Source organism: Panicum virgatum, chromosome 4N, assembly GCF_016808335.1.
Source record: "Panicum virgatum strain AP13 chromosome 4N, P.virgatum_v5, whole genome shotgun sequence".
NCBI lineage: Eukaryota > Viridiplantae > Streptophyta > Magnoliopsida > Poales > Poaceae > Panicum > Panicum virgatum.
Window position 1 is genome coordinate 15,542,173 of NC_053148.1, and position 70,864 is coordinate 15,613,036.

General features: G+C 47.9%; 4 protein-coding genes and 2 long non-coding RNA genes across 7 annotated transcripts; 2 read left to right on the top strand and 4 right to left on the bottom strand.

The window, feature by feature from the left end:
• Positions 1-1,933: 1,933 nt before the first annotated feature.
• Positions 1,934-9,773, top strand: LOC120669170 (putative 4-coumarate--CoA ligase-like 8). The gene is made up of 3 exons (XM_039948965.1): positions 1,934-2,357; positions 8,585-9,032; positions 9,351-9,773. Exons 1-3 carry the CDS (start codon positions 1,934-1,936, stop codon positions 9,532-9,534), a joined length of 1,056 nt encoding a protein of 351 aa, XP_039804899.1. The 3' UTR covers positions 9,535-9,773.
• Positions 9,774-26,030: 16,257 nt separating this feature from the next.
• On the bottom strand, positions 26,031-30,735 carry LOC120669171 (transcription termination factor MTERF8, chloroplastic-like). The gene is made up of 3 exons (XM_039948966.1): positions 30,563-30,735; positions 28,472-29,177; positions 26,031-26,321 (listed from the first exon to the last, which is right to left on the bottom strand). Exons 1-3 carry the CDS (start codon positions 30,733-30,735, stop codon positions 26,031-26,033), a joined length of 1,170 nt encoding a protein of 389 aa, XP_039804900.1.
• A 3,610-nt stretch (positions 30,736-34,345) lies between these two features.
• LOC120669616 (protein decapping 5-like) lies at positions 34,346-40,463 on the bottom strand. 2 transcript variants are annotated; one of them, XM_039949416.1, is made up of 9 exons: positions 40,189-40,463; positions 38,617-38,717; positions 37,775-37,843; positions 37,004-37,654; positions 36,518-36,955; positions 36,213-36,290; positions 35,528-35,710; positions 35,334-35,444; positions 34,346-35,081 (listed from the first exon to the last, which is right to left on the bottom strand). In XM_039949416.1, exons 1-9 carry the CDS (start codon positions 40,319-40,321, stop codon positions 34,911-34,913), a joined length of 1,935 nt encoding a protein of 644 aa, XP_039805350.1. In that variant the 5' UTR covers positions 40,322-40,463; the 3' UTR covers positions 34,346-34,910. The 2 variants fall into 2 exon arrangements, with proteins under 2 accessions (XP_039805350.1, XP_039805349.1); XM_039949415.1 differs by having other exon boundaries at positions 36,518-37,654.
• A 6,557-nt stretch (positions 40,464-47,020) lies between these two features.
• On the bottom strand, positions 47,021-47,877 carry LOC120670292. The gene is made up of 2 exons (XR_005673185.1): positions 47,490-47,877; positions 47,021-47,415 (listed from the first exon to the last, which is right to left on the bottom strand). It is a non-coding gene; the product is annotated as an uncharacterized LOC120670292 (long non-coding RNA).
• Positions 47,878-62,942: 15,065 nt separating this feature from the next.
• On the top strand, positions 62,943-64,291 carry LOC120670890. Its single transcript, XR_005673417.1, has 2 exons — positions 62,943-63,963; positions 64,029-64,291. It is a non-coding gene; the product is annotated as an uncharacterized LOC120670890 (long non-coding RNA).
• Positions 64,292-69,495: 5,204 nt separating this feature from the next.
• LOC120668910 lies at positions 69,496-70,465 on the bottom strand. Its single transcript, XM_039948717.1, has one exon. It carries the CDS (start codon positions 70,237-70,239, stop codon positions 69,895-69,897), a length of 345 nt encoding a protein of 114 aa, XP_039804651.1. The 5' UTR covers positions 70,240-70,465; the 3' UTR covers positions 69,496-69,894.
• Between the last annotated feature and the right edge of the window lie 399 nt (positions 70,466-70,864).

Consider the following 70,864-nt stretch of genomic DNA (forward strand, 5'->3'; position numbering starts at 1 on the left):
AGCAGCGCTATTCTACTTAAGATTGGTAGATTGAAGTTAAGAATATCTTTGATATCTTAAAATAGCACATATGGACTTGGTATAATCCATGATCCGATTACGTGGATATCATGATTCTGGTTATCTATAAGATCCCCAAATTCCAGATCATTAAAATAAACTTTACAGGAATATGGAAAGACTATTCTGTAATAGTCTTTAAGTAGACATTAATGGTTAATTCCACTAATCATTATGATATTGCATTGTACAAGGCTACAAATGAATGTGTATAGCTTAACAGAATGATATGTCACATACTGAAGTTATGTGGTTCTGATTCTATTGAAGCAAAGATCATTATCTAGAAAGATAATGCAGCTTGTTTTGTTTAGATGGAGACCAGTTATACTTAATGCAATACTTTGCATTAAGATGGTTCGGTTCCATAGGTCATATGGACATATGAACATTTGCAAACTAAGTGTTGTGATAATCTCGTTGAGATTTTCACATAGTCTACCATATTTCACATTTTATATATGTTCAATACATTGGTAGGAAAGGTTTGCAAGTTTCAAGGGGAGAGTATCTCGTCTCTTTGATTAATAACTTGTTGAAAACATCATATTGCACTCTTTTCTTTGTATGAGTTTTTCCCTTTAGGTTTCTCATATAAAGTTTTTAATGAGGCAATATCGACACAAGACTATGACATATCATCCATTTTCCCCGAAGGGGTTTTTGGTAGATGATATTTGGACATATGATACATTGTACTCTTTTTTTTATATGAGTTTTTCCTTTTTGAGGTTTCTCATAAAAAGTTTTTGATGAGGCAATGTTAACATAAAGTTATATGCTATATCATCTAGTTTTTCCCACCGGGGTTTTTAGAAGATGATATTTGAAGCATATTGACCATATGGTCAAGGTGTTATTAGACTAAGACTTTGGGTTTATCTCAAGGGTCTACTAACATTGGTAATTGTATATTATGGTGTTTCTCCTTATTTTTCCCACTGGGTTTTAAAAAGTTTTGTCTAGTATACCGGTATTACTTTGGTTTTTCCCACAAGGTTTTCCAAAAATTCTCCTCACATTTTTCCTAAAAGGTTTTTGGGGGAGTTATATGTTATATCGCATCTCCTGATTTTTCCCATAGGATTTTCAAGGAGTTTAATGATTGATTACAAGTTCATGAGAAGATCAACTGATCACAAGACGACAAGAAGAAAAAAATTGATTGCTGATGAACAAACAACAATGACTACACAAGATCAAATTGATCAAGGGGGAGTGTTAGGATTAATTAGAATTAATTAATATTGATCAATTAAAGATAATCCCTTCATTAGCAACTGCTAATGATGATTGTACCATAGGCAACAAATAGACACCTCTTGAGAGTCACAAGACACCCTTTGGCCAAGGGACACCTACCCATTGGCTTTGTATATATATTGTACTGTTCATCAGAATACAACAGAGAATCAATCCATTCATTCCATTCCATTCCCTCTCCTACTTCTAACAGTTTTCCCCATTTGGAGCATTCCATTTGATCCCTCTGGCAAAACATTGCTATCCAAATAAATGGTTTTGATTCAGGGGTATTGACTATTGAGAGAGATTACAGAGCTGACAAATTACAGAGAAGGTTGGCAATCCAACTTTTTCTCCAACACATACATATAAAAAGAAGAATATACCAAACAAAGTACCTGTTGAAGCCGTCTGTACCGAACCTTTTATTGTCTTTCAAGAAAATCTGAGTTATCTCCTTTCAAAAAAAAAGAAGTATCTGTTGAAACCATTTTTTTCACCCGCTTTAACTTCATTATTGAAGCCGTTTTGGAAGAAGCAGCCCTTCCAAACTGTCTACTATTCCCTGGCCAATAGCCAGAGAAGAACGCAGAAGATGGCGCCTTCATGCAAACCATCCCACACGGCCATGGACACGGAGGCGCACCTCACCGCCGGCTACTGTGCCGCCACCGGCACCTACAGCAGCCGCCACCCTCCACTCGCCACGGCCGACGCCGCCTCGTTCCCCGACTACCGCTTCCCGCGCCTGCTGACGTTTCCTCCTGACCGCCCGGCCTTCGTCGACGCGTCCACCGGCTCCACCCTCTCCTTCCCGGACCTGCGCACGCTCTCCCTCAAGGCAGCCGCCGCACTCTCCGCGCTGGGCCTCCGCCGCGGCCACGTCGCCCTCCTCCTCGTGCCCAGCTCGCTCCACTTCCAGGATAAAGCCTCCATGGAGGGGCCGGACATCGCCAACAATCCCAACAACAACCAGCAGAGCTTCCAGGATAAAGCCTCCATGGAGGGGGTGGCACCACAGGCGCAGTCAGCATCCGACCAACATGATCAAAGTTTTCACCAGGAAGCCTCACCGGAAAGGAGGAAAGACGGGGAGAGAATGATGTCTTCAAGAAGGTAAATGGTGTCTGAGGGTGTCACTATCATCGGTCCGCAAGCAGGGCCAAGACTTTTGCCTTCACCCCGCACCCACCCTAGAGCCGAAGATATACCACTTGGCGCCCGAGCACCACCACGGAGCCGAAGAATGCTACCACAACGCAAACAGGACTGCCCGCCGGCTAGCTTTCCATCACTGTAGAGGGTGCATACAGTAGGCATGGGTAGGGCACTCTAGCCATGCCCTCGAGCGCACGACCGCCATAGCGCCCGCAAGTCCCGTCTCCTTCCCACCAGGCGACAAAGGGGGGTAAGAGACCACAGGGCTGGGGAAGGTGCGTTTTCGCACCTCCGGCCAGGCTACGGGTGGCGCACAACCAGCTACCAGTGCCCACGACTGGGAGCACCTGCCAAGGAGGTAGCAGCACATCCAGGTCGTGCCCACGACCCACCAGGGGTTGGGAGGCAAAGGGTGAGGCGGCCGACGCCCCTATGTGACAGGGATAGGCGTGGTGGCGGCGGCAGATGGGTTCCGCCCAAGGAGCCCCTAGAAAGGCAGCCACGACGCAAGGGGAAGCATCGCAAACCACCACAAATCCAGCAGGGAGGCGGCTGGATCCAACCCCATCAACCGGCGGTGCAGCATCAAGAATGACCTAGGTTTAGGGGTCCGTGGGAGGGAGGCGGGAGAGGAGAAAGGGGAGGGGAAGAGGGCAAGTTGAGCTAACTTTGGCTCCGCCGCGGGCCGCCAACACTGCCCAGACGATTGCCGACAGTGGCAGCGGCCTTGGGTGGGGGGACGGCGGCGCAAAGGGGTCACCCCGTGTCGCTAGGGAGAGTGACACGGGGGCAGTCTCAAGATACGTAAGCTCAATGTTTTGTAGGCGTCCATAGGCTGTACATTTCTAAGTATATTTATGGAGGATTTTGCATACGGTCAATTTCAGAGAACGTCTTCCATTAGCAGCCCCTTTCCCCAGTTCATAATATCAAAAAATAGACAGATATAATATTATATCCAAAACTTTTTTAACACAAAAAACAGTGTTGTAAGTTATTTAGACAAATTTATTCAAACAGAAAAAATTTGCATAGAATTTTTTTTAAAAAAAATAAACAAAAAAACAATTCCAGGATATTTTTTTTGATAAATATGGAGAACAACAAATTAGGAACAAATTTCAGAGAAAAACTTCAAATAAAAGGATGAAACAAAAAATCTAGACGTAGAAAATAGGATCAGACTAAAAAAACATAACAAAAAATTTCAAAGAAAATATGAACATCAAATTCATGAAACAACAAAAGTTTTATGTGTAACTTTATAAAAAAATACAACAAAAAACAAAAGGAAAAAATAGCTAGCCGCCGCTGCGCTCGCCGGCGTGCCGGACTAGCAGAGCGCCGTCCGCAGCTGCTTTGGTCCATGCTTCGCCCGCCGCAGAGTCTAGCCACCGCACCCATAGTCACCGTGGAATGGGAACGCCCCCGCGTTCCATGTTCCGAGAATGGCGTTCCCGTTTCGGAATGCGGGAACATCTTTGTTCCGATAGTGTAAAAATGTATCCAAAGTGTCTGTTCCTCCTTCCATGATCCGTCGGGAGATCTTCACCTCCTCGCTTGATGTGGGCTCGCACCTGCATCCTCCGTAAGCTTGGGGAGAAGAGAGAGCAAGAGGAAAAAGAAACGGAGAACGGGAGAATGGAGGAGAAGAAGGTTTTGCCTGCGTGCCCCTGGATGAGGATGGAAGACTGACTGGAGGAGATAAGACGTGCACGTGGGACCCACCATGTGAATTGGCTCTACGCTTCTGTTGACGCCTTTTACGGATCAACACACGAACGCACTAGATCGTGCGATGCGAGGAAGAGCTCGATGCAGCTCCTCCTGCGAAGAGCGGTCAGACCGGTCTAAGGGACCTGTCAGACCGGTCGTCGGGGTGAAATCGGCGACGGCCAACGAATGCTAGCCTGGGAGGGACCCCGTCAGGGCAGGCGCACGTAGGGTTGTTCTAGGATCGGCAGGCCACCTAGAACGCCTTCAGACGTCGCGGAGACGAAGGAAGAACAGCAGATGGAGGTTGGAAAAGCTAGGGTTTGGGGAAAAGATAAAGAGATAAAAAGTAGAGTTTGTATTGATTTTGTTCGATTGGATCTTCTCAATCGGCCATGACGCTTTATATTTATAGGGTGGGGTGGACTTATCCCGAAAGGAATCCCTATTACAGATCTAGATCTACAAAAATCCTTATTTGACTCGGACTCCTCCTAGACCGGTCGGACCTACCGGTCAGACCGGTCGGTCTCTGCCGGACAGGCCACAGTGCCTCGACCGGTCAGACCGCTCAGTCAGACCGCTCAGACCAGTTGGTGCCAATTTTGGCTGTCAACATATGCCCCCCTGTTTTTTGGTAAAGCTTGCTTGCCCAAAAAACATTCTTCTGAGCCAAAATTGTCTAAGGGCGATGATTATCGTTACATCGGCCAATTTTTGTGCTAAGGGCGATAAATAACCATCGGCCATAACTTGCTCTAATCAAGTCGATGTTGAAACAACTTGTTTGGGCCGCCACACCATCTTCATTGTTGTTGACGTCTTTGGCACGGCCTCCACCTGTTGCTCCATTGCCTCCTTCTTGCGCATACGTTGCAGCCTTCGATTCTGAGTATGAGACAAACCTGAGGGACACCACCACGGCTTTAAATATTTTGAGTCTTGCTCCTTGCTCTTCTCATTTTCCTTGCTACAGTCAACATCTTGTTGGACCAGATTATTGCTAGCAACAATCAGTCTTCTTGCATGGTTTGGATACATAGGAGGATATTGAATATAATATGACTGCATATGCATCCTAATATAATCCATCGGTGTATAAAAGTAAGGATACTAGCAATACTATGGAACAATCGGTCCACTAGACGAAGCATAATTACCTTGACTCGATTGTTCTTGATGTCCTGACGGTGATCACGTATCCATGACTTCGCTTGGTCGCCTTTTCTATCTCTGAGCAATCCCCTCCTTCTCATACTTGGCCAAAAGTTCCTTAAAACTCGGCCTTATCTTGCTTCTCGGGGAATTCCCAGATTTACTAGGCGCACCGGTCAGACCGGCCTCATGACCGGTTAGACCGGTCGAACCGGTCAGACCGCCGCTGTGGCCGGTCAGACCGGTCGACTTGTTGTCGGCCTTCTTCTTCTTGTCTTGCCCCCCAAGTGTTTTTGTGGCTTGAGGGGTCCTCTGTGTCAGCTTCTTTCAGGTGTTTCATCACCAATGATTACATTTTTTTTCCCTTCGTTGATTCGGCCGAATTAGCAATTTGGGATTATTCAATTCCAACATATGCACCGGGAAAGGATTCTGATCAATCTGCATATTAGGAATAACCGTTTGTCCTTCATTAATGGCCGATTGAATTTGCCTACGCAACATATTGCAATCATTAGTAGCATGTGAAAAAGTATTATGAAATTTGTAATATGCTCGCCGCTTCAACTCTTCAAGCGGCGGTAGAGTATGTGACATCTTGACGTATCCAATCCTATATAACTCATCAAATATTCTCTCGCACCTGGATACATCAAAAGTAAATTTTTCATCTTGCCGATTTTTATGAATCAGCTTAAGAGCAGAACAAGTAAATGGTTTGGCTTGAGATGGCCAAACAAACTCAGCAGCATATACATCTTTAGACTCATCGTCCAAACAATCTGAATTGCAATCTAAAGCATGCACACTAGAACGATGATGCCTATGGGATTCTTGAGACTCTTTGCTTCGGCTTTCTATAACCAAAGCTCTCTGATGCACCTGAGTAACAGTAAAGAAATCATAGCCGTCTAGTCTTTCTTTGATATGAGAGCGCAAGCCATTAAAAGCCAAATCAGCTAAATCCTTTTCTGCGATATTCACACTGAAGCATCGGTTTTTTGTATCACAGAATCGTCTTATATAATCATTGACAGATTCATCACGTGATTGTCTAACCGATGTCAAGTGAGACAATTTAAGCTCATCATGCTCACAGAAAAAGTGCTCATGGAACTTCTGCTCTAATTGTTCCCATGAACCAATAGAATTAGGCGCCAAAGAAGAAAACCAAGAGAAAGCGGTTCAAGTTAAAGATAAAGAAAACAAACGCACTTTCAACTTGTTTATTGAACCAGCTTCTCCTAATTGGGCGAGATACTGACTAATACGTTCAAAAGTACTCCTAGTATCTTCCCCATTGAACTTAACAAATTCAGGCAACCTAAAACCAGCAGGGTATGCAGATTTTACTTCTAACATCCCCTCCAAAACTTTCTTTAAGCAAATTAGTCAAATCATTCTTATAATCAGCAAGAACTTTATCAAAATTATTTGAAGAATTTGGCTGTGTGGATGTAGATACCTCACGCTGGTTTGTAACAAATTGACCGGATGGACCGGTCGGACCGGTGGGGAGGAGCCGGTCTGACCGGACTGGTATACCGGTCTGACCGGTCTCTACCGGTTTTGCCAACGCTGCACATATTGGTCGAACATCTCGTCGGAGATAGGACCGATGTGTGGCACTGAGTTCCTGGGGAGTTCTGGTGGTGTATATGAAATAATTTCGTTTGTTCGGCTAATGTTGGCCGAACCAGGAATACTCATAATGGGATCAATGTACGTGGGTGTCACAGTTTGACTACTGAAATAATTCATCGGCATCACATATTGAGGTTGACTTGTAGGAAATGCTGTCGATGGTTGAGAAACATAAAATTCAGAAGTAGAAATAGATGGATGTTCATCGGTTGTTTCTGGTTTCTTACCAGCCGATTCTCTTTCCTTAGAGCTAAGCCAATTAACCCAATAAACATCACGCTCAGCTAGCAATTTCTGAATTTGTTCCATAGTAACACAAGAAGGTGGAGCAGTTGCAGCAAGTGTTACCTCAGTAGATGCATCTGTGGAGGCAGAAGCGAAGTCGATTTCCTTGATCTTGGTGACTTTGCCTCGTCGATCGACCTTGATGCTCGCAAGTGCCGCTAGTAGATCTTCTTCATCGCGCTTCTTCATGCGCTCCACCAGCAGCAGACGAACTTCCTCTGGAAGATGCTCGTACGTCGAAGGGATGATGTTGTCCGGGTCGATTTCGGTAGTAGATCCCATCTTCTTCGGGGTAGATTAGATCGGTTTTGCTAACCAAGATCTTTCTTCCCCAGCGGAGTCGCCAAAAAGTATGTTGACGTCTTTTACGGATCAACACACGAACGCACTAGATCGTGCGGCGCGAGGAAGAGCTTGATGCAGCTCCTCCTGCGAGGAGCGGTCAGACCGATCTAAGGGACCGGTCGCCGGGGTGAAATCGGGGACGGCCGATGAACGCTAGCCCGGGAGGGACCCCGTCAGGGCAAGCGCACGTAGGGTTGTTTTAGGATCGGCATGCCACCTAGAACACCTTCAGACGTCGTGGAGACGAAGGAAGAACAACAGATGGAGGTTGGAAAAGCTAGGGTTTGGAGAATAGGTAAAGAGATAAAAAGTCGAGTTTGTATTGATTTTGTTCAATTGGATCTTCTCAATCGGCCGTGACCCTTTATATTTATAGGGTGGGGTGGACTTATCCCGTAAGGAATCCCTATTACAGATCTAGATCTACAAAAATCCTTATTCGACTCGGACTCCTCCTAGACCGGTCAAACCGGTCGGTCCCTGCTGGACAGGCCACAGTGCCTCGGCTTGTCAGACCGCTCAGTCAGACCGATCAGATCGGTTGGTGCAAATTTTGGTCGTCAACAGCTTCCACGGGACCGAGTGGGTTGGGTCGACCGGCAGTTGTCTTAGCTTCCGTCCGGGTGAGCGTAAAAACAGTATTGGGTATATTTATGGGGATGAGTGTGGGTATGTAATGTTGTGTTTGCCTTTCTACTGCGTTATCATTCGTACCTAGCTATTGTTAATTACCAGCAAACATAATCTGTTTATGGATAGTACTAAACAATTGTCAGTTTTTACAAGATTATCAGCGCGTAACAAGTGGTATACTATATATTAGGTAAACAAAAAAAACTACACAAGATGTAAGAGGGCACTAACTGCAAATGAAGAAATTGGTAATAATTGGGCATCGGACTCGTAAGCATCATGCAGGAAATTGATGCCAGGCTTAACAATGTTGTTTGCGTGCGTGCAGATCTACGGGCTAACTGAGACGACGGGGAGCATCACCATGTGCCGATGTGCGACCTCTCGCCGTCGCTGCACGGCAACGGCGACGGCGGCGTCGAGTCCTCCAACGAGCCGCCGACGTCGATCTCCATCGGGCGCCTTGTTCCGAGCACGGAGGCGAGGGTCGTGGACGTGGAGTCCGGCGAGTCCCTCCCGCCGAACCGCGTCGGCGAGCTGTGGATCCGGGGGCCAAGCGTGATGCAGGGCTACCTGCGCCGCGAGGAGGCCACGGCCGCGGCTCTGGTCACGGACGACGGCGGCCGCCGGTGGCTGCGCACCGGCGACCTCTGCTACGTCGACTCCCACGGCCTTGTCCACGTGGTGGACCGGATCAAGGAGCTTATCAAGTACAAGGCCTACCAGGTCGCGCCGGCCGAGCTTGAGGACGTCCTCGCCGCCCACCCAGATATCCGCGACGCCGCTGTTGCGCCGTAAGTCGGCGTACACTATCACTTGATTCTTCTTGCTCCCTCCGTACAGGAAAGAACACAACAATTCTAATTTTGCTTCAAATCAATCTATCTTAACTTGACCAAAAATATATATTATTAATTATTAATGTTATTCATAATAAAAAAATTATAATTAAATTCAATACAGAATATTTTCATATCACATCTCTTTGGAATATAAATGTTACTATATTTCTACGAAATTATATTCTTTTTGGGAGACATAGTACCTTGTACACCTGTGACTAAGTGACATGACTTCACATGCGTGGCTGATGGTTTGGCACGGCCCCACAGGTATCCCGACGAGGAGGCCGGCGAGATCCCGATGGCTTGCGTGGTGAGGAAACCAGGGAGCAACCAGCCGCAGGCGCAGGACGCCATCTCCTTCGTTCAGAGCAAAGTGGCGCCGTACAAGAAGGTGAGAAAGAGTGGTGTTCGTCGACTGCATCCCCCGGTCACCTTCCGGCAAGATCCTTAGGGCACAGCTCAAGTCGTTCCTGTGTACAACGACATGCCAAATGCATGGAGGAGCAGAGCTGCAAGCTGGGCCAACAGCAGCCCCAAACTGATGGAGGTTTACTAAGGGCCTTCATAATAACTTTCCAAGGATGATGATGAATAAAGGTGACTTGCATTCGTGGTGTACGAAGATCTGTCTACCACTTGAAATTTAACTTACGATATAACATGTATACGTACACAATTTGTCTTTCTCCATGGCTTGCATTCTGAGTTTTCCTCTTGTGTTGCTTCATGGGCTCCTACCAGCTCAACTTTGTTCAATCAGGCATCTGCAACGAGATTGATCAGGATGCCTTGCAGGAACTGAAGGCAATCCTAGGCCAGCAATCGAGCATGCTGTCATCCTGAAACGGAATTACTAAACTGTGTCATGGTCCAGGGTTAGTAATAGTATGCAGCCACAGGCACGTGTAGGGTCTCAGGAATTGACCTCAGTTCTGCATCCTTTTAGGCATCATACCCGCTTCCATTGGCAACTCGACATTCTTGACAAGCCTCAACCTTAGAGAAAAAATGCTGCAAGGTCAAATCCTGCAACTGTCAGCCACATATACCGGTTGTGATGTCTTCACCTCTCAAACAATCCACTCCAGGGTGAGATCTTAGCTGGCCTGAGGAACTGCAGCAAACTTGTGAGCATCAGGCTTGGCATGAACCAGCTCATGGGAGGAATCCCCAATAGGCTTGGAGAGCTTTCAAACCTCCAGGGTGTGTTGTGGCAGAAAAACCTCCTCACAGGGGCGATCCCACAGTCACTTGCCAATCTCTTTTAGGGAATCAACCTCAGCATCAACCGTCTGGGGGCAACATCCCTGAGGAGTTGTGTAGAATCGTTGAAGTCGAGTCGTTCATAGCGGCAGGAAACCACACCTCAGGCACCAGCCCTGAGGATCTGCTCACCACTTCACGTATGATCTTATGGAGCTTGCAGTAACTGAGAACAAGATACATGGGAAACTACCCTCTAACACAGGGCTGGCCTACCCATGCTCAGATATATCACCCCCTTGCCTTTAACAAATTTGTAAGAGGAATTCCATCTTAACTAGCCAACACAGTCATGCTCTACTCCCTAGGAAAACTTAGCCCAAATACCTTTAACTTCGAAGGCAACATGCTCGAAGCAAGAAGTGCTCAGGATAGGGAATTCATCACTTTCTTCACAAACTGCACCCACCTTTGTGTCCTCAGCCTCCAGGCCCCAGTACAACATACTTGGTGGTGAGCTGCAAATCCTATCTCCAATCTTGTATCCCAGCTTCAGTTGTGAAAACAATTGAAAAACACTTACACTTGCTTGGATGCTTACCATCATTCAATGATGACTTGGCCTCCCCCTAAATCCATCATCCCCCTTTGTTTCTCCCTATTTTTTTCTTCTTTTCTCCTCCTTTTGAATCAAAGTTGCTCCCCCTTTGGAAGATATTCATTTTTACCTTGCTTTGATCCAAAATTCTCCCCCTTTGGAATCAAATCACCTAAAAAGGCTTGGCACACCAAAATAGCTCAAAGGGAAAAGTTAGTAGCCTAGGGAGTTAGTTCCATGAATTATGATCCAAATGTATGATATCAATGAAAATACCAATTGAGTGATTACTAAGGTGGATCACAAAATTACGAAACTAGCATGACATGAGCTAAGCTTTCCACAAAGTGTGTGCACAAAATGATAATGTGAAAATCATGTGCACAACTAGACATTTAAATGAGAAAGCTTAGATCATATCATGCACGGAGATAGCTCTATAAAAAAACAAAGAATTGACAAAGATACTAATTGAAGGGGTTATAGACCATGCATACCTTCGGGGGGATTGTAGTTACCTTGCATGTACCAATTTGAAAGTGACTTGTCATGATATCAATTGAAATTGAATACCAATTGAAAGTCTTTGAGGTGGAGAATCACTTGGTACACCAAGGTGAGCACATGCATGAGCACATGGCCTATGAACTTGGATATAGAAGTTTTGTTCAATAGATCATGGCTCACTATGAGACTACAAAAGATGAGCTTGAAAACATGTTAGTCTCAAAATCACAAACCATAGGATGAACTCCCCCTAAATGTGTGCATTTAGTGTTTGAAACACCAATTTAATGTATGCACATTGTCTTTGACAACAATGGGAAGTTTACCCTATAGCTTGTGTTCATGGTACACAAATGAAACACATACCTCATGAAGTCCATGTACCATGAAGGGTAACTTTGTGTAGCTTTTTACACACTTATTAAACCATATAGGTTGCTTATGGGTTAGAATCATGACACAAGCAACCCACCAAATATAACACTAGGTGATGCAATGCAAACAACCTAGCAAGGGTAATGGAGCTACATGATGCTTGAATTGAAATCTAGCTACCATTACCTTATGGGGGACTTGGGCACCAAATGTCCAAGTTGTGAGCATAGCTTCTTTATCTTGAACCTTCGCATCATCTTGTTAGCTAAGCCTCCAAATCTCCCGAAGCCGTTCTTGGGCTTTAAGTCTCCTTTGGAACCCACACCATTTGAGGTCCCTTCATATTGGTGATGACATTCTTGGGCACCCAAATGGAGTAATTCCAACTCCTTTCTTGCTTCCCAACCTTGTGAGCAACCACCTTGCCATTTTCCTTCTTCTTGATCATGTAGGTGGTGCTTTTGCTCGTTCTTCCGGTTGGGCTTGGTGTAGATGAGAGAACTCTTGATTGTGAGCTTCTTCTTGTTCTTCTCATCCGAAAGCTTCTTCCTTAGTTGAGGACACTTGTTGGACTTATGGCCTTTATGATGACACTTTGAGCAAGTCACGGTGGACCCCTTCTCAAGCTTCTTCACCACGTCTTCACGGTTATCTTGAGAAGGTTGAACATTGCTATCTATGCCCTTGCCTTTTAGTCTAGCCAAGTCCTTCATGAGCTTTTGTACTTCTTGCTTGAGTTCATTATTTTTCTTAGCAATGAGATCATCACAAGATTCTACAACAACATCCTCAAAGCATTTCTCATTGCAAGGGTTACGTTTATCAAAGCAAGGAGTTGAAGCATGGTTAGTGTTATTAATGCTCTCAATTTTTAACTTGAGCTCTTCATGCTCTTCGATAAGCAATTTGAATTTGCATAACAAATTTTCATAATTTGTAGCAAAAATAGCATTAAGATCATTAAGAGCATTAAGATTTTCAATTTCATTTAATTGCTTCTTGATTATTTTTTGGTGCTCATGAACTAGTTCAAGAAGTTCTTCATATGAAGAAGAATCGGAGTCATCATCACTTACATCGCTCTCCATAACTTTGGCCATAAGGCAAGTGTTGGATGATAATCCTATGTTAGTGTGGGTGGTAAATTTCTTGTTTGATTCATCACTTGAGCTTACGCTTGATTCTTCACCACCACTAACACATTCACCAAAAATGGCAAATGACTCATGTTGAGGCTTTTTCTCCTTCTTTTCTTTCTTCTTCTTGAATCTCCTCTCAACCTTCATTTGTTGGTGATGAGGCCCATCTTTGAGGAAGACCATATACCCCATTGAGTTGATTTCTTGCAAGCATTTGTTCATCTTCTTGACTTGCATGTAGAGATTGGGGTCCATTGGTTCTTTTTCATCATTTGAGGAGCTTTGGCATACCTCCTCTTCTTCCTCTTCAATTGAGCTACCCTTGATGGCCATCTTCTTCAACTTCTTGACTTACTTGCATCCAAGTGCACTATGTGTTGGTGAAGAAGGTGGCGCTCTTGGCTTGATGTCATGGCGTAGCTCATGGGCGATCACCTTGTTGAGGACTTGATTTGGTGTTAATATGTTGATTTCTTTCTCATAAAGAATTGTGATCACCAAATCATACTCCGTCCCTCGTAGTGAGTGAAGGATCTTGCGAATGAGCTCCAAATCATCAAAATTTTTCACATCTAAAGAATTAATCTCATTCATAAGAATATTCAACCGTGAGTACATTGTTTCGGCATTTTCATGATCAAGTTGCTTGAAGCTATTAAGTTTATCAATGAGAACATGATATTTTTCATTTGCAACATCTTTAGTTCCTTCACACTAATAGTTTTCCATAAATCCTTAGCATTTTCACAAGCAAACACACGGTTGAAAACATTCTCACCAAGAGAGTTTAAAATAGCGCATTTTGCAGTGGCATCATATTGTTTCTCTTGTTGACTATTGCTTTTAGTTCCTTCACTCGTTACCCTCCAAACATTTAGGCCCTTTGCTTGGAGGTGGTATTGCATTAAAATCTTCCATCGTTGGAAGCCCGTGCCATTGAAACGTGGAGGAGGTCCTAGAGAATCCATCCCTTCCTAAAGAGCTAACTCACTAGGCGGTGAAGCCTAACCGATCAAGTGAGCCGGTAAACATAAATTGCCAATGGAATTGGCTTCCTTTGTGAGAGGTGTGAGTCCCGGCTCTGATACCAATTGAAACCAATTGAAAAACACTTAGACTTGCTTGGATGCTTACCATCATCCAATGATGACTTGGCCTCCCCCTAAATCCATCATCCCCTTTTGTTTCTCCCTATTTTCTTCTTCTTTTCTCCTCCTTTTGAATCAAAGTTGCTCCCCCTTTGGAAGATATTCATTTTTACATTGCTTTGATCCATAATTTGGTGTGGTATTAGATAGGATCCCGCTCCTTTGTGATAATGAGAGTGCCGTAAAAATTGCTAATAATCCGGTTCAACACTCTCGCACAAAGCACATAGATATTCACCATTAGTTTCTAAGAGATCACGTGGCAAGGAATGATATCACACTTTGTGGTGTTCGTTCCGAAGATCAATTGGCGGATATCTTCACAAAACCTCTAGATGAGAGCACCTTTTGTAGGTTGCGAAGTGAGCTTAACGTGCTAGATACTTCTAACATCATGTAATTGCCTTGTCATATAGATGCATATCATATGTACATACTAGGGGCTTGTCTAACCTTATCAAGATAGTGATGAACATGGGTCTTGCATGAGCCGGTGGTTCCTTGTTTCGCTCATGGCATGTAGAAAGGTTCATCATGAAGAAGCTTGCCGAGGGTTCAAACTTGACAAGGTAGATTTAAATTTATGCAATGCATTCTTCTTGTCATATAGCGTGCATTCATGTTTAAATTCCCGCTTTGCATTGGCATTGCATCACGCTAGTAGCATCACAAGGGAGCAAATCACACTTCGAGAATGATATTCATGCCATATATGATATATCAACTCCATAAGAGTGATAAGATCAATGTTGCGCTTTCATGCCTATTGAGCCATGTCCTAGCGAACTTAAAGTCTTAATCTCTAAGTTCATAGGCCGTATGGCAAATACATTTCTTGGATTTTGTGTTTATCCTCGCTTGGTTCTTAATTTGCATATGTTATATAAAAGCTTGCTAGCATCTATTAAGTATGAGTGTTTGAGGGGTGAAGATGTCTCTCGAAAATGGTCCAATTTAAGTGTTTATGGCTTTGGTTCTTAAGAATTTGGACCACAAGTAGAGCTTTTAATTCAGCAAACGTTTTTCTGTATCACCGGTTTAACCGTAGACACACCACCGGTGCATCCGAAGGCAACCGAATGAACCGGTGGTGGGCCAGCGGTCTAACCATTGACACTCTCTGGTCAATCCTTGAGAAAACATCGCCTTTGTACACAATTCCGGAGCATGCACCGAAGCCCACCGGATACACCGGTGCCTCCTTGACCGGTGCTTCCGATGCCCCTCCATGTTGACTCGATTCAAATCATTTCAAATCCAGTCAAACTTGCACCGTTGCCCCCTTTCTCGACCCACCGGTGCTTACGGTGCCTTAGGGTTTGCGGGCCTGCGCGTTCAGTTTCACTTAATCCCCCACGGGGCCCGCCTGTCAGTCATGTTCTACTCCATCTCTTCCACCCACGCGCCGCCTCCCGTTCGTCTAGACCGCCGCTCGCCGCCGTTCCCCAGCGCCGCCGTGCACCTCCACCGCGTCTCCGCTCCGCCGCCGCACCACTACACCTCCGCCGCCGCTCCACATTGCCGCCTTGGCTGCGCAGCATCGCCGCTCCGAGCTCGCGCCGCCCTAGCAGCCACCGCGCCGCCAAAACCCTAGGGCTGCTACCGCCGCTTCTCGTCGCTGCCAGGGCATCCTCTACCCGCGCACGCACTAGGAGGAGCCCAGAGCTCGAGCCCTCCACCACTCTCTCCTCCACCCCGTGCAGTGCACGACAGGTGTTCGAGATTTTGCCACAAAGGAAAATTTCAGAGTTTTCACTCCGATTTCTTTGTGACTCGCAATGGTATGGCACTTTCAACCTCTGGCATGTGTTGTACTTGTTGTAGATCATCCCTTGCACACATGTACACATACATGCTCACTCATCTAGCCTTAGATCCTTTTCATGCTCACACTTGTGCACTTTTTGTTACTAGAGCACATCTATTACCTAGAGTGCACACACAGTGACATTTGTTTGCACACACTTTTGGTCACACACATGTATCACTTACACTTTTAGAGCACATCTTTTTCCTAGGAGTTCATTCTCACTGTTTCACATCTTGTAACACTCCTATCACTATCTTTCTTGCATAGGCTCATTGAAAATCACATGAGACACAATGTCATCCCCTAGAAGCACATGCTTAGGCTCAATCAAATCATTGCTTTGCTTAGGACTTCTTTTCTCTAGATATTGCTCTAGTATTGTCATATTACTTCTCGCCTTAATTCTAGTATCTTCTATCAAATTCTCTATGGCAGATGGCAGGGGATAAGAAGGGCAAGGGCAAGGCAGTTGTTGAGCCGAAGAAGAAGAGGTCTCGCGATGAACGCAAGTGGGACCGAGCACATGCAGCCGCAGATGCAGCCGATCAGCCACAGAGGTCACTCAGGATCTGAGGGTCAGAGCCAGAGGCAGAGAGGTAGGGGGAACCACAGGGTACACCGAAGCTACGCCGCTCAGCGCGTACTCGCCCCACAGAGACAGCTCAACCCGCACTGCCTCCTCGTGGTGGTCCACAGACCTGAGGGGGTGCAGCTCAGAGGCGAGGGACTCGCACACAACCACTGCAGCAGCCTGAGCAGCAGCCAGAGGGTGACACAGAGACAGAGGGTGACACACAGACTGGGGATCAGCCCGGCCGTGACAGTTCCTCGGACAGTTACAGAGTTGATATCATTGATCTCATAGGGATGCCGTCGCATAAGATCCGGCTTTCATTTTGTCACTTCTCAGGTCTGGTTTCCAGCGCAGCGAGAGCAGCACGTTGACCGCCAGTTCTTCACTCGGATCCAGATGGCGTTCTACTACGCCTACTTTCAGTTGGGCGTCAAGTTCAGCGAGCACAGGAGACTACACTGGGGTTCTCTCAGAGTGTCAGCAGGGGGAGTCCCTATACTCCCGCTCTTTGAGGCGTACCCTGGACTGTGTGCGCTAGTCAGTGAGAGAGGTAGATATGTCCGTGAGTGGGTCCGCATCTTCTACGCCACCCTGTTTGTTGACGAGGACCGTCAGTTCATCGAGTTTATGTTCCAGGAGAGGCACTGCACACTGACACGCCAGATGTTGGCCACTTTACTTGGAGTGCCACACACCGACGAGCCCCACTCTCTACACCACCTGACTTACGGTGACATTGACCCTCCCCGTCGCCCTCACCAGCCGTACTCACCTCCAGATGAGGAGGCCAGCTGACTGTTTCATCCAGCCTTTTCTGCCAGGGACACCGAGGGTACCAGACAGACTCACGCCACTCGCCAAGACTGTTCACCTAGCTCTACGGCGGAGTCTGCTCTATAGGTTGGGGTACAACGAGGGGATTACAGCTCTGCAGCAGTGGCTACTGATTCACATCTTGACAGGCAAACAGTTTGATATTGTTGATTTTTTTATCTGTGAGCTAGAGGAGGTGATCTACGACGGGATGGCAGCTCACCGTCAGCAGCCGTTTGCGCACTGGATCAGCTGGATCCTTGCTCAGCTTGGGGAGAATGCTTATATGGACGAGCTGCAGCACTCGAGGTCCGTCTTCAAGGAGTACACACCACCTACTCCTCGAGACGGTAGGTTAGGCCCGAGGGGCCAGCGCCAGTCATAGAGGACTCTTGACGAGTGTGCTATCGCCGAGGGCAGAGTTCGAGATGAGGAGAGGGCTGCCGAGGAAGCCGCTTTGGACGAGGCAGAGGCACAACTATCTGAGTTCTTCACTGTTGACACAGATGACTCGGAGGACGACGAGGACTACACTCCGACTATCTCCGTCCCCCGAGCTGATCACGACGACGAGGCCGGCACCTCACGTGGTCCAGCACCTGCTCCACCAGTTACAGCTGCCCAGGTGTCTCAGCCAGATTCACTTGCAGCTCTCGTCCAGGTACTTATAGAGGAGCAGCGCGCTCAGAGGGAGGTTCAGAACCGGTTGCTAGCTGAGCAGGCACGCTAGGCAGAGGTTCAGATGCTTATCTTCTAGGAGTTGATGCAGCAGCAGGAGGCCATGAGGTAGCAGCTACTTCTTCAGTCCCAGCAGTAGCAGCAGTCGTCCACGTTCTTCTCTGGCTATTTTGGGACACTCTACCACCACTTGGGTCTGCCAGAGCCTCAGCTTCCTACTACACAGCAGCTCTAGTTCGACCCATCAGGCCCTCCTCCTCCGATCGGCGGGTTCGTGCAGACACCCTTGGCCTCGTACCCGATGTCACCACTACTTCAGACCGGGGTGTTTGCCACTCCAGCTCCAGCTCTAGGACAGCAGCAGTTTGGGATGACCGAGGAGCAGTGGGCCCTCTTTCAGTCACAGTAGCAGTTTCTTCACAGCTTTCAGCACCCGTTTGCTCAGTCTCTGCCAGTTACCACTCTCACGTTCGAGCCGATCCGGCCGACAGTTGTTCGTCCTTCCTCAGCGGACCCCCTTCCCGTCTCGTCGGCACCTCGGACGGATTCCACCAGTGTTGTCACGCTGGCAGCCACGTCTTCAGCTTGACCTCCCTCTTCGGCTCCTCCGACGACTTCGACTGTCTCGCCTACCGTCTCCTCCGGCGACTCGGACGACGACCCCGACCGCTTCATCGTCGCGCCCAGCCAGTCGACTCCGTCTTCTCCACCCCAGGAGTAGAGCTTCAGCTTCGCCTTCCTTTTTGGTGCTTTGTTGCCAAAGGGGGAGATAGATAGGGGGAGCAGGGGATTTGTGGCGTGTTTTGGATCTTCATGGCTTTTGATGTATCAGACATGTCGTTTGGATATTGTGTATGCTCTCGTGTTGACATGTCTCTACATGTGCCTTTATTTTAGCTATCGCATGCTTGTTTGTTTCCTTGCTTATCTCGTATCTTGCATGTGTTGTAGCGCTTTCAATTTCATATTTTGCTATCTCTACTTTGTGTTGTCATCAATCACCAAAAAGGGGGAGATTGAAGCGCATCTAGGCTTGTAGATGCAATCGGTAAGTTTCGTTAATTAATGACGACCGTGTGCGACTAACGTGTGTTTTGAAGGAAATAATCTTTGCGAGTTATGTCACATATGAAATGTGAAAGGAGACCCCTCAAAATTTATGATCAAACGATTCATGGACTCAAATTTTCAAGGATAAGGACCATTCTAGTTTCAAGTGTCACAAGGAGATGAAGGATACTTGATTTAGTTTGAGTTTTATAGATTTAAGTTAGTGATCGTACTATTAAGAGGGGTTCTTGAGTTAGTAGCTTGACTCGAATCGATTTGGCCTTAGAAACTATGCACACTTGCTCAATTCAGTCCAAGACAGCTCAAAAGAACTCAACAAAACACTTGGAATAATAAAAGCTCAAAGTTAGAATCAACTCCAAATCAAATCAGCTGAAAACAAGCAAAGACAGTTGCACCAGATAAACCGGTGGCTCAGCACCGGTCCATCTGGAGGCGACCGGATACACCGGTGTAGTGCCACTGGTGCATCCGGCCAGTGCAGCAGCGATCAAGTCATGGAAATCAAAGTGTCACCAGATACACCGGTGCTTCTTGTAACAGCACCGGTCTACGCACATAGTTATTCTTGTAATTGGGTCCAAACCGTTCCTACATCACCGGATACACTGGTGCTATATATTTGGACCACCGGTGCATTCACATAGGCATTACTCAGAGGCTTTGCAGTGGCTTGGATAGGAAATTCTTCAGCACTGGATACACCGGTGCCTCACCAAAGCATGCACCGGTGCAATATTGTCAGACTGTACACTGATTCAGATGTCAACGGCTACTATTTGGATTCAGTGTGACCGGATACACCGGTGCTATGTCTTCGATCTATCCGGTGCCTGCGACTTTTGTGCTGGTTGTTCCCAACGGCTAGGGGTGCCTCTCCACTCTATATAAGTCGACCCCCTAGCTCATTTATGTTGCCTTTGACGCATTGAATACCTGAGGCCACCCTAGAGAAGAAGAGAGAAGTGTTTGGAGCCATTGAATGAAGATCTAGTGATTGCAAGTGATCCAAAGTAAAGAAATCAACCATTCTTTGAGTAGCAAGTGTGCTAGTGCTTAGGGCCATCTTTGTGAGGGTCAAGTGAAGCCTTGAGAGCTTGTTACTCTTGGTGTTTGACGGCACCTAGACGATCTTGGTGATCGGGTGTCTCTTGGTGAGCTCTTGGAGATTGTGGGAGCCCCAAGAGAAGGTGATTGTACATGGTGTGAAGCTCGCCATTCCAGAGATGAAGAAAGAGCATTCTTAGTGAAGACTTGCTTCTTGGTGATACAAGGAGCGATACACTTAGTGGGTGCTCCAACGTGGATTAGGGGGGAGCGTCAACTCCTCGATACCACGGGGAAAAAATCCGGTTGTCTCGTGTCCCTCTCCTTTACTTTACTAGCGTTTCATATCTCTTGTTCTTGCTTAGACTCTTGCTTGATTGCTTTTGTCTAGGATTTTATCATGCTAGTTTGTTTCTCTTGACTAGTTGGCATATTTGTTAGTGTGATCAACTCTAAGGAAGATGAACATGTTAGTGTGTTATCCTACCTAGAATGGTGATGCTAGTGTGCTCTAGTTGATAGGATCAACCTTTGTAGATTGGGCAATACTACTTTAGGCTAAGGACTCGATAGAAATTTGAAAAAGTCACAATTTAAACCCCCCTTCTTGGGCCACGATCCTTTCAAGTTGTTGTGCCTCTCAATGAATGTAAGATACTATTTGATATTGGCAATCTAGCTGGCCTACAAGCACTGGAATTAGAAAACAATTTTTTTTAGTTTTCGAGCAATAACCTATCACTATCAGGGAACCTGCCTTTTTCAATTAGCAACCTAGAAGAGATACAAGTACTGCTCACATTAGCTAACTGGTGCTGGCTTGTGTAATATATTTTCAACCTGTCATCCTTAACAGATGAGCATTATTTGTCCTTTCCCACCAGAAGTTTGATGTCTTGCAAACGTTGTACATTTGTATATCTCTGGGAACATCTGGACTGCACCTGATGCTTGGCAATTGCTAAAGAGTTAAGCATGATCAAGCTTCGATTGAGTGGAAACTCCTTCGGTAGTGTTATCCCTGCAACCTTTAGCTCAATGTGTTGCTTGATACTGCTAAAGTAACAGAATTACATGCTCTCAAGAACAATTTCCGAAGAGTTGCCCCGCATGATTGGTCTAGAAGAACTGTATTTGGCTCACAACAACCTTTCGACGTCAATCCCTTAGCTTGCAGGGCTAGAGCCAGGAAGCGTTTCCAGACCAGCTAGTGGAAATTGTAGATCCTGTTATTATAGCAATAGACGAAAACTATGCATGTGATTGGCGTGAAGGAAGCAACAATGGTCATCAGGGACAAATCAACAGCGTCATAGTATCTGTTACAGGACTGAGACTGCTGTGTAGTAAGCAGGCATCAGCAGAAAAGATCATTATCCATGAGGGATGCTGCCATATCGAGCTGCGAATGCAAAGGATAAAGGTCCACATTATCCGCCAGTAAATGCCAAATCAAAAAAGCTTTCAGGCTAGATAATTAAATCATGGGGGTTGATACTGTTGTATATCACATCTTGGGAGTAAGAATGTCAACCTGTCCTGCATGTGCCTAATGCTTAAACTGCTCAACAACAATGACTGCAGTCTGCAAACATGTAAAATAAAGAATTACCTTCAGCTTGCAGGCTACTATCCAATTTGAAATTTATTTTTCAAGTGTCTAGATCTTGAAAAGCACAAGCATGCCTGATGCCAGTCAAGCTTATTGCTTTTTCAAGTACTTGAATACATGTCTTAAATGAGATCCTTTTCAGTTAATGACCAAGTTGTAACATGGAGCTTCCACAGCATCATTTTAATCTATAATTTATTCTACCTATTTTGAGATCTTCCAAACAGTTCTATTGTCAATTCAAACTTTGGTAATTTCGAGTCTTAATATCAAATGCCCTGTTCAAATTTTTGATTATGTGGCCTGAGGATTCTCCTGCTGCAAATATTGTCAATGTCATACACCCATCCGGATTACAGATGGCACTTTGCTGCTATACACTATGCATGAGTTGCTACAACTTACAAACAAATTAAATAATGTCAGTGGTTTCATGGAACAAGCACCAGGAAATTCTATTTGGCTTTCTGTTCACATTTTTATGTGTTCTCGCAGAACACAATGTATTGGCAACCCTTCAAGATCATCTTTAAACCATTCATATTTCTTCAGAAAAGCAAATACAAAAGATATTTCAGTGCAAAGGGTGCATCATCAGCCCTCAGTGGCATCTTGTTGGCCCAGCCTCTAGGTGAGTTCCCATTGGCTAGCGGTAGAAGGGATAGGTAAGAAACTGAGAACAGAGAGCACAAGATGCTTGGTGCTGCTGAACTTAACTAGAGCTGCAGCTGCTATCCTATCTTGCATATATCACAAGTCAAATGTAGAGTAAAAAGACATACACCCACTACTCCACTCCCTTCTACTGTTGCTGACTACAGGTACTGCCTCCTTCTGACTACAGTGCATGGCCAAAAGAACAGAGGATCTCTACTTGCTCCATATAAGAGAGAAGCAAGAGCAAGGCTATCCATCACTTATTGTGTAAAAATCATTCTTGGCAGATCAAGACCACTTCAGTTATCTTGTTCCAAAGCTAAAAGTCCAAGTACCAAGGAACTAAACAAGGAGCTACAAGTGCTCTAACCAAATAGTCTAAATTCAGAACAAGACGACCCAAGCTCCAATGCTCAATGCTTCTAAAATCTAAAAGAGAGATTATGTTACATGTTGCCTTTGTTTAATCACCATGGAAAGATACTATTTTTCTCATGACACACATTCAGATGAAAACATAAGATAACAGGCAACTTGCACAGTGAGTGAATTATACCCTGCACTCAGACAATTAGAAACAACTTGCATGTTATGGATGGTTGTCAACCAGCACCATGGATCTTGACCACTATACTGCTGCTCTAGATTCGGTCACCTTTAGACCTGTAGAAAGAGACAATCATCAAATTGATCCAATGAACTGAATAAAACATTGTTCACAGCTAACTTTACGAGCAAGAAGCATTCAGAAAGGAATGGGAATACTACAAATCTTCTGAAATATTCATCCTATGTATCTTTAGCAAATCATACGAGCCTATTGGGAGTGACTTAGATGTAGAAATAACATTTAACCATATCATCAAGTGACATGTTAGGCTCTAGCAATGATTGTTGGGAGGGGCAGTAACTCAGCAGAAAGTAAGTACAACACACATTTGTCTGTCTTTTATGAGTAGATGCATCTCTACGAAAGTAAAAAATATATGCATAAAGAACTATGCATGCATTTATTCTTCAAAGAGAAGAAAGAAAAAGACACCAGTAAACCATGTAACCAAGAAGAGATCTTTTTTTATGTCTAACACACAAGCTCCCCTGAGCTGAGCACTCCTTGCCATTAGAGCCTTTGCGGTACAGTATACCCCCTTTGACACGTTCAAAAAGAACGATTACAAAGCAAATAGGCAATGTCATATCAATCAAGAATTAAAGGGTGAATGAAGTAACATTTGCACCAGTTGCGAATTTGTCCTTTCCATACAAGCTTCAGTAATATTCATTCAGTCTTTTGGCTACGAACTCCATCCATTGTCTTCCCCCAACATTTGGAGGCATAGTCATCGGTGAGGCCTGGGACATGATTCTTGAAAGGATGCACAAACTTCTCCACAAAAATTTTCTCACCCATCGAGGCAGTGCCATAGTAGTCCGGCTGACCTTTCAGCAAACCTTTCTCCCTGAGAACTTGTGACACCCTGATGCTAATCGTGTGCTTAATCCTTTAATCTTGAGCCTAAGAAAGTTGTTAATATAGTTTTAAATCTTCCATGGTATGTTTCTCCCTAGCTAGTTGGCTCAAGTTTTTCTCTATCAATCAAGTTTCAAATCAAGTTTTGACCAACATCAAAGTTGTAGAACTAATCATCTTCTACAACTCTTATTTTGGCCAAATTTCAAGTTCTGTTGAAAGATTTCGAATTCTGGGCAGTGGAAGTTTGAATCAAAAATGTTGTTCTGGGGTGGGTAGAGACCGGTCCGACCGGTGGTGAACTCCGGTTAGACCGGAGTACCGGCGCCGCCGCCGCCGGTGACACGCGTCACCGTGCCCGTGCCTCTGCCGCCGCTTAAGCACTACGTCCCGTTGGAGCCAATCCATTCCGTCCCGTTTTCATCCCGTGCCCACGCGAAGCAGGCAGTGGAGCAGGGCGCCGCCGCTCGCCGTGCCGGCCGTCCTCCGCCGCCCCGCGGCCGTTCTTCGTGCCCCAAGGTGCCCGAGAGTCGATTCACCTCACCCCGCGCCTCCACAACTCCTTCCCGAGCCCGACTGACCCTTTCCTCGCCCGGAATCGCGCTCACAATCGCCGGCCGCCATTAACCCTAAATCGAGCTCTGCCCCTCTCTCGTCGACGTCCATCCTCCGCCCTTCCTCGGTTCGATTGAAGGTCGCAGTGAGCTTCCTCGTATCTGTTGACGCTCACTAACGACCAATTCCAGGCGTCAACTTGATCAGAAAATCATGAGAGTTTGCATTTATGACACGCACTTATATTCAATAAAGTCCCTAAACCACACTTTACCTTCTAGAATATGTAAGTTGTGTTTTTGAGCTAATATGCAGGTTGCAAGCACACTTTGGTCCAGAAGAAAATCACAGAAAATATCAGAGTAACGATTCAGGCTCAAATGGACCAAAAGAAGCCCAATAACTGAAGCAAACCCAGCTGGGGCAGGCCGTGCCTCAACTTTAGGACAAAGGGGGACCGAGACAAGCCCACTCCAGGAAGTTGGGGGCGGTTGGCTGCCAGGGCAGGCCGGCCGACCTATAGGTCGGCCGCCCAGGCCCATGGGCCCCACCGCCTCAACTTTGCCACATGGCGCCTCCCTGTTGCTCCTCTATGTTGGTTTGGGGTGCTGCGGCCGGTGGCTCCCTCCTATAAATACAAGGGGAGGGGAAGAGAATAGAACACACACACATCACACTTCACTCACCTCTCAAGTTCTCTCTTGCATAGTCTTTAGGCTTAGTGGAGTTTACGAGAAGTCTAGGAGTCATCGAGTCGCCGGAGTTGCTCGAGAATCTGGTATGGGTTTATCTCTAGCTCTCTCTTGTAATATTCGGTCATTTGTAATAGAATTAGACTATGGTTACCGATATCTTCTTGAAGTATATTCTAAGTTATCGAGTATATGCTTCTTGTCATGGTTGCATTATTATTCAATGCTTGCATTGCATAATTGCTCTGTGCTGGAGATAGTTAGTCTTTTGTTCTTAGAACTCTATCAACTGTTCCAGTATTCGTATGATTGCTCTAGTGTGATGTCTATCCATCCGGAGGGTGGGGGCTCAGCGCGGGACACTAGAGTATCCCTTACTAGTGTAGACATAGTGTCTAGATTAGCTAAGAGTTGCTGGATGTCAACCATACCCACGGTTTGTAGAGGTAGCCGGCAGGTGGTGACAGCCCTGTCCGAGCCTTTTAGTAATTCTCCACGTTCGGTATGGGGGTAGGAGGTACATAAAGTCGCCAGGGTGTACGGGCTCCTCCCGTTACTTCGATAGCGATCTCCCTGTTGTGTAGTTTAATCTCTGACAAGCTAACTAATGAGAAAGTGTAGATATAGCTAGCCTAGCATAGCTGACTCGAGCTCTGACTTTTACCTTGCTCCCGGCCTAAAGCAATCTTTATTCTTTTATTCAAGAGAGTAGTCGTGTGTGTGTGTCACACTATCTCCTACCATGTTATTATCTTACCCCTGTTTATGCATGAGAATATCCAATCTAGATAGAGCTCACCAACTAATCTATATACTCTCTCACTCATCGCCTTCCCTGCGGAAATATATATGACACCCCGGTATACTCCCGGGTAAAATGCTACAGCGGTATTCCGTGCACTTGCAGATTTATTCGTGGTTCATGAAATACTGTCACCCCACAATTGGCGTCTACGGGCGTCATCGCTAGGTGACATTGGTAGGCACCAACAGTATCTTACTGCATCTCCCCGACCCTTTCCCCTTTGGGTTTGTGCGCCACCGTCACCGGGAACGCGCCCCGCCGCTTGCTGTCGCCCGCTCGACGCCCCACACCCTGGGACGGGCTCCTGTGCCACGGCCGCGCGCACGGGGGTCGCCTGCCTCCGCTGGCCCCATCCCCGCCCTTCCTTGCCGCCGCCCTGAGCTCCGTCGGCGGGAACGCCACCACCAGGCCGCCGCGCCGAACAGAGCTCTGCTCTGCAGCGAGCGCTGCCTGGGGGCTGGGGGCCGGTCCAGGCAATCCGGTCTAACCGGAATAAAAACTGGTCCAATCGGTTTTGTTTCAATTTGCAGTGCTGAACCTCCAAAATTCATAGGAAATCGCCAAAAAATCCTGAAAAAGGCAAAACCAGTTGCATTAGCTTCTTAATTTCATGCTCTATCTATTTGAACCATGTTTTAGCTAGCTACTTCACTTTTGCTTGCTAGTTTTGCCTACTCTTGTATAAGAGTTGTTGAGGTCTAAAATGGAACCACTCTTATATACTTGGATTCGAGCATGATGTAATTATGGTGCCCTCTGGCCTTCTTTGATGGAGACACTTCAGGCTAAAAGACATTTGAACCAGGATTCCATCTCAGCACTGAACCATTCCTTGAACCATAGTTAGGACTGTTGTTTATCCATTTAAACCATGCATTCTTATATGTTTACTGCATTGCATTGCATCTTTTCAAAAATCTCATGCATAGCATCACTCTTTGCTATAGAAACTGCACCCGAGGTCGCTTACGAGCTGATTGCCGAGCCGGTTCAGGAACCTCCAGCATAAGGCCAGTAGCAGGAAGAAGCCGTTGAGCCAGTGCCAGAAGAAGTTGCTAACTTGCAAGGCAAGCCCCGGAGCATCACCTACTATTTTAAATTAAGAATCACTATATATTTATTAATTGTGCATTACGTTTCTAGGAATTGTTTGAAACCCTAGCTGCATAATTTCCTAGGTTCCCTTGGTTTAACACTAATATGAGTAAATCCATAGTACTGCTATGCTTAATAGGTTTGGTAGAAGTCGAGTGATTGTCGAGTGATTTCCTGTCACTCGCGAGATATAGGATGTATTCATATTTCAGTACAGTAGTAGTACGAACAAGATGGAAGAAATGAAAGTGGAGACCGGGTGGGGAATGTTTATGTTTAGCCCCGTCTACGTCAGTTAAGGACTGTTCGTTGTCTGGCCTTACTGATCGAGTTTGATATTGTACTAACCGCATATCGGGAGTAGGAGGTAGTAGAAACCGGTAAGCCTAGTACTGCCTCGTTTCGAAAGTACAGAACTTCATCACCACCCCTTAGGGCGAGTCGGGTAGTCGCGGAGAATTGAGATGCATGTATTTATTTTTGGTGGTCTCTCGTTGAGCCCGGCTGACTATATGTAGGTGGGGCGGTTCTGTAGTTCGAGATGGGGAGGGGAATGGTTGGCTCGTATAGTCCGACGGAGCAAATGCGTGCCGTGTTGGTTGGGTCCACCTTGCAAGGTTAAATCGGATCGATTCGCCGTCAGTCGCTCTCGGATATGAGCACCTTGATCGCAGCACCGCATCGTAGTGATGAGATGGAATATTAATGTTATATGTTGAAAAAAATATTGAATTTATTAATTGATCTTCTACCATGTTTGTTTAGGAAAGGTTACTGCAAATACTTAGAGGATATTAACTTAATATATAATGTGAGCTAAAATATTGAAAGTAAGGATCCACCCTTAGATGTTTTTCTGCAAATAACCCACCAGCCAAAAAGTCTTGCATGTCTAGATATTGGGCTATGTATACCCATAGCCGGGTAAGTCTTGCTGAGTATTAGTTGCTCTGGGCTTTTGTTGAAACATTTATTTCAGGACACACAGACGTTGACTTTTGCCCTTGCTGTATCAAATTCATCCGCCATGACGCGGAGGGATGGGAGGTGGTTGGACCCGATGCTTAGTTAGGAGATCGTAGATTGCACGCTGTGGGCAGGCGGTGCAATCTCTATCATTTTGGACTAACCGGTTGTGTAAAGGCGGTGTAGTCTTTTTCTTATTAGTGAACTTAAGTTACTTCTCTTGTAATTTTTTGTAAATTATGTAAATCTCTAAGACTTGGTTTCTAAAACTTAATGTTTCTTATTATGTATGGTATTGTATTTTTAAGTATTTGTCATGTTTGTATCATCTGCGCTCACCTTCGCGTGAGACTACCGCTATTGTTTTGATTTGCCGTGGGTTGAGAAAGAGCTGTCAGGTTACCTTAATTAAGCTAATGTGTCTTATGTGTTCAAATGATGACCATTACACTTAATTAAGTCGTTTTAATCAGGCGGTTCTGTCACAGAACTTTGAGCAAGTAATGCCGGGGCAACAACCGCCGCTCAACACTATACATGAGCAGCACTGGTCTTCGAGCAATATAGGATACCTCTAGACCGACATCCTTCATCAAGAAATCCATATTTCCCTGAATCTTTTGCTCAGACGTGCCCAGAACGAGAGGCTGCTTCCTCACAATCGCCAGCACATCATCCTTTGAGAACCCAACATTGTGTAACAGCAGTATTCTCCTGGCAATAACCTCCTTGTCAATAAAAGCAACCACAGCAACCACACCCAACTCCTGGACAGTCTCCTTGAGAAGTTCTGGTTTCATGGTGAAGATCCGACTGACGTAGAGATTGGTGCCAGCAATCTCAGAAATGTCCTGGCCGCATTGCCGGAGGAAAGCCACGTTGGGCCTGGCAACCTTGTCCAGATCCATGCTGAGAAGGCCGGAGCACGACCTGAGGACCTTCAGTAGCTTGTCCAAGGACCCGATCTCGGCAAGCCAGAACTCGAGATTGCTGCGGAGAAAGCTGTTGCGGAAGGAGTTGGGGACGAGGGGAAGGAGGCGCGCGACCTGGTCCCGCGACAGGCCGAGGTCGCGCAGGTCGGCAACGCGCTGGGCCAGGGTCTGCTCCACGTCGGCGCAGAGGAAGGTCGGGTCCATCACGACGACCCTGGTGACGTCGGCGGCGGGGACGCGGAGGGTGCTCTCGAGGTAGGCGAGCACGGCGTCGAGCCTGGCGCGGGACGAGAGGTGTGAGATCTTCGCGGCGGCCTTGAGCGCCTGCGTCTGGGTGTTGGCACTCCTTAAATATCTATTTTATTCTCTGTTTAACTTTGATAATTGCATAAATTTAATATCAGAATCACTAACCATCCTAATCTCAGCCCAAGTATTGGTCGTTTTCATGTTTGCACATATTTTGGAGGTACTTCGTTTTTGCAGGTTTTTGACCAATTTTGGAGCATGAAATGACGAGGCCCACGATCACGCGATGACACGAAGAAAGATGAAGGCCAAAGCCCGAACAAAGGATCGAAGGCCATGATGATTAGAGGCCCGTTCATGCACATCCACCCTCCAATTAAGCCCAAAGGACAAAGCCCACAAGATAAGATTAAGATACTTCAGGGCTAAGCAAATCAAAGAGATATTTAAGGAAGGATTTTCCATCCTATCCTTTTCCTCGAAGAAATCTCGAAGATAACAACATCTAATGGGGTGCAATCGTGAAAGACATAAACTCTAGAAGATTCCAGAAGACTTGGGGAGAAAGATGAACATGAGACGGCGAAGGAAAGAGCCAGGCCGGCCGGCCCAGCCCTTTTTTAGGTCGATTCGACCTCCCCTTTGACCTAGGGTTCCCTGAGGCTATTTAAAGACCCCTCCCCAAGGTTCACGCAGAGATCAATTCGGGAGACGACGCCAAGGAGCAGAGAAGATAGAGGGACACCTCTCGGAGAGCCGAGGGTCGTGCTAGTTGTCTAGGGTTCGCCCTAGCCGACATGGGAATCTTGCAAGGAAGACCACGTCGGAGTTCTGGAGCTAGGATCATCAAGATCAAGGTAGGGCCCCGGTTGTGATCTTGTGATGTACAATCATTCATGGTGAAGTTATTTGTGATTCCGAATGTTTAGCGACCATGTTCTCTCTTTCGATTTCATTCTTTTCTTTGGGTTTGCTTCATCCTAGATCTATTATCAAGATAGATCGCTTAGCATGATCTTGTAGTCATGGTGGCTAGAGGTTCATGGCGGAACTACCAAAGGGGGTTCGACTTGCTTCAGGGTATTTCGTTCAAAAGGGGGGCGTCGTGACATGCCGTCTCCACAGAGTAGGCGGAGTATCGAGGGATCGGATTGGAGATTTTGGTTTTAAAGAGGCTTTTCATTGAGATTCACATCTACCTTACTTCACTTCATCTAGCTGGAATTACAACATATGCATGATCTAGGTGATCTAGATTGGTTATCTCTAATTTTCTCTTGCTACCTTCGGTGTTTGTCATTTTTAGTAGATTAGATTCGTTTTACACCACATCAACACAAAGGAATCTCTATGTTAGTAGAATGTTTCTTGTCTCTTTGGTTCCGTGGATTGATAAACCTTGGGGGAATACTCTAAGCGAAAAGCTACACGAAACCGTGCGCTTGCGGTATATAAATCGGAGGCGCTAAGGAGCATCAACACTGGGTGAGGCCGCAGCGGGAGACGAGGTAGTCCGCCGCCGCGAAGGAGCCGGAAGAGGACGCGGCGGCAGCGGAAGAGTGGAGGATGAGGGGAGGGGCGTGCGAGGAGGCGCGGAGGTGGGATGGCGAGCGGAGGATGAGGGAGAGGGCCGCTCGCAGGTGTGAGACCACCATGGCGTTCATGTCACGACCCCGACGTCGAGCGCCGGCGCACGCATCGCGGCATGCCACGCGTCAGCCTCGCCGTAGACCATCCTCGTGTCGCGTGTCAGCCTCACCGCCGGCCATCCTCGTCCACTGGACGCCACACCGCGCCCATCCCGCGACCGCGCACAGGCCGTCAACGCCACGCGCCGGCCGCCCAGGGGCGTTCCACCGCTTTCCCGGCCTTCTACGGCGTTCGTGCCGCCCCGTCCTTATCCGCACCGGCCGCCCGCTCCCCCTCCCCTCTAGCTCCCGTGCCCGACCGGCCCTTAACCAAACCCTAGCCCCGTTGGCCCCCATCTCCATTGCCGCCGCCACCAAGAGCTCCGCCGGCCGCCGAGATTCGTCGTCTTCGGTGATCCCCTCGCCGATTCCTCGTAGGAGCAGCTTCACCTCCCTCCCCGTGACCGATTTCGCCCCTAACCCGGCCCCCTCTCCCTCCCTGCAGGGCCGCCGGCAAGCGCCTCCGCCCTCCGCCGCCCCTGCTCGTCGCGCCGCTCCTCCGCCGCCGTTCCACGCCGTCCACGTTGCCGGTGAGCTTTACTATCACCTGGAACGCGCGGTGGGCGCGCGCCCCCTGCCCCGCTTCGGCCCCGCCTCGCCGCACCGGCTCGCGCCCGCCGCGCCGCCGCCGCCGTCGCCGCGCGCATGCGTGCGCGCTGCGCCGCGCCACGCCCGTGTCGTGGCCGCGTTCCCGGGCGGGTCAAGGACTCTGGCCTTGCCTTGACCCGGCCTGGGAGGGCCACCGCCCGTGGGGCCCACCTGTCGGCCTCTGACCTGGCGGGTGTGGCTGGATCCGGGTGTACTTAGCAATTTTGCTAGGGTTTTCTTAGGTTTTATTTGTCTGCAATCTTGCGAAATCCATAGAAATTCATGTATAGCTCCGAAAAATATAAAACTTGTTTTGTTGGGTTCATATCGTCGGGATCTACTTAGGAAAAATATTGTTTTGTATGTTTCGATGTTATTTGTTAGGGTTTCGTTTTAGTGTGTTTTCGTTTGCTCTGTCCGAAAATGATTTAATATAGAACTTTGCGCTCGAAAGTGGTAAAATGGCAAAACTAGTTTTGTTAGCCTTGTGTTCCTGCCTAGTATCTATGATAATTTTCTTGGAGTTTCTTAGATAAGTTTGCATGTCTTTTCCGATTTATCTTGTTTTGAACTGTTGAAAACTAATATATTTATGATTAATTATAGGAAAATGCTTTTGCTGCAAAACCAATTTTCATGAGTTCCTTGCAATCTTCTCGGCATGCTCAAATTATTTCATGATTTATGCTTGTCATTATTTCATTTCTTAATTCTTGCATCGCATTCATACATTATAGTGACCGAACCGTCGGAGGTCGAACCCGTGGAGCCCACCGAGTCCGTTGAGCCTGAACCCGGAGTCCCGTTCGTGGTCGAGCCCGAAGTTAACCAAGGCAAGCAGCTAAGCATGATTCCTTACTCCTATTTAATCTGAGTTAGTTAGTTACATCACCGGGTAATATGGGGTTATTTAGTATGTACGTATTGCATTTTGGGTACCTACTCTCTTGCATTACCCTTCCTTGAATCGTTATCCATGTCCTTATTACTTGTTAGTCAGTTAATAACTTAAACGGACTAGATGCTTAGCCCTGCTTAGAATACTCATTTTGCTTGCTCGAAAGGAATGGTTTGGAGTATCACACTTACCTGATTATCCTTGATCGCACTTGAGCATCTGGGGCAAGTGGAATGCAGTATCGAGGTTCGAGCGGAAAGGTAGGGCCTAGAGAATGAAGTCACATGGGCATAGTCCGCTTGGATCGATTAAGGACCGCCCGTGGATGACGTCGGTTTTGAGCACCTTTCCGTGCTACCACATATCCAATATAATGGTACAGATGAGCCAATTACCTTCTTTGACTTGATCATTGATGTGCAGTCCTAGATACGTGGCTACGGGCTATGCAGAGAGGCTTAGTGTGTCCCCAGGTGGACCTATATGTAGGAAAGTTTAGAGATGTCCCTGGTGGAACTAAGTCTCTACTGGTAAGCTAGATGTGAGGTTCAATGATGGAGCCTTGTTGGGAACGGTTGACGTGAGTACCCCCTTGCCTGGCGTGATCGGCTGGGTGAGTCACATGGTCCTCGCGTCGTGTGGGTAAAGTAGTACACCCTTGCAAGGTTATAATCAATTCGAATTGCCGCGCTCTCGGTTATGAGCAAGCTCTTTATCCCATGAATTCCTCGTAGAATTTCGATTATGATGGGAACGGTTCATGTTACAGCTATGATCAGTTATAGATTATACTACTCTCTTAATCAACTAAATTTTTTTTGGGTTGGGCAAGATTAATTAATTTTGATAGGTGATTGTGTAGAGAGCTAATGCTTATGCAATAAATACTTAACCTTAAAGCTTTTACTTGAGCCATTGCATGATCCTTGTTTATTTAATCGCGTAAGTCTTGCGAGTACCTTTTGTACTCAGGCTGCTTTCTAAACCTAGTTGCAGGTGAGTCGGAAGTGGTGTTCGGCCACTTCTACCCCGCCGATCCTGGTGCGGGGGAGGAGTAGGTCGTTGTGGCTGTGATGATGTTCTTGAGCAAGGCATCATTACCTTAGTATATCTTTATCGTAGTCGAGCTCTGTGAGAACATGTAAATGCAATAAACTTTAAGTTTCTGTTTAATATGACTTTCGTGAGCCCAAGTCTTATAAGTGAAGCTTGAAACCCACCTATATCGGACTTGTAATGTTAAGTTTCGAACTCTGGTAATGTAAAGCTGCTCTTTGTGGATTATTGGCGATGTATTCGATTGTAAACAGTATGTGCATATGCTGATTCTGGGTGTATATTGGAGCACATACCGGGACTACCGGATTTGATATTATTTTGGATGAATGACGTGTCGGTTATTCGTGTCTCTAGATGTGGAATAACACGTGACACGCTCTCAAGCAAGCACGTGTTAACTCTTATCTGGATGATAATGACCGACAGTTCATTTAAAATAATATCAAATTGGACGGTTCTCACAGTTCATGCGGCAATGGCGGCGGCCGGCGACGGAAGGGTAAACGGCAGAGGAAGAGGGTTTGGGCCTTTGGGGCTTCGCTTCCGAACTCAGCTTCTTGCAGGCTCCTAGCGAAATGTAGGCGCCGCGCTTAATCGCAAACAACGAACGGAACTGAGTTGTCCAAAATCCGTAGGCCCAAAAGAATACGGCCCACACAAAGCCCAATCAGAATCCAAATTCATTTATGTTCTTATTTTCAAAATTTAAAGACCCCGATTCGAAAGTTTGCAAAAAGCATGCAGTTGTTCGTCATCGTTGTGGGTCGCTTCACGTGTTAATCTCAACCCTATCAAAGAGTGGACGAACTTCATCATGTACATCTAGGATGTGCACGCAGTTGCCAGCCAGCATTTCTAGAACCCCATTGGAATTCAGACTTCTCATTATCCAAATTCGGTGACTTGTAATGTGTTCACGTTATGACTTCGATCAAACTTCGAAAGGTGTTAAAAATACATTCCAAAGGACAGTTGCACATGCGTCACAGCGGAACTGAACCCAGACCCAGAGCAAACGGCCACAAACAAAACTAAATCAACCAGACCCTAACTTCCAATTTCCAAAGAACGACATACAGTAATGGTACGAGTGCAAAATACACTATTGTAAGATACACAAATCTCTGCGCATTCTAGTTGGTATTGCAGATCTCCACACAAGTACAGAAACTGACTAGCACATCAAACTGAAGCTCTCCCACCAGGAGCCACCATGAACATGCAACATATATGACATGTCTCCAGCTTTAAGAAAGCTCGACAACATCCAACACTGGATGAGCATACAGTAACCCACGGAATTGTAAACTATCATGCTCCTATTTATCTCCGAAGGGAATCGACACTGGCAACAGAAAAGATATGCATCCAATCTCTGGCTTTGATTCAATGGTGACACCGATTCTTAGCTTATCAAATCTGCCACCAAACTATTTACCGCATTGTCAGCTATAGCAGGAAGATAGGTATACGAAATAGGCACTCTTCCAACAGCCGAGCTGGGACTTGCGAAACATCTCAGGTTTCCAAGCAAATAGGCAATTCTTCACCATAGTCATTCATGTGCTTCTTTTGAAAAGCATATGGATCTTTTGTATCATGATTGGTGGTTAGGGTAAGAGTAGCCACGCCCCCTACCCATATACCCATATCCTCTACCATAATAGCCACGACCTCGAGGACCACCCCCATGAGCACCACCCCCACCACGGGGGGCCCTCCCTCCGCGCATGCCCATCGGTCGATGCCTTGCCGAGTCACCGAAGGTCTACAACCAAAGTAAACATCATATGCACCAATGTTCTTACGGCGTTAAGGCGAGTTGTGGCGAGTCACCGCCGCCTAGCCGCCTAGGCGGGCTATGGCGACGCCTAGGCAGGCTAAAACGCCTAGGCGGGCCAAAACAGGGGAGCGCCTTATCGCCTAGGCGTCGCCTAGGCGACGCCATAAGAACATTGATATGCACTGAATGCTAATGAGATGTGTAAGGTAAAGAACACCGTATATGTCTGTTCAATACCTCGGTATCTATTTTTCTCTGCTCAGAGAATTTAATCCTTCCACTCCTCCCTCCATTGTCAATTGTGTTGCACGAGAGTGAATCAAAGAAATCATCTTTAACATACACAGGCTTTGCAGAGCAAGAGAAAAGGCTAATCAGCATCTAAGATATTGAACAGTAAAGCATGAAAAGCAATCCAATAGAACTGCTACCTTAGCTTCTGGCTTTCTAGGAGATATTTCATCTTCTAGAACATCATCTTCATAATCATTTGGATCATCATTTAACTGTCCTGTACTTTTACCAAGATGACCCCATACTTCATCTTTGTTGAACTTCTCATTCATTGCCATGAAATCGAAGTCCTCTGTGAACTTGGTTATGGGACGTGAAAGCTGTAGAGAGAATGAAAGTGAAGACTACAATCTAATGCAAAAGTAGAGCAGAGTCCAAAGAAGGTTCTGAATATAGAACATAGGCACTTAACGACCTCGTACTTGAAAAATACTTTTGGGAGTTCAGTTGTCCACCATTTTATGTCTCTAGGTGACAACACGATTTGTTTAAACTGCTTTGATTTCATGTCCCATAACAAAAGAATGTAAGTGAAAAATACTTGCTTTGATTTGTTTAAAAGTAGAGACATTTTATGTCTCTACATTATACTCGATCAAACTATTTGAGCTACAAAAGAATGCTGAAAATACCAAATTTGCCTAACAAGTCATTTTATAGAGCTCATCAAGCAACCAAGAGCACCAAAATTACTGAGTGCTTTCTTGAGGATGTAAAAATTAGAAGTATATTCATCGGGTGCCAAGTTAACTTCATATCACAAGAACTCATATTTGAAAAGCTATTCAGAATTAGGACAGATAATGTTTCAGATAAACGTACCCCATTTCCTCTGCCACGACATCTTCCTCTTCCTCGGCCTCTGTTGTTGTACTGAACATATGAGGAAGCTCCAACAGGCTGATACCAAAAGAATTACAGGAATGAGAAAGGCAACAATCTCAAAGCATGCAAATAAGTTGTACCTTATGATGCAAACCCACAAACAATTGTTGTGTGTGCTCTTTTTGAGGGGTTATTTCTGGAAGGGGGTGGTTGTGGGTGGGGGGAATTTATGCAATTTTCCTTAAAAACATGCTTTCTATGTCCAGCCTGTCTAGTAACATGCTGTCTAAAGAAACCACTACCTTCTCAAGTACAGGCTTTGATGCTGGCAACAGAGGCTCCTTATTTCCGGATGGAGCAACCGCAGGTTGTTTTGCCTTCCACTCACGCTGCTTAACTGCTTTATTTTCACCTATCACTTGCACCTCTTCTGACAGAACAGAAGAGGAAGCAACCTTCAAGGGTGAAGCTGTAGATGAGGTAGCCTGAGAGGATGGAACCGCAGAGGAGGTTGTCTGAGAGGATGGAACCGTGGAGAAGGCAACCTTAGAGGATGGAACTGTAGCAGAAGCAGTTTGCAAGGCCTGAGATGGAGTAACTGTGGAGGAAGCAGTTGGCAGTAGTTGACCAGGAGTTACCAATGTAACTTGTTCTGCAACATTGACTGGTGATGCATCATTAGCAGAAGGTGGCTGAGAGGAAGGCAGATAGGTTGGCAATGGAGCAACAGGTACACTCACAGGCTTTTCACTGGAGAGAGATGGCACAGTGGAGTCGGGTAGAACTACTGGCTTACTGTTCACTAAAGAAGGCATGCCTAGCGACACGAGCATGGAGGGTTCAACTGTAGAAATTGAAGGACTCACAGATGGGGGAGTTAAACCCACAGAAAACACAGAAGCGGAAATGGAGGAAAGCTTATTTGGCAGTTGGCTTCCTGATGACTCAGTAACTGATGTACTCGATGAAGCAGGTGCTGACACTGATGTCGAGACACCTAAAGATGGACTTAAACTATTACTATTACCAGGTTGAAGAAAAGAAGGAAGCTCTGGCATACTTGGAAACCCAGCTGGTAAGGATCCATTAAGCACAGGATAGTGGACAGGAGGTTGTAGTGCCTGTGGAACTGTCAAACTGTGTGGTGGTGGCCGAAGAAAGGGTGGTGGCTGAAAATGAGGAAACCCAGTAGGTGGTGTGTAATATCCTGGCCAATACATTGGTGGCATTGTTAGGCCAGCGCCATTTGCTGATGATGGCATAGGTGATGAGTTCCATGACTGTAAGTTGGCGCCAGATTGGAAAGGTGGTAAATTCCCTTGAAATGGTGGTGGCATCTGAATTGCAGATGGAGCATTGTGTGAAGTAGCATCAGTTGATGCTGTGCTTGCAGCAGGAGGCAAGCTTGTAGACGACGAGACTGGACGAGGATAATGTGACTGCACAAAAAGAAAATAACAGTGAGCAAAGACGAGAAAAATTCTAAGAATTTTTTGAAAAGAAAGAATCATAAAAGGCATTTAACATTTGACAAATCACAAGAAATAACAGAAAGTTACCTGAATAATCGCAGGATCATTGTGTAAAGCTGCCGGCTGAGCTGATGGAGAGGATTTGACTTGCAAATCCTGCAGTAAAAGGTAAAGCTAAGATACCACCGAGAAGATTATAAAAGGAGTATCACAAACACATCAGATTAACGGAATCAGTGAATGAGCAGACTCGCTAATGAAAACAGTGAATCGTTAAAAAATATATATATTTGCATTGAAGCCTTGAAGGTGCATGACCCAGAAAATCAAAACCTAAGGTTTTGGGAACACGTATGAACAAAGCTGTTAGGACCTCAATATAGACATTAGGAGATTATTAGAAAAATCATGCTCATGTGGAATCACTGTAATCATCATGCAACTAGGATGCCAGTTAAGTAAAACCATAAATATTGGTGATAGAGTCCTTTCAACTTATAATATTCATAATCACAATTCATGAAGTGATACCTTACACGTGAAAAGTCCTAACTATATCCCAACCCAGACAAACATACTTACAAGGGCAACTACAGCCTCCTAAATTTTCCTTCAATACCCATCCAGTAAACTATATTGCATCAGCCAAGGCCTTGATTCACCACACCCTCAGTAGTTGCCTAATTCAGGAGCTTGAAATAGACAATTCGTTTTCTAGCATTTATGTGATTTCATGAATCCATCTGTGCATTATCTTGCTCCAATTAACTACAGGACTAAAATGGACAATTCTCAAGTTTACCAAACTGAACAGCACAGGATAATATTGACCAAATCAATGATGGCAAACTTTTTGTTCAATAGTAACAATAACAGAAATTTAAATCTTAAAGCATTAAGGGGTATCTTTTTTGTTTCACAACCATAACCTTTATATCACTCCCTCGAAAAAGTATGTACTCATATATCTTGTCGCTGGCAGGAATCTGTTGGCCATCCTTCTTACGACCTTCAGTTCCAAATGAGCGAACTGTAACAAAAAGTGACATATTAATACAATCAGAACAGACAAAACAAAAAAACAAAGAAAACATTACTAAGCTAAAAGAAGAATATAAGTTAACTCCAGATAACTTCTTTTAATGAAACCTCCAGGAAAAAATAATTAAAAGGTCTTGGAATTGGGGAAATACAAAAGCTAATAAACCTCTCATACAAGAGAAACTCTTGCTGTCTTCAAGGACAAACGGAACAAATTTAAGTTGCTGCAGTCTTTTGAAATGCCTAGGCTCTAGACATACACCATGCTTAAAACCAAACTGGGTTCAGGTAGCCATCTAGGCAGGCTAGACAGCTACACTGTATAAATTGAAAAGGTTCAATGAAGGACATTACTCAAATATGCCAACAATAGATAAGGATATTACTCAAGTAAAAAAAAGGATCAGATAGATAAATACTAGATAAATATAGGACCCAAATTCAGAATCTGTCCAAAATGCTATTGACACATTAAAGTCTACTATTTGCTCTCTAGAAAACAATGAAGGTAAACTCCGTGCGATTTTGAAATTATCATGGATTTGACTATATTAAGACTGATCAAAATACAAGGTCCAGACGAGAACCCATGCCAACCTTTGACAGGTTGTATAGAAGCAAGTCAGCTGACAGCTTGGCCACAGATTGTTAGCAGTTCGACAAAGCATTAAATCCCACAAATACTGATAAGCACACGAGGCACACGACATTAAGTGCAAGCAACGTCAACAAGGAATATAATTTGGATCTGAAGTATGTGAGCCCAAAAATAAACACCTGCCTTTTCTGTCGACACTTAAAATAGGTGCTTGGCAAACCACAGCTAGACAACCAAACATAACGGACCTGGAACACATATCGTTCTCGATTTTGGTGTAACTAGACAATCCAAAGGTGGCAGAGGTTCCTAGCTCTTTCTGCTTACGGTTTCTGGTGCATAGGAGTTCGAAAAAAGGGCACGTAAAGTGAAGCAGGATTACTCGGAATAAAGAATTTTCCATATAATTAACTGAAGTACAAACCTAACTCGTAAAGTCGTTAGAACATGCATAAGCTGCACAACTTACTGCAATGTTCCCGGTAACAGCATATGGCCTAGCTTATTGTGCTATTTTGCCAGTGAAGTAAATAGACAGTGTAAGATAACAAGATGTGAACAGCTCAAACCCGTACTAGATGCTTATGGCCAACCACGCACTTTGCATAACCTGAATTCCGCAACATTCGTTACCCATAAGCATTAAGTATTTCATACGTGTCCTAGCTTACGAGAGAATTAAAAATAGTAAGAGGATGAAAAGTCAGAAAACCTAACAGAAATAGTCCAATGGAGAATTCCAAAACCCAACACGAATGGAAAAAAACGGGTGTGAATCCTGACGCATCCGCCATGCCTCTCCGGCTGCCCCGACCAAGTACCCCCGACCCGTCTAGGAAGAGAGGAGAGGGGGCATCCTTACCGTTCCTGAGCCCGATGCTGGACTCCTCGGTGTTGATGGTGTAGAGGACACCCTCGTACCGGATCTCGCTCTTGGACGTGAGGCTGATCACGCTCCCGATGTACGACTCCGGCGCACCCGCCGCCGCCGCCATCGCCGCCGACCGCGCCTAGGGTTTCGATCCCCCGCTCCCTCTTCGCTGGTTTTTTTTCTCTATCTATCTCGCCCCAAATATTTGCCCCTTGTTTTTTAAAGCCCTTCGCTAATCGCTCCTCCGCGTCGTCTCCCACTCGCACCCCAAAGTTTCGTTCATGTGGACTCGTAACGTTGCGACTTAGGGCCCACTTACAGGTGGGTCCATACGGACGTCAACATCTGGACCCACTAGGCGGTGGGGCTCGCGGAGACTGGAGTGCGTGTTGGCGGTAGGGTTCGGCGTATGTAAACCTGATCAGATCGGTTCGGGTCGGATCAAGGAAAGATAGAGTAAAATACATGAAAGACCAATGTTGTACTCCCTCCTTCCCTGTTTATAAGGCATACACGTATATCAAGATTCAAACCTTGTCATCTTTGACCAATAATTTGACTATTAAATTTTTATTTTTATAATGCAAATTTCATATGATTGGATTCATAATCAAATATATTTTACAATGATTATAAGTTTATAATCAAAAGTGATATAATATATGATAAATAAATGGTCAAAGTGTTGTTTAGAAGACCGTGTCATGTTCCACCATGCCTTATAAACGGGGAAGGAGGGAGTACTTGTCAACATGTTTCAACCTAGCCATCAAGCTCAGAAAAGTGTAAATCATGGACATTAGACTTGTTGACAATTTGACATATGGCTATTATATTTAGTAAGCTGTAAATCTAGGTCACTAAACTTGCTTTGACTAATCTAATATAACATTGGATTCTCAATACTACACATTTGGATGAGATGTGGATTAGGTTTCTAAACTCATGATCCATCTATTTTCCATCCATTTCCATGTCAATAGGGAAGAGTTAAGAGAGCTCAAGCTGTGGTGAGTGATAGATAAATGGGCCGAGTATGCAGGTGAGCCAGAATCTTTTTTTTATGAGGAAGACACTAAAAAAGTGTCTCATATCAAATTCATATTAAGGAAAACAATTAGTAGTACAATGGAAGGGCAACTTGACACAAAACGACATAAAGAAAATAAAATTACACTGAAAAGATCTCTGATCGTCTTCTTCCGATTGTTCGTCGTCCACCGGAGCTTGAGAAATACATTGAAACGGCAGTAAGGGAAATGGACACCTGCAAACTCTATCGCCACACAAGGCTTTGAAGACCGCAAAAACCACTCGCTACTTGCAAGAAGATCTAGCAACCGCAGAAAGAACATCGGCTGGGGGAACACCCCAAGCAATACAGGCTTGCAATCCTTCACCATCAAAACAGAGGGTTGAAGAAACCGGATTTTGACGCAGAAAAAATCGAAAGAAGAGGTCGAAGTCTCCACAACAAAAGATAACCAACTGCATCTCCTGATTGACACACCAACTGCAAAGGTCTGAAGATTCTCTTCAGATCTGGCAGAACTAGCTCTCACTTGTCCATCATCGGCGCCGGAACGGACGTCGTCGAGGTAGGGAAAGGCAGGAGAGACTTTATTTCAAAGCAATCATCATCGCCACCACCTCGTCGATGTCGCTGGAGAATCAAATTCTAAAGAAAACTAAAATAGATCTATGAAAGAGCGGGTCCCCGCTCCTCCACGTACCGGTGGCGAGACCACCGAAGGGTAGAGGAGGGGGACCAAGAGGGCGGCCACGGCTCACTGTTAGGGCTTTTTGACTAGTTGGTGACGGTGAGCCAGAATCATGGTGAATAAGCATTGAACCTTACCCCACGTCACCTACTCCGCATGTGAAATATAAAAGAAAATTGAAAAGAAGCAGGAAAGAGGATGCCATAAAAGAAAATTAAATAGATTATGAATAGAAACAGGTGAGTTGTGATCTACCATATTGCATGATAAGACACGAAAATCTACACTACATCATCTAAACATGTGTGGTTAACCGTTAATGAGCCAATGACCATACTGACATAGTCAGGCAAATTATATGGCCATGATTTACACTCCTTACAGTATAATGGCTGAATTGAAACAGGCTAACAATTACAACAGTTTTTTATGTATTTTACTCCTAGCTATGCTAGGCTCTACAACTATTGTTGTAGCTCATCATATGTACTCTATGCCCCCTATCCATACCTAGCTACTGACTATGGTACACAACTTTCCTTGTTCACACACCACATGTGGATTGGCGGATTTCTAATAGTTGGTGCTACTGCTCATGCAACCATTTTTATGGTAAGAGACTATGATCCAACTACTCGATACAACGATCTATTAGATCGCGTCCTTAGACATCCGAGTTAATTGTTTCACCCCAAGCCTGATCTGGCGGTTGGATCATTTTTAGGTTGTGTGGAGTAAAATTTGATTTTTTTATATACTTTTTGGATCGGGTTGAAAGGACATTGGATGTCGCCTAGAGGGAGGTGAATAGGGGTTGTAATTTTTCAGAAAAATACAACACTTAAAATAGAAGTTAGAACACTAACTGGTCAGATCGGTCCAAGACTTAACCGCTGTGAACAACAGGCAACCGATCAGACCGATTGGAGTGACCAGGCAGACCGATCCTGTGCAGAACATGTTCAAATGTTCAAATATCAGAGTTCTACCCTCTTTTAACTCTAGCACAAATGTAACTTGGTGTAGTGCTTCTGCGGATGATGTTAAATATATTTCAAGTACCTGCACACATAGAAACAACACAACTAAGTAGATCCAACAGAAGCACAAAGTAAAGCTAGAGTGACAAATAGTGAGGCAAACCAAAATTGAGACACAAGGATTTGTTTCCCGAAGTTCAGATTCACCAAAGTGAATCCTACATCTCCGTTGAGGAACTCGTTGGACGTGAGTCTCTTTCAACTCGAGATCCCGTGAGTTGGGTCTCTTTCAACCACTCCTCGTTTCCGCTATCTTGATCCTTTCCACCAAGGGGGTAAGATCGCCTGCACAAACTTGCCGCTGCTCACCACACCGTTGGGAGCTAGCCGGCAACGCCTAGCCGTCTAGGAGGCAATCCTCCAAGAGTAACAAATGCAAATTAAAAGCTAACTGCAGCTCGAAATAGAGCTCTCACAATAGTCACTTTGCTCACACTCACTCAATCTCTCAATCCAATCGAAGCATATGCAATCTAGTTAGCACAACTCACAAAAAAGTGTTGAGGAGAGCTAGCTGGTCAAGAAAATGCTTCAATGAGCTCAAAAATAGCCAAGGAACCAGCAGCCCCTGCAAGAGAGGGCCAAGGGGTATAAATACCCAACTTCCAAAAACTAGTCGTTATAACTATCAAAGCAGATCGGCCAGACCGGTCTGGCTTGAATCTAGCCGTTGCACCCTGGACCGGTCAGACCGGTCAGGGCCGGAGAACCCCAAACCCAAGTTAAGATGTCTTACATGGCCCACCAAGCTAACACTTGATCATCCAAGCAGTACAAAAGTTATTTCTCAAAGGTTTTCTCTCAGGGTTCTCACTTGGGTGACCTATGAGCACTTTTGACCGTGTAAATCAATCGATGTTGCATCCCTCTTGACAGTACGACATACCTATACTTAAGATTAAAATATAAAACACAAGTGAATCACTTGAGCCTTGAACCACTTCGGTTTCGCCATACTTTGACTTTTGTCAACCTTGAAATTTCAACAATGTATCTTTCTTTCTTGAGTAAATACATACTTGAGATAGTGACTTAGAATTCCAACACATTTGCAAATCTGTCCTTGGAACCTTAAGTCACTTCATAAATTATTTAATGCATTGCACTGCTTCTCCTAATGAGGCTTAGATATGATACTTCGAAAACCCCACGGGTACTAGCAACTTCACCCTAGCTATTAGCACATGGTAAGCCATCGCTTTACCAAAGTTTGCTTAGTCCCTCGCACTAATCATCTCAGTTGGTTTTTTCACCACTTACCCATGCCACATTGGGTTAAGCTTTGCACATCACCAATGAATTCCATTATTCATTCTCATGCTTTCATGTCATTATCTTTATGTTGTAATCATGAACCTTTTGATCCTTTAGACAAGTAACTCTTCACTTTGTCAAGCCATAATAAGAAACCATCATTGGTCATTGCATGAACCCTTGTTTCTATCTTCCTTCACACTATGCTTGATTTTCAACAATATTTGCTTTTTGTTTGATTCTTTATCACATGAGCCAAAGACAATAATTGTTTTGTAAATAAATCCCTACTCGTGACAATTTCAATAAAATTGTTAGTCCTTTAAGCATGTTGTCATTCATCTCACCAAAACCCATTTGGAGCCTAGATGTACTTTACGGGTCGAATTGGGTTAGGATTTTTCAAATTTCGGGTCAAAAATTATGGCCCAAACCCGACCCATACATTTCTCGGGTCAGGTTCGGTTGGATCTTTTTGAACGGGTTGAATCAGGTTCATCAGATCAGATGCCCATTATCAAGTCTAAGGAGAAATGGAGGTGTGATGGCTCGATTCGTGACCATAGTGATAATGGATGAACTGGTGTGGCTATAGTTGCCCCCATCGACAATAGAGTGTTTGATCCATGTGGTAGTGTTCTAAAGTGCTAAAGTTAGCACTATCATATGAAGGAATGTTAAAAGAGTAGGCTAAATATTTAGCTAAGACTCAAAAACTCTACCAAAAACATATAAGTGCTAAAAGATCCTAAAGTTTAGCACTCAACTTTAGCTCATAATGTGCTAAATTTATAGTCTGGCTCTAGTGGAGGTCAAATTGGACTCCAGCCTGAGCAGCAGCATTGGCTTAACCTTCACCTCACATTGAGTTATTCTTAGTCCCTAATCAGACCTTCCTTCCCTCTTTCCCATTTTTCCTTCTCACATTTCAGGGCCTTCTTCTACTCTATATATAACCTCATTCTTCAGTGCACGCTCAGCCAAGATCTCCTTCTTCTTACTCTCCTTGCACTTTTAAAATTTCTGAAAAGAATTCTGAAGATCATATTAGCATTTAGCCACCAACACCAGAACTTTAAAACTTTAGCTTAATTATTGCCTCAACCAACACATAAGGAGTGATTGGTTGACTGCATCACCCTTGTCCGGTTCCTTGCGTGCATCCAGCGTGTGATTGGATGGCTGGGCAGATGGCTGGGACTAACTCCCCGTATGCAGCCGTATAGGCTGGGTCAGGCTCGCGGGAAATGCCGGAATCGGCCGTCCTAGTGGGTCGGGCTCGCGGGAGCCCGGCATTAGTCTATTAATGATATTATTAGTATATAATTGACATATATTAAGTGATATTAATATATTTCAAATTATATTAAGATTTAAAAGATAAAATAAAACTCTTAAAACACAACTTCATAAGCTAAACATTATAAAATCATTTTTTTTCTAATCTTATTTCATGCAATATGATGCATAACATAATCAAACATCTTCTCGTCTCAACCATGCTAGGCATGTACATACAACCAAAAACGTTGCATGCACTCAGCCTGCCTCACAAGAGTCTGGCTCACAGCTAGACTAGGATCACACAGGCAACCAATCAAATCCATAGCAGACTAGCATTTGCTCTCCCCCTCTCTTAATTTTGCCGGACCCCAATAATTGGAAAAGTGGATTAAAGACAAAATAGCATAGGGATCCAAACAACTTAAGGACTTTTTTTTGAAGAACTATTTTCTTGGGTTATTCTTTAGCTCTCAAAATATCTCTAGAATACTTCTCCAAATAGGGTCATTGATTATAAGATTTCAAATTAAATTACTAAGAAATTATATTGGTAAAAAACTAACATTCATGTAATTTTCGTGCAATATAATTCAATGCTATGGTCTATAGATGGGCGGCTACTTGGGTGCAATCAGGCCAATTGTGCAAGCATGCAAGCAGCTGTTGTGATGTGTCCGATAACTATCCAACGGTGACATACTTTTTTACACGTAAACCCTCCCAGCACACCATCAGAGATGCAAAACAAAAATACGAAAACCCCCTTGGCAAGATTAATCCCAATCGTAATCGGTGTGGTGTTCACTCGTTCGACCGCCGCCGGCCTGCCTCCATCCGAGCGCTGCCGCAGCTCGCCGGAACTCGGCCGCCGGCCTGCCTCCATCCGAGTGCTGCCGCAGCTCGCCAGAACTCAGCCACCGCGCACCACTTTCCTCCTCCTCGTTGCTCCACAAGGCTACAGGCTGCCGTGCCCGCCATCAGGCCTTGGAGCACCGCCGACGCAGCCCCTAGGATGGAGGACGCCGCCCGCCATCAGGCCTCGGAGCGCCGCCGCCGTGGCCCCTAAGAGGCTAAGATGCAGGACGCCTTGACCCCTAGGATGCAGGGCAACGCCTTGACAAGTTCGTTGTCTGGCATCCTCCAGATGCCCCAGGTCTTGGCCACAAACTTCTTTCGCTGCCGTTGTCAAGGGCACTCCGTGGGCAATAACTGCTTCATTTTCATTCTATGATTTTGGAGGACGCAACATGGAGGTGGTAGTTGCTGTAATCCTTGTTTGTGCAGACAAAATTGTTGTTCCTGCCATTGTAATGAACATCTATACAACTTTGACGCACTGTAAAATTGAGTATGTACATCAGTTTTGTGTCGCTAATAAAAATCGGCTTGTGAGAATGCTCCCTGCTTCGATAATGCAAGATTGTTTTCTCTCTTATGTTAGCTAAATTCAGAGAATTGAGCAGCATAGATGCATAGTGTGTGTATGTGTTTGCAGACATCAATCGAGTTATGAGAATGAAAGAGTGATCAAGAATGAAAATAGATGATCTTTTGCCTCAGCAATCGAGTTGTATGTATAGGTAACATGCTGCTGCTGCATATGAAATAAGAGCAGAGAAGGCAGGAAGTTGGGACAGGTGTTACAGTGGAGGAATTCTTGAATACAAATGTGTTCCAGGATCCAAAGAGAAAATAAAACTATAGAATTGACATAGCATCCAAATTGTTTTTGGCATCTAAAAAAATATAAGTGCACATTATTTTAGCAAATCATCCTGAAAGTGTAGCACTAAACACATTGCTTCATTGCCACAGGTAAATGCGAGCATGTTTGAGCCGCTGCTTCAGCTCCCTTGTTTGGGCAATTACGCCTATTATGCCCAACTTCATCCATTATTATACGACTAACTATTCTCCTCCTGCAGCAAATAGGATTTAGCATTAATCATTCTGCGTTGTTCACCTGATGCAAGAAGCATGATCGTTGTTTCACCTGAGCCGGGCGCACGTAGGCGATGAGCTGATCGTTGAAATTAAAACCAGTGGACGCAGGTTCCAATACCGCAGCAGGGACCCACACCGACCAGAAGCCTGAACTATCGAGTCTGAGGAAGTGGTGCGCGGCGGCCGAGTGGTGGCCGGCGGCCGAGTTCTGGCGACCTGCGGGAAGAGACAGAGTGTCCTCCGTCCGTGCCCGGCCAGAGCTCGTTCTTGCGGTTGGATGGAGGGCGGCGGCGGCACCTCGTCACGCCGAACCGTGGAGATTACGTGATCACCAGGCACATGAACTCACGAACCGGTGAGGATGAGGTATAGTATTTGGAGGGGGCTTGTGCAAAGTGTACATGGGGCGGATCTGCTGATGCGGGAGGGTTCTTCTGCAAAATTTACATGCACCGTTCGATGGGGATCGGAGGCCTAGCAAGCGTTGCTTGCAGCCTTGCACAGTTGTGCTACTTGCACTCCAGTCGGACCCCTATAGATGGTAGTTCGAGTAGTTACCTTGGAGACGGGACACATGAGCGACCGCATGTGGTTCCTGGCGATCGAGTCCCTGACGAAGGCCGGCGACCTGCCCCTGATGACGTCCAGGAACGCCGCCGCGTCGAACCGCGGTCCGCGGCAGCTCGCAGGCGGCCGGCCGCCACCGCCAGCGTAGGAACCCGAGGTCCGGGCCGGGCGGCCGTACTTGTTGCTGTTCAAGTGCTGCCGTTCTGGTGCTCCTGATCAGCGGGCAGCTCCGGTTGGTGTAGTAGTACGGCGTTCGCGCAGCGTCGTCGTTAGGACCTTGTACTAGTTTTTTTTTTAAGTGGAGGGTTGTTTTGAGAAACTAGCATAATTTTTTGAACTAAGATCTTGTTTAGATGCCCCGTGTAAAATTTATAAAATAAGATTTTTGCATATTTGAAATATTAAATATATACTAATTACAAAACTAATTACAGAACTCGTCTGTAAACTACAAGAAAAATTTATTAAGGCTAATTAATCTATCATTAGTACTTTTTTACGGTAGCAATTTATCATATAATCATAACCAAATTAGGCTCATTTACAAGCAAACTATGCAATTAGTCTTTTATTTTGTCTAGATTTAATACATATGCATGTGCCGCAAGATAGTTTTGAAATTTTGAATTTTACATCTAAACCAAACCTAAAGAAAGATAATGGATATCCTAAGGAACACCTATTTGCACCTATAGAGGATCCAGTCGCCCTGGAAGATGTCACATCCCTTGGGCACCCGCCCCGGCAGTGGAGTTCCCAGCGGAGGCGTAGCTGGATGGGCAGGTGTCGAGGAAGGAAGCGCGGCGATCAGCGAGGACAAAAAAGAAGACGACGACGACGAGCAGCAGCGCCGGCAGGGACACGGCGGGAGTAGCCCCCGCAATGTTCAGTAGGAGGAGCAGCAGCAACGCGGCGAAGAGCGACGTCGCTGATCATTTCATAGGATGTTATGACCGGCAAAGTATATGAGAGGAGGAGGCCTGCTAGTGGCTAGGCCCAAGCCATAGACCTTAGGCCCAATTATCCTTAATTGCTATCTTTAGCTTATAAATACTTGTAAACATTGGTGATTGGAAATTAAGCAAGTTGCAACCCTAATTGTTGCCGGCTTCCCTCAGGGAGCCGGGATTCTCTTTGCCGCTGTCCCTTCCTCTCCTCCCTTCGTGCGACCACGGCGCCACGGCGCCGTCCTCGTGCTCGTCCGCCTCCCTCTCATCCCTACTCACTGTGCCAAGTTCCCGGTAGGATCCACAATCCTATCAATCTGGTATCAGTGATGTCGAGCCCCCCCTGCAACCTCCGGCCCCCCTGCGACCTCCGCCCCCCCCCCCCACCGCCGCCGCCGCCGCCGTCCACCACCTCCCTGCCGCCGTCTACCACCTCCCTACCGTCGTCCACCATGGCGCTCGCTCTCTCTTCGTCCTTGACCGCGCCATCCTCGTCGTTTCCCCAGGGCGCGATGTCCCCCCAACTTCGTCATGACGCCGGCGCAGTTAACCGCCGCTGTCCTCAACTTGGGCCAACAGATGGCCGGGATCCGTGACCTCCTCCTCAGCGATCGGTGGCGCCGCCACCGCCCCTGCCCGAGCCATCGGCCGCGCTGACGGCCCTGCCCTACCCATCCACAGTCGAGATGCCCGCACCAGCACCGCCGCCAGGCGGAGTCCCCATCCACATGATGACGTTCCCACCGTCGCCATCACCGATCCCCGAGTGTCATCGTCCGCGCCGGCTTACACCATGGCACCGGCGCGCACCTCCTCCACCGCGCCGCCTCGCGCTCCGCCGCGCACGCCCGCCTCCCAGGCGGGCCGTTCCCAGTTAGGCGTCCTCTACGGGGGCGCTGATGGCGCCCTGTTCTCGGCCCCCGCGGGAACGCAGTCGGGGGAGCCGCCGCTCGACGACACAGATCGGGCGTTCCTGGCTGATCAAGGCGCAGCGCAGGGACGTGCGCCTCCTCGCTTCTACAAGCTCGAGTTCCCGACCTATGATGGCTCCGTCGACCCACTCAACTGGCTCACGCAGTGCGAGCAGTTCTTCTGGGGCCAGCGCACGCAGGCCTCGGATCGCACATGGCTGGCCTCGTACCACTTGACGAGCGTGGCACAGACGTGGTACTACGCCTTCGAGCAAGACGAGGGGATGCCGCCGTGGAATCGCTTCAAGGAGATGTGCCATGAACGGTTCGGTCCGGCTGTCGGGGGCTCCCGCCTGGCCGAACTGGGTCGCCTACCGTTCACGACGTCCGTCCAAGACTTCACTGACCGCTTCAACACGGTACTGTGCCACACGCGCAACCTCGACAGGGTCCAGAGGGCAGAGCTGTTCGTGGGAGGTCTGCCCGACCACATCTGTGTGGACGTGGAGCTCCACAAACCCCAGGATCTTGCCACGGCAGTTCGCTTTGTGCGAGCATTTGAGCTGCGCGAGCTGCGCGCCAATGCCCTGTGGAACGCGTGGCCACAAGCTAGGCAACGGCCGGCTCGACTGGCGCAGCGCACCCCCCAGCCCCCGGCGCGGCCTCTACCCCAGCTGCCGGCCGCGCCAGGGTCTACGCCGGCCCCGACGGCACCTGCTCCGCCGCCGATCCGCCAGTTCCGCCGTCTCACCCCGGCTAAACAGTTGGAACGCCGTCGCCAGGGCCTCTATTACAACTGCGACGAGCCCTTTGTTCGCGGTCATCAGTGCAAGCGGCTTTTCTACCTCGAGTCCGCTGACTACCTCGACGATGACATTCCTGCTGAAGTGGCGGCCGCCGCGGCGTTCGAGCCCCAGGCCGCGGGGGCGCTCGCCGCTCAGCCGGCTCACGTGGCGGCGCCCGACTCAGACGCCCCGCCGACGGTCTCCCTGTATGCCATTATGGGCATTCGCGCTGTGGACGCCATGCTCATCGAGGCGGACCTGCGCGGCCAGCGGGTGGTCGCACTCCTCGACTCGGGTTCATCGGCCAACTTCGTCAGCGCTGACCTCATGTGCCGCCTTCTCCCAGAGGCCACACCGCACCCCACCCTGCGGGTACTCGTGGCCAACGGTGACCGCGTTCCGTGCCAGGGCGTGGCACGGGACGTTCCCCTGAGGGTCGGCTCAGAAGACTTCAGCATCACTTGCTACGGCATCGGCTTGGGCACTTTCGACCTCATCCTCGGGTTCCAGTTCGTCCGCTCATTGGGGAAAGTGTTGTGGGACTTGGACTCCCTCTCCATGACATTCCTGCGAGGGTCGCGCCAGGTGGTGTGGACAGGCCTGGGCGCGCCCCCGGCGTCGGCGTCAGCGCCAGCCACCCATGCTGCGTCCATCGCCCACGACAACCCCCTCCTCGATCAGCTGCTCGAGCAGTTCGGCTGCGTCTTCGCCGAGCCCCAGGGACTGCCTCCGACGCGCCCCTGCGACCACCACATCCACCTCCTGCCGGGGACGGCTCCCGTCGCCGTCCGCCCCTACCGCTACCCGCAGCTCCAGAAGGACGAGCTCGAGCGGCAGTGCGCGGCCATGCTCACCCATGGGATTATCCGCCCCAGCACCTCCCCGTTCTCGGCGCTGGTGGTGCTGGTCCGCAAGTCGGACAACTCTTGGCGCTTCTGCATCGACTACCATGCCTTGAACGCCAAGACGTCCAAGGACAAGTTCCCGATCCCGGTGGTCGAAGAGTTGCTGGATGAGCTCTTTGGTCCGCGCTTCTTCACCAAGCTGGACCTGCGCTCGGGGTACCACCAGGTGCTCATGCACCCTGAGGATGTCGCCAAGACGGCGTTCCGCACGCACCATGGCCACTACGAGTTCTTGGTGATGCCGTTCGGCCTTTCCAACGCCCCAGCGACCTTCCAGGCTTTGATGAACGATGTCTTGCGCCCCTACCTCCGCCGGGTTGTGCTAGTATTCTTTGATGACATCCTCATCTACAGCACGTCTTGGGCAGAGCACTTGCAGCACTTCAGCACCGTCCTCAGCACCTTGCAAGCCAACGACCTCCACGTCAAGCGCTCCAAGTGCTCGTTTGGGTGACTTCGGTGGCATACTTGGGCCACGTGATCTCGGCGGATGGCGTGGCCATGGACAGCGACAAGGTCGCCGCTGTGTCGACATGGCCGACGCCGCGTTCAGCTTGCGGTCTGTGCGGCTTCCTGGGCCTCGCCGGCTACTACCGAAAGTTCATCAAGGACTTCGGCCTCACCGCGGCGCCACTGACGAGGTTGCTACACCACGACGCCTTCTCGTGGGATGCGGAGTCCGAGGCGGCCTTCTAGGCACTCAAGGGCGCCTTGACGACAGGGCCGGTTCTGCAGATGCCAGACTTCTCCTAGCAGTTTGTGGTAGACTGCGACGCTTCGGGTGCGGGGTTTGGCACCGTCCTCCACCAGGGTGCCGGGCCCCTCGCTTTCTTCAGCCACCCCTTTGCCGCACGCCACCTCAAGCTGGCGGCCTACGAGCGTGAGCTGATTGGCCTGGTGTAGGCAGTCAGGCACTGGTGACCATACCTATGGGGCCGCCACTTTTTGTTACGCACTGACCACTACAGCCTCAAGTTTTTGCTGGATCAGCGCCTGTCTACTGTTCCCCAGCACTAGTGGATCAGCAAGCTCTTCGGCTTCGACTTCGAGGTGGAATACCGGCCGGGCCATCTCAACATGGTCACCGACGCTCTGTCCCGCCGCGACGCCGAGCAGGGTGGCACAGAGGCGGCGTGCGCCATGTCCACGGCCTCCTTCGCCTTCGTCGACGACGTCCGGGCGGCCATGCTCGCCGCCCCTGACGCCCAGGCCCTCCTGCAGCGTCTCCGCGATGGCGACCTGCCGGCGCCCTGGCGCCACGCTGAGGGTCAACTCCTGCACGGCAATCGCATCTTCGTGCCGGACCACGGGGACCTCCGACACCAGGCGTTCCTTCTGGCCCATACCGCAGGCCATGAGGGAACGCAGAAGACGCTCCACCGCCTCCGCGCTGACTTCTACATCCCCGGTGACCGGACCCTAGTCCAGGACTGGGTGTGGTCTTGCGTCACCTGCCAGCAGAACAAGACGTCGACGCAGCGGCCGGCGGGTCTACTGCAGCCGCTGGAGGGGTCGTCCCAGGTGTGGGCGGACATCTCCATGGACTTCATCGAGGGGCTCCCCAAGGTACATGGGAAGTCGGTCATCCTCACCATGCTGGACCGCTTCTCCAAGTACGCGCACTTCATCGCCCTCGGCCACCCGTACACGGCGACGTCTGTCGCGCGCGCATTCTTCGACGGCATCGTCCGGTTGCATGGGTTCTCCTCCTCCATCGTCAGCGGCAGGGACCCGTGTTCACCGGCCATGTGTGGCGTGACCTCTTCAAGATGGCAGGGGTGACACTCCGCATGAGCACGGCCTTCCACCCTCAGACGGACGGCCAATCTGAGGTGGTCAACAAGGTGATTGCTATGTACTTACGCTGTGTGACAGTTGACCGCACACGAGCTTGGGTCGACTGGTTGGCGTGGGCGGAGTATTGTTACAATACTTCCTTCCACACGGCGCTTCGGGCGACTCCCTTCGAGGTGGTCTATGGCAGGCCGCCTCCCCCGCTCCTGCCCGACACGCCCAGCTCGGCGCGCACGGAGGCAGTCGATGCTCTGCTTCGCTCCCGCGACGAGGTCCTGGCGGAGGTACGCCAGCGCCTTCTCTAGGCCCAGCAGCTATCCAAGAAGTACTACGACGCGGGCCATCGGGACGTCGAGTTCGCAGTTGGGGACTGGGTGTGGCTGTGCCTCCTAAACCGCACCACCCAGTTCTTGGAGCCGCACGCCAAGGGCAAGCTCGGCCCTCGCTACGCCGGCCCTTTCCAGATCGTGGAGCGCGTGGGACGCGTGGCCTACCGTCTACATCTACCAGCGGGCGCTTGCCTCCACGACGTCTTCCACGTGGGGCTGTTCAAGCCTCACCAGGGTCCTGCGCCTCAGGCGCAAGGTCCTCTCCCGCCGGTCCAGGACGGCCGTCTTCTGCCGGCACCAGCTCGAGCCCTGCGTGCACAGCTTCGACGTGGTGTGTGGCATGTCCTCATCCAGTGGCAGGGCTTATCTCCAGAGGAGGCGACATGGGAGCTCAGGGAGGAGTTCCAGGGTCTTTACCCCGATTTCCAGCTCGAGGACGAGCTATTTGCGCAGGCGGGGAGAGATGTTATGACCGGCAAAGTATATGAGAGGAGGCCTGCTAGTGGCTAGGCCCAAGCCGTAGACCTTAGGCCCAATTATCCTTAATTGCTATCTTTAGCTTATAAATACTTGTAAACATTGATGATTGGAAATTAAGCAAGTTGCAACCCTAATTGTTGCCGGCTTCCCTCAGGGAGCCGGGATTCTCTTTGCTGCCGTCCCTTCCTCTCCTCCCTTCGTGTGACCACGGCGCCACGGCGCCGTCCTCGTGCTCATCCGCCTCCCTCTCATCCCTACTCACTGCGCCAAGTTCCCGGTAGGATCCGCAATCCTATCAGAGGAGGTGGAGGCTCGTAATCTCATCGTAAGCGGGCGAGCACGTAGAGCAATATTTTCCAATCTCCATGCTACTCTATAAATTTCAGGCTCCAGCTCAACAGAGCAGAGCGCTCCGAGGTGGCGGCGATCCATACCGCCTCAGATCCAATCAGAGTCAACGGACCTATGGAAGAAAGAATCGCGGCAAGCCGGAAAGAGGGGTAAAATATACACATTCATTCAATGAATTTGGATTTGTCGCCACAGCACAGCAACACTGGACAAAAATGTGGCCTTGTTCAGTACAATCTGGAACAAAACTGATAGTTAATGAAGAAACGGAACCATCTATCCTGTTGACCAACCTATGAGCTATAGTTGAGTTGCAACTTGGCAAGAGAACAGACTGGCTATATATGTACATGTATGTACGGGCACTAAACCAAATGTCAGATTGCCTATGTAAGCTCCCGTCAGTAATTCCCTCGATGGCATGATTAACTGCTCCTAGGCGTCGTGCCGGGGGACGGAGAGGATGGCGCAGCTGCAGCCGCAGCAGGGGCTGCCGCTGGCTCTCGAGGCGGCTCAGCTTCAGACCCGCGTGCGATCTCTTCCCTCTTCCTCCTTTCTTCCTCTGCAGATGAGTAACAATAAATCAATAACAAGCTGGGGTCAGTATTATATCTTCAAACTGATGAGATGGGCCCACCAAAAACTGAGAAATTGTTATTTCAGATATTTATTACTAAAGATATGGTCACACAATCACAAATAAGACATGTGTAGGTGTTATGCAGCCAATTGCTTATAAACAAACAATGCAAAACTAAAACATTGTTAAACATTATTAATGTAACAGATACAATACCTGTATAACACACTAGGTGATAGAACTAGATAGCTAATTTAAAGAATTTCAAAATGAACCAAGATAAAATATTTAACTTTGGCCAAGTTTGCACGCTTGTACTCAAGGACAAATTGTTATTTATATAGAATGTATCAATGTAAACAATTAACTATGTTGTCAAGAAAGATACCAAAAAGATAACTAGCCACAAGTAGAGTTGCACCAAACAAATAAATGCAAAGTTCAGTTCAGAATTTACTAGCCTGTGGCTTCGTCATCATCCCCAAGTTCCCTTGCAACCCTCTTCTGCTCCAAGTTCAGATACCGCACCAACACTTTTGCTATCTCCTTTTGCTGTTTCCTTGCTGATCTTAGTTGAGTGATCGATTTCTTTCTTTCTTTCTTCAGGAGAATAAACTCAGCTTCACGTTGTTGGGTAATTCTTTCCTGGAAAGCATTCCTTGCCTACAAAACAGAAATTTCATTTTTAGTAAATGCAAGTTAATTGTAGGACTCAGGTGCCTGCATTTCATCCTGAGCAGTCCATCTTCATAATAGAATAGGCTAAAAGCATTCTTATCAATCACAAATAATTATCAATTGTTAGCACTCCTTTATAGTAGCAAATTATTTGCAGAAAATAAAACATTGTAGTTAGAAAATATTTTGTATAATTGCCCATGCCCTTACATAAACACAGAAGATTAGTAGTAGAAAACTGACCAGTCGCTCTTGGTCAAGAAGGTTCTTCTCTTCCTCAAGACGTTTTTGGAAAGCTTGCTCAATCAGTGTCACCTCTTCCTTGTTTGTAGTCCTTTCCAAACTGTTCACAATCTGTAGAAGCTTCTTCAGTTTTTGCTCCATGTCCAGTCTCTTCACATGCTCAGTCCAAGCAATCTCCATAATCTGCTCCTTAGTAAACTCCTGCACCCAAACATTGAAATATTGAAATGGTGTATATAATTAAACATCTTCATAATAGAATAGGCTAAAAGCATTCTTATCAATCACAAATAATAATCAATTGTTAGCACTCCTTTATAGTAACAAATTATTTGCAGAAAATAAAACATTGTAGTTAGAAAATATTTTGTATAATTGCCCTTACATAAACACAGAAGATTAGTAGTAGAAAACTGACCAGTCGCTCTTGGTCAAGAAGGATCTTCTCTTCCTCAAGACGTTTTTGGAAAGCTTGCTCAATCAGTGGCACCTCTTCCTTGTTTGTAGTCCTTTCCAGACTGTTCACAATCTGTACAAGCTTCTTCAGTTTTTGCTCCATGTCCAGTCTCTTCACATGCTCAGTCCAAGCAATCTCCATAATCTGCTCCTTAGTAAACTCCTGCACCCAAACATCGAAATATTGAAATGGTGTATATAATTCAACTGTAAGACCAATTTTAGTTCTATATAACACTAGAGCAATCTCTCATTACCTCTCCTTCTTTCCGAGTTGTTGTTGATGAGGGAACCCTTTCAATCAGCAGTGGCAACGTCTTGTCAGGAGGAGTTGATGCAGGAACTGGACTGAGCAGTCTAGTCAGGGTTTGATGGACTGTATAGCATCCATGAAGTATTTGTCCATTCTCATTACTGACGTTGCCATAGGCAGAGAGCTCAAGTAAATCCATCATTGTACCTAAACAAATAAACTAAAGTCAAAAAACTGTGAATAATCATGATGTTCTTTGTTTTGCTGATATTAACTTACTTGTGAGCATCAGGTTATAACGATACCCCATCAGCTGTCCGCGGGCCATCTTGTTGTTATTGCTTTTTGCCAGCTTCATCCTTGTTGAAAGTAACTGGCAGTTTTTGATTGACCTGAAAAATGGGTTCCTTTTCTCTACATCTGTAGCTGGGGAAAACTTATGGTCGAAAACGTAGGCAGCTAAACCCAGGTACTTGCTGCGCAGTTCCTTCAGAACAGGAACTCCAACAGCATCTTTGCGCCACCTCTTGGGGTCTCTCCCCTGGACCCGCTCAGCCAGAGACCAGGCCAGCTTAGTCACCTTCTGGGGAAAATCAAACGTTCTTCCCATCTGCAGTTTAATTTAGTGTATTACTTTTTTTCTCGAACATGCGATGCACGTTTTTTCATTAAGAGGAAAGAGTGCGACCGATTACAAGTGTCACCTCAGTGAGAAATGTAATCTAGAAAACAACACGAACCCAACCTAAGTAGTCTATTACATGATGCCCGAATTTGCGACCTCAACTCCTAACGAAACGAAGCCACTGAAACACCAAGCTCTGGCCTCCTCCAACACCAAATCACGCAACAACACTGGCTGGAACTGCTTTCCATCAAAAACTCTCCTATTCCTCTCCTTCCACAGCATCCAACAAACCAGGGCAAAAAATTTAGTGTATTACTTAAAAGTAACAACTGAAATATTCACGAATGCAACGACTGAAATATCAGCTTGAGCACAAATTCGCGGGTTGTGACAATCACGATCGCAAACAGGGCACGACTACAGCTCAGGTATTCGCAATCACATGGGTCACACGGGTCATATGGATGAGCGATCAATCAGGGCACGACTGCAGAAACAAAAATTACGGAGCAACACAACAGCTCGCGAGATAAATTCCAGGGGTAAGCGATCACATGCAGGAGGCGATCGCATCATTGCAAATTCGAGGGTGAGGAGGAGGCGAACGCAAAACAAGGGGAACCAAATTCGCGGGTGAGAATGCACATAAGCAATCGAAGTCGAGGTGAGGTGATCGGAGCTCACCTCGAGCGGAGAACCCTACTGTAGAGAGCGGCGACGCCGACTGCCAGCGGGTGAGCTACCAAATTTTGAGGCGAATGCACATAAGCAATCGAAGTCAACTGAATGCAGATAAGGAGCAGCTTGGATTCGTAGGTGAGGATCGGAGCTCACCTCGAGCAGCCTGATGAGAAGCGGCAAAACCCAACAGCAAAAAGCGGCGAAGCCGAGTAGCTCGATTTGAAATGGTTTTTTTTCGCAGGGCGCCCCCCTCTCTCGGTCTCTCCTCCCCACCCCCCTCCTTCGCGTGAGATAGAGAAAAACAGAAGTGAAAAGTTGGGCAGGCGGCTAGGCTTTAAATGAGCCCAATTCAGCCCATAGTGGGCCCAATAGGTTAGAAACTAAGAAGGCTTACCTGCTTCTGCTGTAGGAAGCGGAGCCGAAGATCCAGAGCGGGGTGCCGGCGGCGGACTGGAGGAACTCACCGTCGCGGCGGAGCACACCCAGCACCTGGTCCAGTATGGCCCCGCCCCGGCCTCCCCGGTCGCCATTCCCGCCCGGCTGGTGCGGGCAAGCTCGACTTGTTGCGGCCCCACCACGACCGCTGCGTCCGCGGCGCCCACTTGTGTCCTTCCCGCCGCCGGCGCTGCCGCCGCTCATGACTCGAGAGGCTTCTATGGAGACGAGATGATTTTTGTCGTAGGTGCAAGCATGCATATGCTGGTTACTGGAGGGAACGAATGTACTAACGCAAGGCAAGAGTATAAAATAGTTTGCCTAGTAATTATGTAATGCCTCATATAACGTTAGTATTATTTTACGTTACTAGTTTAATTGCAACCTAAGTTTTATTTTAGTGATTGTTGGAAATTGAGGTGGCCCTACTAAGTTGAGGATCTACCCCTATGACACACCAACTCACTTCAGAGTCGGTCAACTTCTAGTTACTGAGTGTACCGGGTCCTTTTGACGGCAGAGCCGCCTTTTGCTTCCGGGAGGCAGAGCCTACCAACAGATGAAGCTGGCTTCCGGGTGGCAGAGCCAACCTTCAATGAAGCCCAGACCCTTTTGTGATCGCGGGTGACAGAGCCAACCTTCGATGGATCACAACTTATACACTAAGTACTAAGCTTAACTGGGAGATTAACACTTATAAAGATACTTATCTTATTGGAGCAACAAAGTTACAAAGGAACACACACCTTGTGGTGGCTAACCTAGCACACTCTACCTATGCTCACTTCTACCATGCCTTGGATGTGTGTGGGATGAAGTGGAGTAGTATGGCATGGCAAGGGGTGGCACCCTCCTTATATAGGCACCAATACCCTCTTGGATGAGTGACACATGTCAAACTCTACGAAGTTCCCTACAAATATCTATTTCTAGAAAATTCTAAATTTTACCATGACAAGAAAATATCCAAGCTTCATGTCTTCTTATGATTCTTGTGGAACATTCTAGAACCTTGTCATGATGAACAAAATTATGCCATGGTTTACCCTTATTATTATTTTTTAATAGAACTTTTTAGAAGTTTGCATTGTATATTTCAACACTCCCCTCAATAGTGATGAAAACTGGGATGTTACAGATGGATGGTTGGCGGTGAATGGAAAAGGAAAGATAAAATAAAAAGAGGAAAGGAAAAAAAAGAGGAGGAGGAAATAAAGAAAAGAAGAGAAAGAAAAAAGAAAATGGAAGGAAGAAAAAAAGGGAAATTATAGAAATAAGGAAGAACATGTACCACTAATTATTGCTTAAAAAGTTAATCTTTTTAATTTTTTAATTCAAAATGAACTTAAATTATAAATAGTAATCATTATATTCATCTCATCAAATAAGTTATCGGCACAATGGACATTTCACCACTCAATCCACTAGTGAAGCCACGGCCGGAGTCGTTTTGTCAAACGCTTTCCAAAACAGCTTCAGCCGGAGCTGCCACAGCCACAGCCACAGCCACAACTCTACCAAACGGGCCCTTACTATACAAGTCTCAAAGGCGCGCTTGCGCGCCACCGCTAAGAGGGACACGCAGCATTTATATGGACTTTTCTCGGCAAATTTATTTCGTAGTCTGTCTGTCCGATCTAGCTACTCGGTCAATTTTCTGTTCCGGAGAAAGATTCCAATTTTCGGTGCGAATTTATTTTGTATCTTATATGATTTTCAGGAACTATTTTGGTCGCTGTTAATTCCGGAAATAATCTCGGCTTCTCGTACCAGCCTCCCAACCCGAATCCGGCCCAAAAGCTAGGACTCATCTAATGACCCATTAACTAACCCTAATCTAGACTTCCTATAAAAATCCCCAGGAGAAGCTCCAAAATCGGGCTCCCCGCGGCTTCTCCCCTTGTTGCCCGACTGTGCCCTCAGTGGGGTCCGTGAGGCAGGTGAGGGCGGCCGGCGGGACGTTGGCAGGCGAGGCAGGAGGAGGTGGTCGTCGGGACGCCGGCGGGCGGGGCAGCGTCGGGCGGAGGCGGCACGGCGACGCGGTGGGCGGAGGAGCGACGGCGGGGTGATGGCCGGCGCGGCGACGAGCGGAGGCGACGCGGTGTCAGGGAGGCTCAGCGTGAATGAGGTGGAGGCGGCGCAAGTGGATTGGGCGACGGGCGACGCCGGTGGAGTGGGCGGCTGCGATGTGCGAAGGAGGCGGATGGATCTAGATGGATGGATGGTTGGCGGTGAATGGAAAAGGAAAGATAAAATAAAAAGAGGAAAGGAAAAAAAGGAGGAAATAAAGAAAAGAAGAGAAAGAAAAAAGAAAATGGAAGGAAGAACAAATAGGAAATAATAGAAATAAGGAAGAACATGTACCACTAATTATTGCTTAAAAGGATAATCTTTTTAATTTTCTAATTCAAAATGAACTTAAATTATAAATAGTAATCATTATATTCGTCTCATCAAATAAGCTATGGGCACAATGGACATTTCACCACTCAATCCACTAGAGAAGCCACGGCCGGAGTCGTTTGTCAAACGCTTTCCAAAACAGCTTCAGCCGGAGCTGCCACAGCCACAGCCACAGCCAAACGGGCCCTTACTATACAAGTCCCAAAGGCGCGCTTGCGCGCCGCCGCTAAGAGGGACACGCAGCATTTATATGGACTTTTCTCGGCAAATTTATTTCGTAGCCTATCAATCCGATCCATAGTCAATTTTCTGTTCCGGAGAAAGATTCCAATTTTCTGTGCGAATTTATTTTGTATCTTATATGCTTTTCAGGAACTATTTTGGTCGCCATTAATTCCGGAAATAATCTCGGCTTCTCGTCCCAGCCTCCCAACCCGAATCCGGCCCAAAAGCTAGGACTCATCTAATGACCCATTAACTAACCCTAATCTAGACTTCCTATAAAAAATCCCTACCCAAACCCTAGCCTCTCCTCTCCTCTCCTCTCCTCTCCTCACCTCCCTCCCTCTTCTTTCCTAGCGGCCGCCACCTCCCCTTTCTCTCTCTCCGCCTCATCTCCCTCACGGAGCAACAGGGGAAAATCCCCTTCTTCCTACCCCTCCCACCGAGCACTACCTCCCCTTCGATCTCCACCACCAGCGCAAGAGCAACAGCAGCAGCATAGCAGCACTCCTCCAGCCTCCTTCCCGTGTCCTTGCTCCCCTGCTCCAATTTCTCCACGAGCTCCCCATCTCCATCTCCCATGGCGTCTCCCCTTCCTATGCTCTTCTCCATGGCGAGCAGGGCACCACCAAGCAGCGGCGGTGGCTGGCGCCCCCTCCAATTTCTCCACGCGCGGCCTCGACCAGGCAGTTTGCGACCGGCCACTAGCCGGCAGCCGATCCAGGCCAGCCGCGGGCCAGGGGCGTGGCCTCGACTTGGGGCGGCGCAACGGCCGAGCGCGCGGCCGCAACCCCATCCGGGTGGGCACGTGGCCTAGGCAGTGCGCCCCGGCAGGCCGCAGCTGCTTCAAAGGTAGGTGGGCCCCAGCAAGTGCTCCCCTGCGCGGGAGCAGCGCAGGCCTGCAGCGGCCAGACATTGCACCAGGCCGGGGCCGCACGCTCCGTGTGCGAGCGGCCCCAGCGCAGCGCTGCTCAGCAAGCCGGCGACCACGGCGGTGGGACCCGTGACGGTGCGCAGGTGGGTGTGGCCGTGGCACGGTGAAGCTGGGTGAAGCTGGCCCCTGTGCGCAGCGCGTGCTGGTCAGGATGTGGTGTGGCGTGGCCGAGCAAGGGGGCCACCGGCTGCGCAGATCTCCAACCACGACGAGCAGCAGCGCCGCCAGAAGCAAGGAAAAGGGGAGCAAAAGCAACGAAAAGATGGTGAAGGGGGAGCGAAGACGCGGCACCATATTTATCACGCCTACCGATAGGTCACTGCCAGGTGGGTCACACGGCGAAGTTTCAAGTTCACTGCACAGGACCAAGCAGGAGCATCCGCAGGCACACGATCAAGATCGAACAGTCACAAGCCTTTTTGCTATCGTGGATAGCGTGGGGATGCTGGAACTCCAGCCGTTTTGTAGAAGAAAGAACTAGTAGACTGCACGCATTTGCACACCGACTGAGAGGTGGAGCCAAGGTTGGTGTGATTGGAGCTGTACAAGGAGATTTTCGAAGTAAGTCTGCTGAGTTGTTGATTGAGGATGTAAAGCCATAGTTTAGAGTTCAGTGGTCATAGAATGTATAATAATATTACACATGTAGAGTTTATAGGAATATATCAGCATGGGCATATTTTAACAGTAAACCGAAAACCGAACCAGGCCGAACCGAATCGAATCGAAAGTTTGGTTTTTTCGGTTTTCGGTTTCGGTTTCAGCGTTGGAGAGGTTCGGTTATCGGTGTCGGCTTGGGTTTCATGTCGCAACGAACCGAGCAAACCGTGGAAACCGAACTCCACTCGAACAGACATGAGCAGAAGAGAGCACACGCATAGACGATGGCCCAATAAGGCCCAACAAAGGCACGCATAGGCATCCCTCTCACGAGTCATGACTGCACGGCCCTAGCCCCTCACTGCCAGACCCCATCGATCCTTATCTCACGACCGCATGCACAGGAGGGCCGGACTCGTGGATTTGCGGCGGAGGCCGGAGGGGCGACGAGCGAGCGGCGCCGATGCGCGGCGGCGCATGGGGGCGGAGAGGCCAGCAGCGCATCGGAGGCTAGCCGAGGCAAGCAGCCTGCGGCGCATCCCTGCATCACGGGCTCACGGCTGTGGCCGGAGGGGCCAGCGGTGCCGGCGCTGCGATGCGTGTGGGGGGCGGCACGGCCACAGTCGGCACATCGATAGCACAGAGCAGTGCGACTGCAGCTAGCGCCAACGAGGTTCAACTTTAGTAATTGCTTAGTGCTATGGTTCAAACCCCAGAAACCATAAAGCTTGCACTTCCTTGATTTTGGGATCAGTGGTAGCGATCCTCACAATAGGGGAAACTAGTCTTGCCAGTACAATTCACGTACTGAGGGTTTGTTGATCAACCCTTTGCAGTTGCAGGTTGCTGTGCAGGTATCGACACATGCGGGCTATGTGGCGGTTCCTTGTAGAATTGTTGGTGTTGGCTCTCTACGTTAGACTTGTCGTGTTTTACTTCCGGATGGGGACTCGACTGTTTCATCTCTTTCTTTCTATCCTTGAACTACTGATGATGTATTAATGAAGACTTCCGTTGTATCTCTTTCTAGACCTTGAACTCTGATATGAAAATATAACTTCTGTGTGGTGTACTCATGTTGAGATGTTGTATCTGTCTGTGGCTCCTTCGAGAGTCCGTGTATGTGATCCTGGATTAGTGGTGTGATCGAGTATCCATTTTGGGGTATTCGACGGGCTACCAGACTTGTACATGTTGAAGCATATTGAGGGCCAGTGGTGGCCATATGCTTGAGCTTGTATTAGTCGGGCGGTTCCGCCACATTGCCGAGAAGTGGTTGAGCTTAAGTCAACAAAGCCTTGGTCGAAAGGCAAGATCTTTTACACTTGACCAAGCCAAAAGGTATTTCTTGATTTTCAGTTCAATTTTTTACAGTAATGGTAACTACTGTAGCTTACATTGTACAGCTCTGATGAAGAAAGATGGAACTGAGTGTCAATTTTGGCACTGGGAAGATGAATGTTGATCTGCAATTTGTGATAGGACAAGTGAGGGCATTGGTTGCAGTAGGCAAGGAAGTAGCATGGTTACTGAAATGCATTCTTGTTGTATGCCTGGCTGTAGTATTTGTGCATTCTCTGTTGTTAGTTCAGATGATGAAGTGATGTGTTTGTGTATGCCACATGTGTAACATCTTTGAACTGAATGAATGAAGTTATGTTTTCACCTAGCAGATGTGTAACATCAGCAATGTGTTTCATGTACCAGAAAAAGTCAGAACCCATCAAAGACAGATAAACATATGGCAACATAAGTGATGAGTGAAATCCATTAGCATTCATAGCATCTGAGAAAGAATGGTTGGTACTTCATCTTCCTCTACTTCAAATTCATCATGGGTCACCTAAAATTAAATTGCAACATGGCTGCTTGTGAACTCATAAATCAAATTGCAAGAAATGAATGATTAAAGTTTAGAACTGGTACCTCGACATGTACTACTTCAGTAGGAGCTTCTTTTGATTCTTCTTCAACATCCATGTTTGGTGGGTTCCTCACAGGTGCCATAGTGGGTCTGACTCCAGCTTTCTTGAGCTCACAAGTTCTTGCGTTGTGCTCTGTGGACTGACACCAGCTACAATGCATGATAATACCATGCTTTGATAGCTTGGGGCCATATTTGCCCATAACTTCCTGAGGTTGCTTTTTCCTGCTTTTGGGTGACCTGCCAACCTTTTTGTCAAAAACAGGAGGTTTCACTTCTTCTCCATTAACCTTCTCCCACTCTGTAATGTCCTTGCATGGCCAAATATTGTGACCATATGCAGACATGAAAAGCTTCAACAGAGTAACATGGAGGGAGAACTGATTCTGTAGGGATCCTCTCGTGCCTTAAGCAGGAGATGGCATGGCAGCATGGTATCCCACTCAGGTCCCACCTTCTACACTCACAAGTTTTGGCCCCAATATCAACAATGTATATGAAATCTCGTGACTGCACTTCAAAAATCCCCTGCCCAGCTGGCTGTGCATAGCATATGTTGGCAAACTCAGCATTCTTTGCAACCTTCTTCCTGATCTTGGGGCATACACCTCCTTGAAAAGTATCAGCTTCTTTCTGCTTGTTGTATTGCCTTGACCCTTGATCCTCTTCAGCATACTAAGTATAGGTAGTCATGGCCAACGGGCCGGCATGGCCCGGCACGGCACGATAGCGGGCCAGCACGGCCCGGTGGGGGTCAGGCCATCACGGGCTGTCGTGCCTCACAGGCCGTGCCGCTGTGGGCTTCGTGCCTGGCCTTCGGCCTAGGCACGGCCCTGTGGGCCGAAAATCGTGCCGGGCCGGCCCGAAAAAGCACGATCAGTTTACCAGGCTGTGCCGGCCCGAGGACTGCTAAGGCAAAAAAAAGGAACGACGAACACGGACGGAAGGGAGGTGCTCGAGCCGCCGCGATGGCACAGGGCGCTCGGTGGTAGCAGCGTCCTTGGGGAGGTGGTGGCCGACGTCGCGACCGGTGCGGTGTGCTCGACGCCGAATTTGGAGGTGGCCGGCGCTCGCCGTCGAGGAGCTCGCCACCGGATCTGGAGGAGGCCGGCGCACTCGCCACTCCACCGTGCTGGACGCCGCTGCCGTGTGCTCGACGCCGCCGCGTGCTCTAAGGCTAGGCACTGAGGAAGTCGAGACTCGAGATTAGGAGCGAGAGGTGAGGAACGGCAGCCGGAGGGGAAGCAGAGGAGGCGGAGATGGCTGCTCGCGAGGCCGCGAGAGAGACGCCGTCGTGCGTGCCTGCGCGGAGATGGCTGCGCGCGAGACCGGAGAGTCGGCAGCCAGCAGGAAGGAAGGGGAGGGTGGAGTGCGGCGCAGGGGAGGGTGGAGTACGGCGCGGCCGCGCAGGGGAGGGCGGAGTACGGCGCCGGGGAGCTGTCCTGTTGCTGACTCGCTGTCGCACGGCGTGGGGACTGAGGGGATCGACTCTGGGGATGGGGAGTGGATAAGGAAGGGAATGAAGCAGGCCAGGCCTTGTGGAATAGAAACCAGAGAGGCCTTTTAGGGGAGCTAAGCTGCTACATGCTGTGGGCTGAGGGAATGTCAGGCCGACCCTAAAAACTCGGGCCGTGCTGTGCCGTGCCAGCCCGCGGGCTCGAGAGTCGGCCCAAGCACGGCCTGCAGCATCGGGCCGTGCCAGCCCGGGCCCGCACGTCACCGGGTCGGGCTGTGCTCGTGCCGGGCCAAATTGCCGTGCTTCGGGCCGTGCCGTCGTGCCTCGGGCTACATGGACATGTATAAGTATAGGCAACTCTCTAGCCTCTAAAATGTACTTGTTGAACACCTCACAACTATTATTGAGCAGAATGTCACACTTAGGGAATGTGCTGAAGAAAGCTCTAACCCATGTATTAGGAGGTATTTTCTCTAACCATTCATATGCATCTTGGTTCAGCTCTTTCATTTTTTCCATGTTCATGTTCCATGACCTAATAGAGCTAGACTTTGCACAAGCCCATAGTTGGTTCTTGAGAATCTCACCTTTGAAATGCACCTGAAATTCTGATAAAGATGCCTCACACTCACACAGAACCTATGCTCAGCTTCAGGAAACACTTGTTGCACTGCTGGTATGAGACCCTGCAAATTTGAAGTAAATATATTGAGCAACATATACACAGTGTAAGCAAAAGATGAGTGAAATCAAAATTACAAGAGTGCCCTGCACTGACCTTTTGCTTGTCTGTCATTATAGTCCATGGATACATGTTCTCAATACGAAGATCCTCCTTCAATGTCTGTAGAAACCACTTCCATGAACTTAGTGATTCTACTTCCACCACTGCCATAGCTATTGGGAATATGCAACGCTAAGTGAACAAAATCATCATGACTGGACACAAAGCATCACAAATGAAGCACAACCACGATGGAATGCAAGTACGCACCATACACAGGGCTTGGTTCTCCCTTCCGTCGTAGTCTGGACTCCATCTGAGGCAACGCCCGCAACCAACGCCCCACCGAGAGGCGCTAGTCCACGACCCAGTCCTTCTCTGTCGTAACCCACGCCGGAATCACTGCTCCTCGTCGCCGATCACCGCAACTCCCCAGCGGACCACCCTCCGCCGCCGCACTCGGAGGGAACGAAGAGACGTGAGGTGGGGGAAAGTGAAGAATGAACTACCAAGGGGGGTTTCCTACATATATTCTACCTACCAGGCCTCCTCACGAAGACTCCCTCTGCCAAGTTGGACGGCCACGTCATCCTCTGGAGGCAGTGGCGGAGGACGCCAAAAAATCTAGGTGTGGCAGTGTCAGTCGCGCGGCTCCACCAATGCCAGTTTAACCAAGGCTCTTCCATGCCAAAGTTCAGATAAGAACAGACATTAACCTCTCGAAACTGAAACTACTGGTCTAAGTCTAACATTTTTTAATAGATCAAATTGACCACCCGAGTTGTTCTATGTCCGTTGTCCTCACCTCACTAATCACTAATCAGCATCCACATGCTGTTGCACAAAAGTATTTCTACTTTAGCATTCTCTCTACCTTCTCAGATAAAATAGTAAGCTCTGAACTTTGTATATGACAGCCGTAATAACACCATTAGCACTGAGCACTGGCTCGAAAGTAATAACAAAACTGAAACCCTATGACAATTGACAGCAAAGAAACATTAACAAGGCAATCCATGCACTGTGTGCGCCATCCACACAAATAAACGACTATGCAAATTTAGAGGGATGGGATCCACAATTTCACAGCTCACACAAAATTAGGGAGGAAGCGAGGAGCGGGGCGTACAGGTTGGCGGAAGGTCCGTCGTTGCAGCAGAGGAGCGTGGAGAGGGAGGCAGCGATGTCGGCGCGGGAAGCAGCCGCGGCGACTTGCCGCCTGCGGCCTGTGCCTGCTGCCCTGCTCCACTGAGGCCCACTGCTCGGTGCGCGCGGGGGCGCCGAGCGCTGGGGGCGCAAGGCGGCTGCGGGCTGCGGCCCTGCGCGGCTGCGGCTGTGCGCCTCAGCGCGACATCGCCTGTGCCTGCTCGGGGGCCTGACCGCTTGGGGGTGCAAGGCGGAGGCGGCTGCGACCTGGCCTGGAAGGAGCCACGTCCGGCGAGCGGGGCCGAGCGCTGGGGCCGCCGGCCGCTGGCAGCTGGGGGCGCAAGCGGCTACCGGTGGGATTGCGGGACTCGGGAGCACGGCCGGCGGGCGGCGGCTAGGGTTCGGTTTCGGGGACTCGGGTCGGGAGCACGCACGGGCGCCTGCTTCTTGCGTTGCTGGGCTGCTGGGCTGAATTTTTTTTTGCGTTTTAGGTATGGCGGGCGCCACAGTAAGCCATAACAGGCCCTCCGCCCCTGTCTGGAGGGCCGCGTGGACGGTTTGGACCGGCTTGTACTCAATCAAATAGTTTAGGGACCCAAATATGTATTTTCGTAGTTTGGGGACCGGGACGAGAATCGCCAAATAGTTTGAGGACTGCTGGTGTAATTTACTCTGCATGTAGTAAGGGTTGTGAATCGATCGATGCTACTAAATTAGAGAAGCAGCTCGTTTCCTTAGATGGGGTAAGCTGGGATTTAATGTTAGGGGCAGAAGTGTATTTTACTATCCTTACCAATTCACCTTGTGCAATGGCTTCAATTCTTATGCAATGATTCACAGTTAAAGTAATAAAAATGTAGTCATGTCATCTTTTTTCTTCTAATTTAAATATGAACAAACATTAGGTTTATTTCTGACAAGCATAATATAGTACGTACTAGACGACATGTTATTGGAGATGGGCAGTAATTCAATCCATTGCAAGAAAAGCAAAGTAGAATTTTGCCATTACGTTCATTGTTTCATTATCTTGCCGATGGCTACATACATGATGAATTCTCCTTATATTAGCTTCCTTGATACAAGAGTGACTACTGTCATAGATCAAAGTCACCATCACGGTACGTATACAAACGCTGAACTTGACAACGCGTTTGATATTTTGTTCTCACTCCTTGATGACCCATCCACGGTGACATTCTGCAAGTGCAATTGTTTTCTTTTCAATATGAGAATGCACGAGTTATTTTGAAAATGTCTACCCATCAATAATCCACCTAAATTACCTAAGTTTGGAAGGTTATTCTTAAGATTTGATCATGAAAGTGACAGGTTGCATTTCCAAACTAGACGAAGATCACCCAAGATCACTGTGCAGCCTGTGTTATATGCAGTTCTGTCCATACAAATTCTAGTAATCAGCACCATGCTTGAGTCACTAGTTCACTACAGGCTTCTGCAACCTGCGTCCCTGAAATATTGTCGCAGTTGACTTACCATGGCAGCTAGTCTTATACCCTAATAACAAATAAAACAACATGCCAAGGTATGGTATGACTCTGAACCTTACTACGTTCGCTTGCATCTAATGGATGGCTGAAATGTCAGCAGACAGCAGAGTCATGCTGAATTTTCTGTCCTTGCTCAACACACATGGTGACCCGGTAGCACTAGCACAAACTTTTGGTGGTGGATCTTCTACAAACTGCCATGAAAATGAGAAGATGTGTTGCCTTACTGACGAGCAGAATGAAAAGTAGCAGATGGGACAGTATAGTCCTCAACTCAATCAGCTCTTGCATATCCTAGAATTACAGCACCAACAAAACAACAAAAGGAAGATGAGGAACACCTTACACCAAGATCATTACCATGTACAGGCAGGAGTAGAGCTGCAATCCCCAAGCAGACACACACTCTGCCGGGCCCCCCAACAAAAACAGAGCAAGCTTTGCCACCCTGCGGCCACCGAGAGCGACCTCGGGGCGCGCTGGTCCCTGCCTAGCTAGAGAGCAGCAGCTACTAGTAGGCGCGGGCGTTGGCGGCGGCGACCCTGGGCGACGCCGGGAGCGGGCTGCGCAAGGGCGACCTCGGCGGCGGCGGGTGCGCGAGGCGGCGGCCCTCGGCGTCGTAGTAGATGACCCCGGAGAAGTCGAGCGGCTGGCAGCGCTCCCCCATGAGGATCTCCTTCCTCCACACCCCGGCGTCGGCCTTACCGGTCGGCGCCAGCGAGAACGTCTTCTTCCACGGCGCCACGGCGGCGCGGGGCGGCGACGACCCCTTGCCGCCGCCGGCCGCCATCCTCCGCGCCGCCCGCTGCAGCCGGCCCACCAGCGCCGCCACCGCCTGCAGCAGAGTCGCGCCCATCCTGCGGTTCCCGGCTCCTGCTGATGACTTGGAGGTGAGGGTGAGGCGGCCGTTTGGTTTGGCGCGCCATATATAGCCGCCGCCGCCGGCGGAGTGGCGGGCGGACAAGTCAAACAAGCGGCTCGGCGGAGGCAGAGGGAGCCGCGCGCTCCCCAAGGGGTGTTTTTGTTTCTGTGCGCGCGGCGACCGACGACAGCGACAGCAAGTCGGCTCGGTCGAACGACCTCGCCGGCGAAACGAGGCTTTGACAAACCGACCCCGCTTGGCGAGCGACGGGGCTTTACTATATTTGCTATATATGTTGTTGAGCCGCAATGGCTGCGGCCCTGACCTGAGCTCCAGCGAGATCGGCAGCGTACCAGGAAACGCATTGTGCAGCGTACGTGGCCTTTCAAGTGCCGTGGCTTTCGCCTTCGCATCGGCAACATGGAAATAATGCATTGGTATAAAAGTACTCGCGGCGTCATCTAGCATAGACCCGATCGTTTTACCCTAGCAAAAGAAGCAAACCAAATTGGTTTACCCAAGAGGAAGAGGAAGACCGGATCTTTTAATTGCTGAGGAAGGCTTCAACTAATAACTTGCGTCTTGTTTGCAAAAACTGACCCTGAAGGATCGTGGGCAA

Coding starts and splice junctions, on each gene's coding strand:
- LOC120668910 (XM_039948717.1), bottom strand. CDS start 70,239: ATGGGCGCGACTCTGCTGCAGGCGGTGGCGGCGCTGGTGGGCCGGCTG.
- LOC120669616 (XM_039949415.1), bottom strand. CDS start 40,321: ATGGCGGCGGCGGCGGGTGCGCCGGAGTCGTACATCGGGAGCGTGATC. Junction 38,718..40,188: donor CAGCATCGGGCTCAGGAACG/GTAAGGATGCCC, acceptor TTTTTGTTACAG/TTCGCTCATTTGGAACTGAA. Junction 37,844..38,616: donor TTCGAGGGAGTGATATAAAG/GTTATGGTTGTG, acceptor CTTTTACTGCAG/GATTTGCAAGTCAAATCCTC.
- LOC120669170 (XM_039948965.1), top strand. CDS start 1,934: ATGGACACGGAGGCGCACCTCACCGCCGGCTACTGTGCCGCCACCGGC. Junction 2,358..8,584: donor ATCCGACCAACATGATCAAA/GTTTTCACCAGG, acceptor GGGCTAACTGAG/ACGACGGGGAGCATCACCAT. Junction 9,033..9,350: donor CGCGACGCCGCTGTTGCGCC/GTAAGTCGGCGT, acceptor ACGGCCCCACAG/GTATCCCGACGAGGAGGCCG.
- LOC120669171 (XM_039948966.1), bottom strand. CDS start 30,735: ATGGTGGTCTCACACCTGCGAGCGGCCCTCTCCCTCATCCTCCGCTCG. Junction 29,178..30,562: donor TCCCGCTGCGGCCTCACCCA/GTGTTGATGCTC, acceptor TAGATATTTAAG/GAGTGCCAACACCCAGACGC. Junction 26,322..28,471: donor TGAAGGATGTCGGTCTAGAG/GTATCCTATATT, acceptor TATTCCGGTTAG/ACCGGATTGCCTGGACCGGC.